We start from the raw sequence: 72,089 nt of genomic DNA, 5'->3' as shown, positions 1-72,089 counted from the left end.
CTTATTCAGGCTAATTCTGATCTCTGATTTAAGTTGCTTTGACGGATTTTATTTTTATTGCTCTTGAATTATCATTATTTTGTGATTGATTTGGTAGGAAATAATTGAAACGTGACAAAATTAAAGTTTAACGAGTTATTTTAATATTTGTTATTTGGTTTCATTACAACAAAAAATGAAAAAAATTATACATTCTTTGTTTCATTATTAATTGAAAATAATTATTAGGATATTATAGATTTCACTTACACACAGTATTACTTCGAGAATATTAATATTTCAATAACTTTAGTGTCTCGTTAACATAATAGTTTCCGCAGTAAAACTGCCTTAGTACTTACCCAGTGAGGTGTTTGCAACCTAACGGTCAGTTTATTCATAATACGACGATGAATTACGTCATAAAACTGTTAATTTCGCACGAATAAATATTTTCAGCATTTCAATATTAAATTTTACTTTTGAATTTTATTTATTATTAGTATTATAAAAAAAAAAATAAAAAAAAAAAACGTTAGCCAACTGTATTAAAAAAAAAAATCTGCAAACTTTTTCTCAATATCTATGATGTAATTGCAACTATACTCAAGAGAATTAAATAGACCTATTCACCCCATCCTCCCCTGATTGTTATCCAAAATCCACTTTAAAATAATCGTATGTGACTTACCGTTTCTCATAAATCCCCCTCGTGTATGTATATTCTGCTACTCTACATCACATCGAGTTATTGATTAGTACCAAAATGTTCGTTACTCCCCTCATACTAGCATGTACTTAATCCTATACTAGAGTACGTACTCTCAACGCAGTTCCGAATTCGATCTTTGATCTGTGAACTTTAGCACACTGCCGCGAATCCAAACCGAAGCTGAAGCGAACAAATTTGATTTGGATTGTGTTTGGATTGTTCTACAGTTGCAAACCAGTTGTTAGGTTGTAGCACGAAACTGAGTGCGTTTTGGAGGCCTAATTTTATTCCTCTTTCGATTAGGTGAGAAGTGGATTTGACAGAGGAGGGGACGTATAGGAAGGGGAAATATTCTCTTTCTATGCGTATCGTCCTCCGTCGACTTAAAGTAGGCAAAGCATTTACATTGCGTCTATCATCCCTATCATGTCTGGGCAGCGTTTGCTTGGCTATTTCGGCGAATTCAGGTGGCCGCTTGTTCATCTGCCACCTTATAATAAAATAAAAAATCCAACATTGTAAAAGTATTGAGTTTAATTCCCCTTTAGTTCCGCTTTGCTTTTGCGATGTGTTTTAGCAGTAAGCAGATGTCCCTATACGAAATCTTATTAAATTTAACAAAGTCTAAGTTTTGTGTGAACCGAAACAAGTCTTACTGTACCGTACATTAAAACTCGTGTCGGTTCCATTTCGCTTTCGCTGGTGCGTGCTACAAGCCCGGCTATTTTGAGTTATCAATATGAAATGAAAACCTCTAAGCATTCCTAACGTGATACATGCGGAATTCGGAACACGAGTATGTTCATAGATTATGTATGAATGTTTCGTAGATTTTTAATTGATTTTGTATATACCTATTTATTCTCAGCATAAAACTATGCAATTTCGAATATAGTTTGTTCCAACATCATTTTAATAATGTCGTTGAATTCAGTAACTTTATATTTAAAACTCATTTTCCTGCTTAGCGAACTTTAAATGTAAACACTGTTGCTAGTTGTATTATCAAACAAGTGTACAAAAGAACTCAAAGAAAAGTCCTTTTCCCTTAGAATTTTGACAGTTTTAAACGTGATGTCAATGCGCTTTGATGTTAGTTTAAATTGAATTTTTACATACAAACGAGTCTATGGCACAAGATTTATAAATAAAAATTGAGAGCTTCAAGTAAAAAATTATATTTAAAAACTGTCAAAATTTTATCCCTTACGAAGTTACAAGTGGAAAATAATGAAATAAATTTAAAAGGATATTATTAAAAAAATTGAAATAATTTTAATTTAAAAATAACGCTGAAAATCTTTAAATTAAATCTCACATTATGTTCTCGCTTAATTGAAAAATAGCGAGATTCGTATCAGCACGAGATGGCGTGAACGTCAAGTGCTGGCACATAGAAATGAGGGGAGGGAACTAGGGACCAGACGACTCAGATCGTCGACCATAAATCTAACTTTCAGCAAACTTTGCAACTATTGATTGCCGCTGGCTGCGACTCAAGTCTTCCTCTAAATGACAATTGATTTTTAATATAAAGTCCTTCCAAGATATCTTTACGAAATGCTTAGTACAATCTTACTAATATTATAAATGCGAAAGTTTGTACGGATGGATAGATGTTTGAAGGTATCTCCAGGCTCAACAAATCTCGATGAAATTTGACGTAGATGTAGACCATAATCTGAAAGAATAGATGAGCTACTTATCATGTTTTTTTTTAAATCCGCGCGGACGGAGGCACGGAAGTAAGGACAGTAGACAGTACTTCTCATAGTAAAAAAGCAACCCAATAAGCTTCGCTAGGGTATGTAGACAAACAGTTGAAAAAAAAAATAATTCACAGTAACTTTCCATTGCACAGATACACATTTGTAACCCTGTTTTAACGTAAATAATGAAAGGGATAGCAATTTGTTGTATTTCACTTGAATCAGCAGTGGAATCTTACGGTCTGATTCACCGTAAGATTCCTCTGCTACTTACTTTACTTAGTACTTAATACGTGAACATCTTTTCAACAGTTCTAAATCTTTCGATTATAATGTATTCTGTTCAAATAAGTTACGGAACAAGATGTACGTACAAGTACGTGAAAATGTGTTCACTTTTTTTTTTCAAAATATGTGTGACCACATTTTATATTTACACGTATCCGTAAACACTAAAAGGTACACAATGGATTGCGCGTAGAAAATGAATTGGCATATATCTCTTCCATTGGCATATACCTTTTAAGCGAAGAGCCGCGCAGTGACTCGACAATGACAAATTTTACTGATAGAAGCTTAGAATCGTCGAATTCGAAATGGATACGAAAAGAAATATTGCTAACTGGGGAAATGTATTGGGACATGAAAAGGAAGCATTTCGATAACAAGCTTTGCTCGGAGCTATCGTATCATTACTATCCTGACAATGCAGTATTTCTCTCAGATCTAAATGTTTAACATTAATTATTTTGTTTCTTTTATAAACATTATACGACTTTTTATGTGAACAGTTTTTTTATATCAAAAGGTGGCCAGCGAGCAAGCAGCCACTTGAATTCACCAAAATAACAAAGCGACAGTTGCCCAGACATCTGAATTTGCAGATGCGTTACCTATCTTTAATTGATAGAGGAAGGGTAGCACAGAAAAGAATATTTCCCCATGCTATGCCTAATTCACCCCCTCCCCCTTTCCTATATCTTTCTTATAAGAAATATGTAAGGACTATCGCCTAACGCATGCGGGCGCTAACGACTAATCTCTCATGAGAGTTATGGCGCCATGAACAAGAAATCTCTCGCAATATGAACGTGTAACATGTTATCGACCAATGAAACTGCGCCCTAATAAATAAAATCTATCTATATCTATATATATAAAAGAAAGTTGTGTTAGTTACACCATTTATAACTCAAGAACGGCTGAATCGATTTGACTGAAAATTGGTGGGCAGGTAGCTTACAACCAGGAATAGGACATAGGATAATTTTTAGCCCGTTTTCTTTTTTTTTTTTTTATTCCGCGCGGACGGAGTCGCGGGTAAAAGCTAGTTAAAAATAAACAAAACATTCTCTATTTCATATTGTACAGTAATTTAGCGCCTGTTATAAATTTAACGCAATACTTCAACAATGGCAACATGGATATGGATATAAATTCCTGTGAACATGCTTTTACATGCAATTTTATTAATTTCAATGATCCATTATTTTAACAAATAATGATATATTAAACCGATGTATTATTTTAATGTTAACATACACATTTTATTGCATCATATATTTAAATATTTAAATTGTTTGGTTATGTTTAAATAAACATATTTGCATATATAATTGAGGCAGAAAACGACATTCATCAGAAAAATCTGAATTTGCTATATTTCAGAGCATAAGATTCGGGTACAATTAAGGATAAAACTAATGTAAAATATGTTAATAATTAGCTAATTTTATTACTATTGGAAAAAAAAACTGAAACTGAATGATTTAATGTTTATAGTTTTTAATGTTTATTTTATATATGTGTAGTGCCTGCTTATATCAAACTCGCGGGAGCGGTCACGGTCGGGGTAGCGAACACCGTCGCGAAATTCCAAACATGTGATATTCTATGAGAGTGTTCACATCTCATAAGCGGTGGAACTCGCGATTTACTTGCGATGTCAAATGAAAACCGGTTTGAACCGGTCGATCATTTCCGGCCCTTCGCCCGAACTCGCTAATTTAATATGAACAAGCACTTAGGGTTTCTTACTTATCGAAAGAAACACTCATGCTTTTCTGTGAGCGTAATTATTTTCCTTTAGCATTTTCATATTGTTGTTAAATATGTTACAATATTATATGTTGTGGGAGTGTTATCAACAATACGTGAACGACCTCAAGACACGCTAAGTAAGCCTTGTAATAATTCCTGAAGCGATAACGCCTTTGCTGTTGGATGATTTCCAATATTTTTCAAATTGTGACCACTATAAAAAGTTACGACGCTAACAGTCAAGGAGTTTCTATCTATTTTTACGATAAATAAACCCGTAGTTCTAAAATATTTTACAGGATATAGAGTGGGGATTTAATAAATGTATGCACATTTACTTAATTTACCGGACGTGAACAAATGCATCGCATGTACCTAAATTGTAATTAAATTGTATTTATTTTTTAAAATGTTCCCATAATTACTGGCTTGTTTGATATGTTTCCTTTACGGTTTTAAAACTGATGATGCTCTGGGGTATCAAACTTAAATATTCCATTAAAAGTTTAGGGACTGTATACACCCTTATGCATTGGATTTACCTTCTATTAGCATTGTTCCGGAAGTGTGGACTAACGTTCAAGGCATGCGGGTGCTAACGTCTCATGAAAACGGTTCTCGTATGCGAGCGCTATGGCATGCGAGAACAAGAAATCTCACGCATGCGGGCACTAACGACTAGTGAAACAGCACCCTAATGTAGATTTTACGTTTATATTTATAACAAAAGTCCATTTTACGTAATTTTCCAATATAAAACTGTATAATTTATGTATCTCCGTAATTGTATACGTTTTTATTATGATACTAATAAATCTGTGAACTAACCTTTTTCACGAAATCTCACAAAACCCAACAAACGACGTCGATTTACAACTGACGCTTTATCACCTCACTCCTACCAGTTTTACGGTCGTTACATCTGACCTCTGCCAACTTCGGGATTGCCTACAATATACACATTGAATAGACTTGTTATATACAATACAAAACTAAGAACATCTGTATATATAGGTATTTATGACATAAGTACATACATTGTATTAGTTCCTTGACATTAACTTAAATATTAAATAAAATGTAGAGGCGTATATCAGCTTACAGCTAACAGTCGAAATAATGATTGATCGATTAGGACGACTAAAACATGATGTCTGTGCCCCCAATTTAAAAAAAAAAACATAAGGTGGCAAACGAGCAAGCAACCAACTCATTTGTCGAAATAGCGACCGCTATTCATAGATATTCTTAATTGCATATGTGTTGTCTACCTTTAATCGACGGAGGAGGGAACGAATAGAATTATAATATTTCTCCTTCCCCTAGTCCGTCAAATCCACTTCCCCTTCCCATCCTTTAGTTAAAACTCATTTTCTTACTCTTTATCTACATTGTTCTTTTTCTCTTGTGAATTTACCTCTCTATTTAATATTGAAAGTTGTAAAAAATTACGAAAGGATTTTTATATTTCTCTTTAGTGGAGGTATATTGCAGGATATAATCTCGTTCGGATACGAGCAGGTGTTTATTAAGTCGGACGCTAACTCCCACGCCGTCTTCATTATTTTCCTCATTAGCACAAAGCCGGGCCCGACGATTAAAGATTATGGAACGTCTTCCACGAATAACTATCTTATCTAACAGAATATAAACATAAGTATAGCTGTAGCAAATGTAGGATGTTTTTGCGTTGTTATTTGTCGGTTTTTGGCAAAAATTTGAACATTACTTTTTTTAAGATAATGAAACTTTTATTAATGTATTTTAATAAAAGCTAAATCAGAAAAAAGCACGAAATAAATACGAAATATGAAGCAGTAAAATAATGTGTCGTGATATAAACTTTCATGGTTTTTATTAATGTACTGTTCGTAATAAACGGGATACTTACCACTATTCGCGAACTGTAGTAGTGGTCGCCGAATCAGAAAAAAGGTAGACCGATACGTCTATCTTTAACTTTTTTTCACATTACTGCACAACACTAGTCAACCCGTAATAATGGCGCATGCAACTGTGACGAAATATCGGGAACTCAAACAGGTTAATCGTGGTAAGAATTCTGTTGCTTACGAACATTATAATGTTTGATAATGGATTTTCACACCAAAAGTTGTCGAAAATAGTATTGACAAAGGCTGAGTATTTTAAAACATTATTAAGTAAATGGAAATATAGTCGTTTTAATGATTATCTTATGTTTTAAACCCTTTGCAGAAATGACTAAAATATAGGTAAAAATGTAAATAAGTTCTGCAGTACACAAGAATCATTGTAACAACGGTTTATTTTAATTAATTCACACGACCCTCTTCGGAGATACTCCCGCTGAATGTAAAGAGTGTGCTGAAAATAGTGCCTTTGGCACGGAGCCTTTGTACCAACGTCGTTCACGTAATACTTGTTAATTTTTTATGGAAATTCGAGTAAAAATATACGGCTATTGTTGTATGCAAAGCTGAAAGCTAACTGAAGTGGACTTTTCTCTTGTTACTGTGTTTTTTTGTCTAAACTAATTTTGTTTTTAATTAAAAATGATAAGTTAAGGCAATTGGTGGGGTAAAATTTTCAATGCTTATTTATACATTGTGATGAAAAATCTGATGCACTCATGTAATTTTAATCAGGAATCCTATAAATACGTGATGTGAAAACTTTATACCCTTTTTTATACTTTATAATTTTGTACATTATACTTTTTGATGAACGTGAAATTTGATATAAGCAAAAATAAATCGGAAAATAATTGCTTTAAGCATTACTAAATTTATTTTAAAAATAAAAACTGAGTTTGAATTATGATTGAATTTTGAACAATGGGTGATCATTAGTTTGAATTTTTATTCAATGTTTCATTACCGTCCAAAACATTTGAAATATTAAGTTTGTGGTTTATTTCCAATAAGTGTCTATATTTTTTTGTAACTTATTAAAATACAATACATTTTTTTCAACTTTATTAGTGTTATGTATTTTATTTATTCACTGGATCGTAAAAAATTACAAAGTCTTAAGATGAATAGCAAAGAACTAATGAACTTTGTTTAAAAAGTTTCCTTTGAATATAGCACAATAGAATTCTTAACAAATTGTCTGGGAGGAAAGATATTCACGGGAGTTAATATTGTAACTGTCATATTTATAAAAAAATCTTTTAATGTTTTTCTATTATAAACTAGCTTTTACCCGCGACTCCGTCCGCGCGGAATAAAAAATAGAAAACGGGGTAAAAATGATCCTATGTCCGTTTCCTGGTTCTAAGCTACCTGCCCACCAATTTTCAGTCAAATTCAGGCCACGACCGGGGCGGAGCGATGAGCGGAGCGGGGCGATGTAACCAAAAGTATAGCACAATACTGCCACGCGCACGGAACAAGCGGGAGCGGAGTAGTACTTTTGTTTAAATCGCCCCGCTCTTAGAGCAATATACATATGCACGTATTAAATTGTAGCTCGTGAGGTGTACGATATTGTAGCCTAAGTGGAAAGTGAATTTAATTCTTGGGCTTTAAATTTATCTTAAGAGTCGATATTTTAAAGAATAATAATTTAGTAAACATTGGTAATATTATAAATTAAAACTATACATGATGTGACTGTCTTGGTAGCATGATTAATTATTTGGCAAACACTACGTCACGCTCTAGCCAGAGCCACTTGTTCCGAGTGTCATGTGTCACACAGACAATTGCACTTTGGTGATACATGATTTTAATAGTATTTAATATTTTTGTAACATTTATGTTACATTTTATAACAATAGCATTATAAAAACTTGAGAGGTGTCAAGGGACACCCGGATGGAACGAAGTTCCTTTCGATTAATTAGTGAATGAACCAATGTTTATTCTATGAATAAAAATCATAGGTCTTCACAAGAAGTACATTTTATTTCTATGAATTTTCGTTATATATTGTCACGTCGTTGCCATGGTGAAGTAGCGCTCATTCGTCTATAGCAAAAAGTGTCGTGACAACTTTTCGTAAGATTTTTTTCCGCCTAGCCCCCTTTCACAACGCGCGATAAGGAACTTCGTTCCAATATGTAACATTAGATTATAATCTATCAACATTGTAACATCGACTTTTTTTAACTTGACATACTCATTGACTTGAAACCCAAACAACTTTTTCTCAATAAAACTTATATTTTCGTACTGTTCCTCCAATTCTTTAGATCTCAGAGAATCGTCAATTGTTCTGTAATGTAGTGCCACACATTTTTTGAAAGTGTTACGTTACTATTTCAATCATAAGATTGGTGAATTAAAATGTAATGGAAAAGTTTAATGTAATATTTTTTAATATCGTTGATATAATTTCTTGGATATTAAAAGTTTTGGTATCTAATTTCCATAGATGTTACATACTCAAGTAATGTCGATAGCAGCGTTCCAGTGCATAAAGACAGACGTTAAGCAACTACGAGCAAATTAACTTGTCTTCAGTTTCGCTAACAGTCTACTTATTAGGATACATAGAGAGTTTAATACACCTTTGGATTATACTAAAGTTAAACTAGATGTTGCAAACATAACATGATTTTAATGAAACTATTTTAATGTTAAGATGATCTAATGGCGTATACTTCAAATTTCGTCTAGTTATTTGAACCATATAACGTTACAATGAACCAAAATAAACAATCGGAATAACTACACTTCTACTAAGGAAAATAAAAATATTTTTCTGCAATATTTTTAGTTAATTTAAAGTAATAAAAAGTTAATTTACTTGCATTTTAAGTTTGAAGCGAATAATTTCATGTCAAAGGAATCTTTTAAATTATTTTTCACTTACAGATGCAACCTTCCAAGTGAAACTCATTAGAAGGTTTAATTATGAGTCACGGTTTCTTTTCACCTAATTGAAAAGTGCTGAAATTTCTGTACATCTTTCGTAAGTATACATGATTGTTAATATGGCTTCATTCGAAATTTGAATTTCTGGATTTTATCTTTGGTTTCTGAGGTCAAAATCTTTATGTAAAACAATATCTCTGTTTTGACAAAGATGATGAGAAGGAAGACGATATGTTTTATACAGAGATTTTAATCTTAGAAACACTGAAGTTAAAATTGAAATGTTTATGTCTGCGTACAAGGTGCATATTTTTTTTTTTTCATTTATAAAGTTGTTAAGCTTAACAATTAATTAATTACTAGTGGTGTTATGCACAACTTATATACATATAGTTAGATTAGCGCACGCCAGATGCCGCCCTGAACACTTTGTTGTGGGGAAGTGAAGCTTAAACCGCATTAAGGGGGGATTCTACTAGTCGTTTTAATTAATTCGTCAAGCTACGCCTTAAGCTTTGTCAGAGCCCAGTACTCATCTTTGGAAGATTATCACATGAGGTTCATTAGACCCTTATTTTGTGTGAAAACCGATTACATAGAAATATTTATTGCTATGTATCAGACATTATATCTTTTTCTTAAAATATTAGGCCATGAAATTTTTAATTGAAAAACTTTTAACTAAAATGTTTTTTTTTTTTTAATAAACCTTATTTTTTACAAGTTATATCGATAAAGTTAGTAGAATAGTTTACGTAATTCATTTAAGTACTAGCTTATTATTTGAGATGGTATTATTTGATATACGACCAATTCATAGCAACAGTGGAAAGTCAAATATCCATGCTATGGTGTTCAGGCTGAAGCTTATTGGTATGCGCATTTCCTTAAGAGTTACTTCCTTTCGTGTTTCTCAAAGTCGTTGCCCGTTTACCGAAGTCTTTTGAATCGGAACGTACAAAGGTCACAGCTTTGATGTTGCTGTAGTGATCTCTGTTACAGGTGTATAGTGCTACAAACTTATCTGGTCCGGTACGAGAGCCACTTCTGTTGCGATTATTTCTGTTAGAAAATATAGAATACCTTATTAATGAGGTATAGAAAATGATATATAAAACATGACAAAGATGCAGTCCAACAATAACTATGACAATTGTTTAATATCGACAGATTTGCGTTTTTGTAATTTTGTTTTAACTTCGCATCGGGTCAGATAAGTTTATCAGATAAAACCTTTCATGTGTTGTTGTGTGTCTTTTTTGTGCTCAAGTATGTTATAAGCATATTTCCGACAGATCTAACCGCAACAGCAGCGCCTCTCTCATCGGGCCACATAAATTTATCGGACTATATTTGCTTAGTACGGTTGAGATCTCTCAGAGATTAATGCCTCAGAATATTTCACATCGAAATGGAATATCTTTTTTTAAGAATATGTAGCGAAAGTTTTACTTTTATAGAGTTTCTTATTTCTCTTATTAAATATCGCTTCTTTATCGACCTAAATTTAATGTTTGCAGGTTGCTATTTATTTTTAATCAATCATCGTTTTCTAATAATTTAAAAGTATAATTAAATCTTGTGTTTATTATTTTATGGAGTCAAAGTTTTATTGCCTTCACTTCTTAGTCAAATATACTGTTTTTTTTTAAAAAACTCAAAAAGAGCAGATTAACTAATAAATAGCTAGCTAGGTTATATGAGCGGAGAGACTCATATGTATGTATTTAAGCTATACAACGAATATAGCTTCAATTTAACTTTAATTAATTCACAGTCACGGCCGGATTAATTGAATCGTATCGAATAAAACCTATAAAAACAACATTTGCATATTGGCATTTTACTCAGCGATGAAAACTTGCGTTGAGTAGTGATAATTAAAAAACGCACTCATCTCGCAATAATGAAAAATAATTGACAATCGATTGATTGCCAGCTGTATTGTTTTTTTTTTTTTATAACACAAGCCTTATACTCTTTACAGTTGACTTAATAGAAATATACAGAGATGCCATTTGTCCAGTGATTTTGTACACGTGAAATTAAAATAAAACTTAATGCTAATATTGATGCAGATGTTATTAATTATGACAACATAAACCAACCCTTTTTCACTCTATATTTTTTCCGGATCTGAGGTTCGAAACTACGTTTTACTGATTGGTTTAGTTGTTAAAGATTTAGGTACGTACACAAGCCAAGGTAAATCTTCGAAACCTGGTGATCTTAGTCGCTAACGAATACAGTGACATAGAGATTTGTACACAGGCAACTGTTTTATCAAGATCGTTAAGAGATATACCGATGCGGTTTTCAAGATGGCGGAGGAACTCTATATAGTCGACATGTAACCGTTAAGCCTGCACTAACCGAGACGACTCACGTCGAAGATACAACGACGTATGAGTATTCCTTTTTTTATATTATAAGGTGGCAAACGAGCAAACGGCCACCTGGATTCGCCGCAATAGCGAGGCGACCGTTGCCCATAGACATCCGCAAATGCAGATGCGTTGCCTACCTTTAATTAACGGAGAAGGGGACGCACAGAAAGAGGATATTTCTCCTTCCTATGCGTCCTTCCTCTTCCGCCAAATCCACTTCCCCTTCCCACCCTTTACTAAAAAGAAAAGGGTGGGAAGGGAAAGAGGACAAAAATTAGGCCTCCGAAACCACACTCATCAGACGAAATGCGGAATTGCTTCCACTTCACGCCTGTCTTCTGTGTGGTCGTGGTATTGCACCGGTCGACCCGGCCAATTCGTGCACCCAACAAATATTGTTGTTGAGGGATCTACCACTGTTAATAATATTTTATTACTGTCCTAAAAATCTTAACAATCATCTCAGTCTAGTGCACTTTATGTTCAACATAACACTTATGTTTTACAAAGCTGCTTGAACCCTTTTAAATCCGCCGACAGGTTATGTAATGACGGCAATCTATCATTTGCTATAACGTCAGAAATCCATTACGTTGAGCAAGGGCAGGAGAGTCGAGTCATTGCCCCGACACATCTGCCTTACTTACTACTTATTGCTTAAACATATCCATATTTAATATTTAAAATCAAAATAAATTTTAACAAAGATTGTTTTTAATTTTAAAGTTTGTAATAATTTCCGCTTACTGTAGTATAAATAAAATGTTATCTTTAATTTAACGTAAAACGGATTGTTAATAGCAATTGTTAAATTCTAGTATTCTTTTTCGTTTTATTTAGTTATTTACCGTACTTACCCATGACACAGTCCATGTGGAAAACTAATCTTACTATCTTACTTCTTACTTATATTATAAATGCGAATGGATGGATAACTAAATGGATGGATAGATGGATGTTTGCTTGAAGGCATAGAAATATTGCCATAGATGTAGAGCATAGTCTGGAAGAACACATAGGCTACAAATTAAGTTTTCTTTTTTAAATCCGCGCAGACGGAATCGCGGGTGACAGCTAGCCTATATTTCTATACTTTCTCATAAAGAAAGTCTGTGTCCTAAAATAATTTAGATTCGTTTATCTGATCTGAAGTGACGCGGTAACGCATTTATAATTTTCATAAGTAAGAATTTAAACCTCATTCTGAAATCAAACACGTTAAATGCCATTATTTTTCTATTACTTAAACGTCAAAATATTAAATCAATGTAACCTTTTCAGATAGTATGACTTATTTAATCGAACAATGCCAATTATTGGGGTAAACAAATTCAACACACCACTAATTAAGCGCTTACAATTGAATACTGAATACTGACGGTAATTAATTGTTTGTTAGGGTGATTAGCGATTTGACGGTTGTTGTTGAAATTAGCTTTAAATTTCGACTAAATAATTTTTGTAACATTTTGACAACGAAAAAAATCCTCATATGAAAAAAGTTATGTTGAATAATTATAATAAGTATAGATAGGTTTTAATAGTTGAGATATTGTAGAAATACGCTACATAATAAACGTTTCTGTTTTTTATATTATACGGTGGCAAACAAGCGTACGGCCAGCATTCACCGAAATAACGAAGCGAACGTTATTGATATCCGCGATTGCAGATGCATTGCCTACCTTTAATCGACGGAGGAGGGGACGTATAAAAATAGGATTTTTCCCTTTCCTATGCGTCCCCTTCTCCACCTCCACTTTTCTTTCCCATTATTTAATTTTTAAAAGGCCTTGGCTAAAGGTAGACTAAATGTAAGAAAAAAACTTGAGAGGTGTCAAAGGACACCCGGATGGAACGAAGTTCCTTTCTATTAATTAGTGAAGGAACCAATGTTTATTCTATGAAAAAAAAAACTTAAGTCTTCACAAGAAGTACATTTTATTTCTATGAATTTTCGTTATATATTGTCACGTCGTTGCCATGGTGAAATAGCGCTCATTCGTCGTTAACATACTTACAATAGCAAAAAGTGTCGTGACAACTTTTCGTAAGAATTTTTTCCGTCTAGCCCCCTTTCACAACGCGCGATAAGGAACTTCGTTCCAAAATTTTTGTATATATATATATATATATATATATATATATATATATATATATATATATATATATATATATATATATATATATATGTACGCTGCTAAACCTTTCCATTTTCATAAGATTCCCTCTACGTCCGTCTCTCTTATTTTAGATGTAGGTGTATTTAAATGATATGAAATTTAAATTTCTTCAAATGCTTGTAAAAAAGGTATAATGATGTTGATATTTACATAGAAAAGGGAAATTTCTGCAACCAAATTGCACGAATGAATCCGAAACGTTGCATTTCAAATGCATTTCTTTTAAAATTAAATAAAGGTTTTCCGAAAATACTTTTAACGCTTGATACAAAGAACTCATCAATAGTACGTAGGATCGTTTACCCAATTTTTAAGTTTATATAAAACTAGCTTTTACCCGCGACTTTGTCCGCGCGGAAAAAAAATGCACACAAGATAAAAAAGTTCCTATGTCCGTCTCCTAGTTCTAAGCTACCTCCCCATCAATTTTCAGCTAAATCAGTTCGACCGATCTTCAGTTATAAATAGTGTAACTAACACGACTTTCTTTTATATTTATAGATTAAGTAATTTTTTCTTTCCTTAATTTTTATTTGTATAAGAGTTATCTTGAGTTTTCGAGACCAAAATATCAGTCTAAAATATATTGTTATCTCTGTTTTGTCGAAATTATGGATATACTATTCGTAAGAAATGGAATTCTTACTACGATTAAGCTGATTGAGCTCCCGATATTCCGGCACAGTTGCATGTGCCATGATCACAGGATGACTGGTGAGACTGGACTGGAGCTCAAATAGTTTAATCGTGTCAAGAATCCATTTCTTACGAACAGTATATTAGTAAAAATCATGAGAGTTTGAAGATATGGATATGACGATATGTTTTATATAGAGATTTTAGTTTCAGAAACCAACGGTGAATCATAATCAAGGTAATAATGGTCGCAAATAATAATGTTGATTTTACTATTAAAGTTTTTTTTTTTAAGTTAAAACTTTCTATTATTGTTTTTCTACTTAAGTAATGAGTTTTATATATGTGTATAGCTTAAAACTTGTAAACACTATATCTATGCAAATTGGAAATGGAGTAAGAGAAAAGCTCATGCATTTTAATATACGGCTTGCAGAGTTTGTCTTTCTACTTTGTAGTTTGCTTTTGACTTTCGCCTAACTTGTGTCTACAGTTGGCCAATCTGTTGTAGAATAATTTTGAAATTTTGCACATACTTTTGTTAGTTTGTACGTCTTTGTGGCATGTTATTAGATGAAAGATAAAGCAAAACCAAACTTTAAAATTACCTGTGAAAAATCATAATACAAGTATATTGAAACTGTTTTAATTCCGCCATATGGATTATACTTAAAAAGTTAAAAATTACATCAATTATCAACTTTATTTTGAATAAATATTAAATTTATTCGAGTAATTATAGTTTTTTTATAATTTTATGAGCTATGTTAGACTAATATGTAATATGTTTGTTGAATGCAGAATTAAACATTTTGCAAAAGAGGTGGCATACTGGCCAAAGACCTTTGCCTTTTTGTTTTAGAAAAAGAAAGGTAAAATAATACTAAGAGAATAGCGCCGGAGTTACCAACATGATGTAGTAATTATTAGAGTTTTATGTAATTTTAGTGTAAATAGGTATATAAGTGTGCTGGTGTTTTAAATTTATTCAATGTTATGACTTGAACCTACAAAGTCACACCTTTTTGGGTCAAGTCACTCCGTCATTCCGTTCATCAATAGGGTATAGTGGTTGTTTAATTTCATATTGTTTATGCAATTTTATCTTGTGACTTGGACTTCCGAACCAGCTTAGCACAAATGAGAGTAGCTTACGACTAACATGATTTCATTTATTTTTAACCGAATTAAGATTTTTGTTACGTGTTGAAATAACAAGGTAAAATCTGGTTGTAACCTAAATAAAATCTTACTAATATTATAAATGCGAATGTTTAGATGGATGGATGTTTGTTTGAAGGTATTTAAAGAACGGCTCAAAGGATCTTGATGAAACTTGGTACAGGTGTAGAAAGTCTGGAAGGACACATAGGCTATTTATTATGTTTTTTTTTTATTCAGCGCCGACGGAGTCGCGGGCGATAGCTAGTAAGAATATAAAGAAAAGAAAACAGTAAACCCGAATACCGTTAGTAAATCTTGTAAAAAGGATTTGCTCTTTGTTAGCAAGGTCGATTTACTGTCAGGGCGATATCATCAATTCCTTAAGTCTTAACTTGAGATTGTGTGCGTGTGTTCGTTTGAAGACATACATTATTTGAAATAAGTTTATTGGAACTCGATTGTATTCTGTCTGTAGACCGTGAATTGCGACTTTTATACTTTTTTAATTGTAGTATTTTATTTATATATTTGTTTATTTTGTATCTGTTGCTTTTTATTGATTCACTTTTTAAATGTATTTTTAATTTGCAACAAAACTGAATGCATTAATTAAAAATGTAAATATACAATAGAAATTTGTATTTTAAGACATATGTATAACTAAGACAGTTAGAAAGAAATACACTTAATTGCGATCTCCAATAATTTCCATTTTCAACGCTCACGCAAACACACGCGTGTGTACGAAAACACATACACTGAAGTACGCAACACACACGCTTAAAAAAATGTTTTAAGTACGAGATAAAAAAAGTATATTTTGTTACGAAAGAATGGGACTTTCAAACACAAGTCATTATTATAAATAAATAATACTTTACTTAAAAGAATATTTTTAAGTAAAATAATTTCATTTTCTATCTGTCGCCCGCAAATCCGTACGCGCGGAACTAAAAAATAAAACTTAATCAGCAGCCTATGTGTTCTTCTAGACTATGTTTTACATATACGCCAAATTTCAGCAAGATCCGTTAAGCCGTTCTGGAGATACATTGTAACATCCATCTAAGCTATCGCATTTACGATATTAGTAAGATTATTTTTTTACTTCGTTCCAAATGTATACCATAGCTTGAAGTAATATTTTTAAATGGTCAAGACAATTTAAATTTATGTCTTTTAAAATCTTTTACAACATAAGTAACTTTATGTAAATCGAAGCTGTATTGTGACCGCAGAGTTTACAAAGTTGATACAAGATACAAAACGTGGCTGAGAAGTTTCATTTGGGTTACATCTAAATCAGAATTTCCAAAGCATTTGTTTGACACTTTTGGGACAAATAAATTTATGCGAGCTCTCGGATAGGCAGGTGATGTTTCTGATTTCATGAATTTTTAATATCTCCATTATTGCTATTGTACCTGCCTCTAGTCTCGTAATTATTAAACATTTTCGAAAGATGTTATTTTTGGGTCCAATGAAGTAATAACAAATTAAATATTTGTTTTTTTAAATGTGACTTTTTCGCTCAAACCTTTTTTGTGTCAGGGGGAGAGTTTACAACACATTCTGCCTTCCGAGGGAAATTTTATGTAATGACATATTTAAAAAGAAAGCTTGTCCATATTAGGATCTGGTATTGACGAAAAATTATGCTTTTTAGTTATGAAAGAAATAAGCGAGCAACCATATATTTTTATTACGTTAAACCATAATCTCTAATTATTTTCCTGTTTTAAAGGCGTTCAATCTTTTTTATTTGTTACAATTATCATATCATCTAACAAAAAGTAGCTGTTGTTATAATCTATATATATAAAAGAAAGTCGTGTTAGTTACACTATTTATAACTCAAGATCGGTTGAACTGATTTAGACGAAAATTGATGGGGAGGTAGCTTAGAACTAGGAGACGGACATAGGAACTTTTTTAATCTTGTGTGCATTTTTTTATTCCGCGCGAAAGAAGTCGCGGGTAAAAGCTAGTCAGAAATAGAACTTTATAACAAAAATCCAGTATAAATAAGCATCAAGAACTGGCATCATCTTTAATCGCAACAGACGGGTTGGTACTAATGAGAAAAATAATGAAGACCCGGAGGAAGGCCGTGTCGGCTTTAATCAACAAGCCAGATCGAAACGAGGTCACCTTCTACCTAAAAACTTCTCTCTGTACTATAACTACGAGGTAACTGCTTGTACGACACTAACAGCCAACACAGATATAAAACGCCAAAACTTAACTCGCATAATAAACCGATATTAGAAGTGTTCATGGTTAGAGAAAATTCCTCAAATTGGGAGAAAATTGGGAGTTACATTTTTATGATGGCGAATGTCTTGTTACAAGCCCACTAGGATTATTGCTTAAACTATTCAATAATCTACTATTATGCACTTAAAAATATATTGTTACTTACTGTCGAAACTATGTCAGAGGAGTGCTTCAAGATTATTCAGCAGATTTCTTTGAAGAAATGTCATTGAATAAGGCTATTTGTCGTACTTGATTTCAACTATTTCTGTCATCGCTTAATAACACTAACGTTGTACTCGCAGGCATTTCTGGGGGTCAGGGAAAGCGTTTCAAATCTATTTTAAACCAGTCTTAATGAAGTCGTAAGCTGAAAGGTCAACATGTAACTTCATAAACGTCTTAACTATCATGTAACTCGGTCCCCGAGACCAAGATCATTATTACGTTCCGCTACGAATCTATTCGCTTCGAATTCGTCCGAAATGACAGTACATTTGTCACTCGGCTCGTCACGTGGAGCTCGTTAAGGCTAACAACCCTGTGAAAAGTCGCGCCTGTCACAAAATCGAGTCATTTATTTTTTTACGCGAATTTCGTGATTTTTGCACAACGATGCCCGAATTTTTGTTCAGCGTGTTTATATTTCACACTGTGTTGTATTTCCACATTAATAATGGACAACTGAGCGCATCTCTATAACAATTAATTACAAGTTTCGATTCACTGACTACAACGGGGAAACAAACAAGTTGCAACATGTACGAATTCAACGAAAATTTTAAACTTATTTGTCTATTGCTGCACTCAGAATTGTTAATTGATCCCTCGGTCACAAAGAAGATAGCGGTCTAGAGCTCTAGAGGAAGACATTCCGCGTTCCGTGTGATGAAGGTGTGCAAATGCGGATCGCGTACCTGCTAAAACAAAAGTCTAAGAGCAGCGCTTCACTATTTTGGCGAATTAAGGTGCCTGCTCTTTTTGTAAAAAAAGTTTTCTACGTACATAAAACTTTAATAAAGTATGTTAAAATAAATAAATAATAGAGTTTAATTTAATTTAAAGAGAGAGTAAGTTTTTTCCGTTTTACGTGAATTATTTTGTCCGTTTACTTCGTTAGTTATAGTAACTGTAGGAAAAACGAGCTTCTACTTTACGTAATTGTGGACAAAATGCGGTTAATTCATTCTCCTTGGAAAATCGCACGGATTTCCCTGAGCCCATTTATTTACATTAGTTTGCTTCATTAATTAATGTATAAAAAAGCAGCTCTATTTTATTATTACGGGACGGGTCGAAATTAAAATCTTAAGGAGTTCGAATTTTTTCGTAAAGCTATTTTGACGATGTACGGAACAATAATGTTTATGAGAGGACAAGTTACGTGCGTACGTGATGCGGGAGCGAGAAATAAAATAAACAAAAGAAAGAGATACTTGTCGCACGGTATTTGAGAAGCCTGAGTTATATTTACTATAACCATTAAAATAAGTCGGAAGGTTTTTGTTCAGTCTAGCCAAAATAAAGTATTAAAGGATTTAATTGAAATTGAAACTGATGTGATAAACCAAAATTATTAAGTATTATTCAAACAGTAAAAGCCCGTTTTAACTAGCCGCAATTACCATTTGTTTGAGAGTCGCGGTCGTGCAAATGATGATGACGTCACGAACGACGTCACCAATGACGTTTCAACTTATACATCGAATGTTACGATCGGAAATGGCTGACTAATCAAAACTTAGTTGAAATGGTCAGACACAACAGTAGAAATAGTACCTAATACAATGCATATAGAAATATTGCGCACATCTAGCCGTGCTAGTGGAAAATAGGTTTAATATAGGTAATTCTGTAGTCCTCCCTGCGAGCCCAACACGCCGGTTACATATGTTATGATATAATGGACTTACGTGACGTCCAACTTAAAGTGGAAAATATGCTCACTTCAAAAGAACAACCAAACGAAATGTTTTCTTTGAATTTCTTTTAAACAAATAACAAAGTTTTTTTAAACAAATGTTTTCTAGTAATATTTCTTATATAAATTATTAATTGTCGTATTGAATATATCAATTTTTGGATTTTTAAGTATAAAAATAAATAGAATCAAAACTAAATTGCATATGTGATTACCAATTTGTAACTGAATCATAAGTAGAATATTTTAAATTCATCTACCAAAAGGTTAAGTAGAGAAATAAATCATTTATCAAAAACTAGTATTGGAATCAGAATTTTTCATTGTAAATAACATATTTATTGCGTCATTCTGTCGTATTTTTGACACTTAATAAATATTTTAATATCCCAATAGAGCTTTTAAAATAAAATTCTACGATATGTTATATTCTAGAGTAAGTTTGATCGTTTAATAGACACGAAATAGATCGCAAGAGAATTGATCAGCATCGCATAACATTTTAGTGTTATCACTACCTTGGGATGCCCTCGTCTATACCGTTTAAATATTACTCTATATATATTAACGTATTACATGTATCATACTAAGAGTTATTAATTGCTCACAAAGAGAATTTTAGCGTACTAAACGAGTAATGTAGAGTTAACGATTGTTTTAGTAACCATTAACCATAAATCGTCATCATTATTTTCTGTCAACTGCTGTATGCAGTACTTCACTTTTTGAATTCAACGAATTCCCACCGTCTGTACTAAAGTAGTCGGTCCCCCTGGAGTGAGGGCTCGCAACGATCCTTGCCTCCTTCCATTAATCGTTCGGCAGTAATTGCCATACCTAATGTCATGTAATATGACAAGAATTAGTGTTACACTTCTACTGTAATAGTTATTAAGAGCGCCTAAGTAAAGATTCAAATCATGAATAATCTTGTCAACTATCTTAAACAAAACAAGACAAATGCTATACTTCGACATATTGGTCGTTAAGCCATCTCATGACCCTTTCATAGCGTAAGAAGTCGTAAAATATGTTAGAGCCGATATTCGATTCTGACGGCATCCGAGATATATTGAAAATGAAGGTTCCCGAATGACAAGAGGGCTTTATGATAGGTTATTGTTTCGCTTGTTACCCGTTTCTTCTTACAACGATACTGTTTAAGATAATATTACAATTTCAACCCTTAAAATTAGAAAGAAAGAAAGAAAGAATGAAAGAAAGAAAAAAAGGAAAAAAGAAAGAAAGAAAGAAGGAAGGAACGAAAGAAAGAAAGAAAGAAAGAAAAAAAAAAAGAAAGAAAGAAAGAAGGAAGGAACGAAAGAAAGAAAGAAAGAAAGAAAGAAAGAAAGAAAGAAAGAAAGAAAGAAAGAAAGAAAGAAAGAAAGAAAGAAAGAAAGAAAGAAAGAAAGAAAGAAAGAAAGAAAGAAAGAAAGAAAGAAAGAAAGAAAGAAAGAAAGAAAGAGAAAGAAAGAAAGAAAGAAAGAAAGAAAGAAAGAAAGAAAGAAAGAAGGAAAGAAAGAAAGAAAGAAGAAGAAGGAAAGAAGGAAGGAAGGAAGGAAGGAAGGAAGGAAGGAAGGAAGGAAGGAAGTAAGGAAGTAAGGAAGAAAGGAAGGAAGGAAGGAAGGAAAGAAAGAAAGAAAGATATAAAGAAATGTTATTATGTTATAAAGACAATTACATGTATTTATATTGTCATTTTATACATATTCTCTTATTTAAAGATTAGGTAAACGTAGAATCGAACATTTTATAGTTTAAAATCCATACATAATTTAAAAATCAATCTACTAACTAATATTTAATTTATCTTATTTTCTAATAAGTACTTATCTAAGTCGTATGTACAATTGAAAGATCAAGTATATAATGGTAAGTATTGATTGCCTTCAACAAGCGTTAGCTACAGACAAATACTTTTAGTTAGTTTAGTTTTTTTAATATTTTAAGTTAAAAAGTAGTCATCTTGTGATTATGTTTTAATTGTTCCTTAGTTGTTTTAAAATTTAACTGCCGCATTTAGAGTTTGTTAACTTCGACCCAGAAACAAAAAAATCATCAGTAATTTTAAAAGACAGGCCGATGTCGCCGTGAAAATAAGCCAGATGTTACAAAAGTAGAAGGCTATTGATTTATACATATCTAATTGTCTAAATATATGTAATAAAATATGTGCATATAACAAGCTTTTGAATACATTATTACATTTACACGTATATGCTGTTTTTTTAATCGTTAAGGGTTTTTTATTAGGAGTTTATATTTCAGCTTTTGCCTCAGGGAGTTATTTACACGAGAAGTCCATTATTCCAAAGCTAAGATCCTTTCGTTTAAGCCCTATTTTCCTTCTGACATTGTTTTTAACGTTTAACGTTAACAAAATTAAAAACGTTGTTTCAAAATGCAAACTATAGATGGCGCAATTTCATCTTCTTCTTCAGTCTTTTTTAAAATAAAGGTTAGGTTATTCTAATAGTGTTCCTTTTTCAAATAAATACATTCTAAATGGTTGGAATTTAAAGATGTTGACAATATGACAAATGCTTTTTTTTATTTTTACGTAGCTTAACAAATCCATACCTAATACATGAAAGCTTAACACAAACGTTGACATAAGCGGATTTTCTCAATGAATAACATCAAAAGGTACATAAATAAAACAATGGTTTACCAAATAAGGTTCTTACTTCTTATGTATGTCAAATATTAACGATTTAAGAGTGTTCGTATATTTGTTCTTAGCTTGAAACACTTAACAAATGATTATCCCTCTCCTTATTTTATAAAAACTGAGTCAATATGTTTTTGTACATGTATTTTGACAGTGAAAACTCACAGTAACATGTTTTTCAAACATGTTACAACAAACAGATAGTATTTAGAATAATTATAAAAATAACATCCTTCCCTAAAAATATGATTAGTACATTAAATTCTACCATCGGACGTTCAGACATACGGCTGGAATCCATCCTTATGTAGTAGACGTACCACGCGTTCGAACGAAAAGGTTTGAATCATCGTTCCTTGTGCTTACTGCAAAGGATTGGAATAAGTTGCCGGCGTCAGTTTTTCCGTCCAAGTACGACGTGGGGGCCTTCAAGAGTAGAGTGAATAGGCATTTACAAAGCTAGCGCGTACCATCTTTAGACCACATCATCACTTTATCGGGCGGGATTGTGGTTAAGCGCTAGATTTTTCAATATAAAAAAAAAATGTTTTGATACAACCATTTGCATAGCAACAGATTTATTTAAATAACTAACTGTCACACGCGATTCTGTTTGCGCGGCATTAAAAAAAAAAACTTGATAAGTAGCCTATGTGTTCTACCAGACCATGTTCTTCTACATCTGTGCCAAATTTCATCAAGATCCGTTTAGCCGTTCCGGAAATTCCTTCAAACAAACATCCATCCATCCATCCATCTATTCATCTAAAGATTCGCATTTATAACATTAGTATGATTTGTGTACTTAAATAGTTTTTCATATTTATAAACGTTGTTGATTGTGCTAGAAAAATATTGTAAGGAAAAGTCGCGCAAATAGAATTGTTTGTGATTGTTTATTTACTATCCATATGTTTGTTACAAACTAAAGCCCGTATTTATACTGCGTGGGTAAAGTCGACTTGCTTGTCCTAAACAAATAAAGAATTCTCCTAGTACAAGTTGATAAATCTACCCATTTAATAGTAATAAAATAATACATAATTTACAGGGTGTAACTTGAAAAGTGGATCAAAAAATAAACAAGTTACATCCTGTAGCTAATAAAATAAATAAAATTACATAAATGATTTTTGACTTCAAAATATTTGTGCAGATCAGAGATTACAAAAACTTCCGCGGATCTCAAGGAGTCTAACTGTATCTCTTTGGGAATCAATACGTTTCAAACTATCCGTGCAAAGTAGGGTAAGTTGCCACTATTATATATTTAAGTGTATGGTGATTCACCCTTTGCCCTTTAAAATTATTGAATAAATATCGAAAACGAAAGTTTTGTGCGAATTAACTATCCACTGTTCTTAAAACAGCAAACGCTTGGTAAATTGCTTTCGCCACCTGAAAATTAGTGTATTAAATTAGTATCACACAATATACTAAAAATAACACACTTGTCAATCCTAAGTGCCAGTCTTCTCGACTCTACAAATCAAATCTATCTATCTATTCAGCCTCGTAACACCCACTGCTGGGTATAGGCCTTCCCCAAAGATCGCCACGATGATCGGTCGTGTGCAATCCGCATCCAGGATACTCCCGCAATCTTAACCAAATCATCAGTCCATCTTGCGAGAGGCCTGCCCACGCTGCGTCTACCTGTACGTGGCCGTTATTCCAGTACTTTGCGGTCCCATCGGCTGTCCGTTCTGCGTTCAATATGGCCGGCTCATCGCCACTTAAGGTTTACAATTCTTTGTGCAATGTCGGTTACTTTCGTACAAATCAAATACCTAGCACTATGTTTCATTTGAAATTACTAACAAAAGAAAATCCAATAGTGTGGAATTATCTAAATACTTTTTAATAGGTATGAAATTGTATAAATGTTATACGTACAGTAGTCATAGTTATCAAAGACAACTCATTGCCAACTGCTGTTTTAATACCAAACTCATTTTGGGTACGAATTAATATAATGTAATAACATTTTTTATCTTTAATATTTAAACCCGTCCAATCAAACATAAGTATTGCATCGTTTATTTCCGTCATCTGAAAATAATAATGAAAATACATGGTTATAACTTTAGATTCAACCAAAAGCGGTTTATAGTTATTTTAGAGTAAAATCTCGTTAATATTCGAAATTCGAATGTTTTATCGATGTGTGGAGTTTAGTTACCACCACATAGGTTGACTGAAGCGATCTGGATAAAATTTGGAACTGAAAATCTATTACTAATTTTTCCATTATCTAGAATAATCAGTTCTTTTTATTAACTCCTCGCGGACGAAATCGTGGACTACAGACAGTGATACTATAATGCACTTGTAGTAAAATGATAGAAGAATTAATAATTAATTTATCTCACCTTTGTTTTTAACTGTTCTCCAAACCAGTTGTATGTAAATATTTCAGCAATCATTGGCACCATGTGAGGGGCAAATCTCCAATTGATTTCCTAAAAATATTGACGTAAATTGTACATAGAACTTAAAGATTACATAAATTATTATAATAATAACTATCGAACTTTAATTTTCTCTCGTTTAATGATCACTGAGTGAGATGCTTAGTGTACGTCTAGTAAGAAAATTCAACGTTAATGCACTGCTTCTGTGATAATCAAACGAATCTGCGTGAGGAAGTAAACATATATTACGTATATTACAAACCTTGCTCATAATCAGTAAGCTTAGACAAGTGCACATAATAGCGTTGCTTAGAGGCACTAATGCAAGCCATTTGTACATTTTTCTTAGACCTATTAAGTACCTGAAATTAGCACAAAAATTTCTTTCTGTAGAAATTAATTCCGAAGACATTATTTTACAATTATTTATTTTCAAAAATATGAATGTATTTAAAATTAATTCACATAAAATATTTTTTTTTTTAGTAATAAATTAAATATACCCATTATGTTTAACATGAATTTCGTGAAATCGACGCAACGCATCCGATAAACGTGTGGAATATGCAATTGAACTTTCATTTTCTTTCTTCATTACCTTCAGTACTTTTGTTACGCTTTCATTCGCTTTACATAAGAAAAAGGTCAATAAAACAAACCACATATCCAATATTAATGTCGTCGAAACTTCTAATAGAAAGATAGAGTGTAAAAACCAAGCTATTTCATAATACGGAGTCGACATAGACATAAGCGGTGCAGTCGACCTTGATAACATAGTTCTCTGTCCTTTAATATAATTCCAAAGCGTTGTAAACTGATATATCAACACAGGAATCAACATTATTACAAACAGAAACATCTTAACGGCTCTTGATCCGATTTTAAGAACATTTTTGAATTTCTTTTCTGAATCCATTTTTATAGTATCCATAATTGTTGTTTTCGCTGTAACGTGTAATGAACGAAATGTATTTCTATTATTTATATAAAGGATGATTTTTAAAGCGAAATGCGTCATTATAATTAAAGTATACGAAGCTTCTGCGACTAATTCAATATCAGTAGTTGTTTGTATAATTTGTATTGTACCAAAGAAAACGTATACAAATATACATAAATGTATTATTTGATGGATATAATAATTTTTCCACGTCCATTGCTTGTCTAGTATTTGTTGACCCAAAATTCTCTGTATAAATAAAGCTACTTTCACTATTTCATCTATTTCTGACCATTTTCCAACAGTTTTTGTATACTTTCTTATTAGTTTTGTCAAATTAAATTTCATAGTTATTAAGTTCGGCCAAGTTGTTAGAAATCAAGTTGTCTACTGAAAAAATGTAGAGGTGACGACTTATTAAATAAAATAAAGTACAATCGTTAAGAAAATAAGTTAATTAATTAGTTAAAAAAACTTAATAAACTCTACTGCACCGTACTTAATACTCCAGGTATTAAATGCATGACATCCTTATTTTCAGTTGGTTAATAAAAACCCAAATATATGTTATTGATTGTAAGAAGATTCAACAAAGATTCTAGCTTTCTATGATTTTGTTTTCCTATTTTCTAGATTCAAATAATTTTTTGTCAAAAAAGAATATCTTAGTTAAAAATAAAACTAGACATATGTACATATTAATATGTTATTAATTAATCTTCTATTAAATAGGAAACATATCTCCTTCATTGTACTTTCAGAATGTATTACAGATTTTCCATTTCTTCTAACATCAAGAAGGCGTTATCCGAGTCATTACTTTTAACGCCCTCTTCATATAACTAAATTATATGGATCCATTATTCATAGATGATCGAAATAATTTCTTAATAACCTGGAAAAGGTATTTATTTATTAAAGTAATTTCAAATTCAAAGTACAAAAAAAAAACAAAAAAAAATCACAAAGATTTCTTTTTTGGCTTTCGCAGTTGCATTGTCACATTTTAACTACAAAATCTTTGTAATCAAATTGAAATGCTATCTGACTCTGTAATATAATAATAATCTTAAAAAATAGTCTAATAATTTAAAAATAGTCTTATAATTTTCTGAAGCTATGTATGTTACTACATTGATATCACGTTTAACCTAAAAGCCTTTAGTCATTCATGTTTGTCTGTAAAGTGTCATTTGATCATACTGCTTTTATTATTCACTAGCTTTTACTCGCGACTCCGTCCGCGCGGAATAAAAAAATGCACACAAAATAAAAAAAGTTCCTATGTCCGTTTCCTAGTTCCAAACTATCTCCCCATCAATTCGCTCAGCTAAATCAGTTCGACCGAACTTGAGTTATAAATAGTGTGACTAACATGACTTTTATATATATATACATAGATATCATAAGGTGGCAAACACGCGTCCACCTGAATTCACCGAAATGGCGAAGCGACCGCTGGCCAAAAACATCCGCAATTGCAGATGCGTTGCAAAGAGATGCAAAGAGTATATTTCTCTTTCTATGCAATCTCTTCTTCGTCAATTTTACTTTCCCTGAAAATTAGTCCTCCAGCAAGCTGGTCTTTTATTACTATTAACCTAGCTTTTTTTATAAGATAAGGGGTCAAACAATTAGCGGGAACACCGAGGTGTTCATCAATGCCCATGGAAATCTATAATACCAGGATCCGCTGATTCGTTGCTGGCTTTGACAAAATGGTACGCTCGCTTATTGAAGAACCCTTAATCGCTTGTTACATTTCTAACGTTCTTTATTATGAACCTCAATAAATTACTATTGTTTTAGTGTAGAGATGTTTTAAAAGACCTTTTATAAAGAAACACGGTAATTGAAGTAAAGCAATGTTGTACTCTAGCTGCCTTTATAGTAGAACACTTTAATAGCCTTTGTTCCGGAAATTCGCTCCTAGATTGCTCTGGTCGTTAAATCGAGCCGGAAAACCAAATATGTGACGTAGAAACTGTAAAGGCCAATTCCACGAACAGATTTTACATATTCTAAAAGCGGACTAAAAGTAAACCTTGAATTTGAATATTTGAATATGTAATTTGACTAACTCTGTAGTTGTATCATTTTTATCTATTTCTTGTTACACAAATATCTGTCTAAATTAAAAAAAAAAATCTTCTACCCTTATCTTTAGTCGGGAAAGAATCAAACGATATCTACATATATATAAAAGAAAGTCGTGTTAGTTACACTATTTATAACTCAAGATCGGTCGAACTGATTTAGCTGAAAATTGATGGGGAGGTAGCTTAGAACCAGGAAACGGACATAGGATAATTTTTACCCCGTTTTCTATTTATTATTCCGCGCGGACGGAGTCGCGGGTAAAAGCTAGTGTCTAATATAAGTAACGCTGTTTTTACCAATGGTCAAAGATCAACATTGAATGAATATAGAAACAGGCAGCGTAACCATTATCCGTTTTTCGAGCAAAAAATTCCTCGTATAAGTAAAATAGGCATACAAAAAGTTATCAAAAAGAAAGCGCGTTATCTTATTCGTAATAAACATTGTATGATGATAAACGCATCAATCCAGCGTTATACCTCTCTTGTTATAGCCTCGTTACGATCTAACCCGGACCTGCTTATATATTACCATGCCGGAACATAAAAAGAAAATTGCCTAAGAAGTCCATTTAAATTTTTTTTCAGGCAGTCATATAATTTTTATCAATTTAATCGTTCTCCCTCCACCCCTCCCCCTGTCGAAATATTAATTCATTTCGTTCGAGATTTATAAAAGTTCCAAAGCGCTCAGTTAGTATAGACTACATATAGTATGTACGTAATTAACAAGCATCGTATTTTAAACAATGGTGACGTCGTAACATATTGTTACGTTTCACGACATATTTCATTGTACTCGCTTCTATGTGTGTATACTATGTGTGTGAGTGTGTGTGTCTATTCAAACATTTGAACAACCACATAACGGCTTTTATGTTCCGATACGAAGTACAACTTGTATGTATGGCCACGAAATAACAGTTTCGTTTAGACTCTACATGAGTCTTTAAGCCTACGGAAATTTCAAACTACAATATTAAAGTTAGTATGAATAGGAATTTGTTAGAGATTTTCCAAGTCATTTACCGTTGACTTACATTGCGTCTATACAAAACGTCATAACTCTGTTTTTTGTGAAAAAATGAGAGGCCTAATAAGTTTTTAGAACAGTGTAAGTACGTGACAATGGAAACCGTGCATGTTATTACTTTATTCTTATTAATAAAAATATTTTAAGGTACACGTTTATGGTAACTTTAGTATGGAACATTATGATGTGTTAAAGTTAATATCTTATTTAATAGTGTATTAAATTTCCGCGACAAGCCAGCCATAACGTAAAGCGCGGTACGGAATGGTCGGCTATTAATTGTATGGCTGGAAATTTAGTGGCCAGTAAATAAGTCTTTTATCTACATCGTTTCCATTCCCGTTTCAAAACAAACTAGATTTTTTTTAAAACTATTACATAATTTTTCGTAAACAGTATTTTCGACTTGAAGCTACGTTAACAAGTAAGTTATTTAAACAAAATAACTTTAAGAACATCTGCATTTGGTCTAAAAGTCTCGTGTCACGTGTATTGCAAGCAAAAGATTTATTTTTGCAATAACGATTTAAAACTTAACTAAAAGGTAAACTTCTTACACATTTTCGAGGTATAAAAAGCGTAGGATAATGAATATTTTATACTTCAAAATACTGAGGACCTTGTGATAACGATAAGTAAAGCAACAATAGAAAATGCAATAATTCTTTTCTTAGAAGAGAATATTGTGACCGAGTTTGTTTCTAAAAATGATAGTAGTTTCCTAGTGACCGCGGCCGTTGGAAATCGTAAAATGTAACCGCAATTTAATACATAGAGCTCGGCCACGCTTGCTACTATAAAAATTCCGCAACAGAATAGTGAGATACAAAATGGACTTTGATATTATTTAGTTCAATGGAATGTTGCTTTGAATAATTTTTTTTTTAGAAAAAAATGGTATTTTATGTGATTATTCTTTCCGCTATGTTTCCACAAATTCGGCATCTTATAAACTGTTAAGAAATTGACAAGTTGATCAATTTGAAATGCACTGTAAATTTTTACGTTAGTATAAAACATCTTACTAATATTATAAATGCGAATGTTTAGATGGATGTTTGTTTGAAGGTCTCTCCGGAACGGTTCAACGAATCTTGATGATTCTTAGCACAGATGTAGAACATAGTCCGGAAGAACAGATAGGTTATTTATATTTTTTTTTTAATTCCGCGAGGACGGAGTCGCGGGAAACAACTAGTTAGATAATAAACTGATAATGATAATATATACACTCATATCAAGATTCACAGAGCGGTTAATTGTATGTAAAATAAGAGGAAATTCTTTATCACTGTCTATCCCTATGATGTTATCGTTGTTGTGTAGCTTTTAACTTAAATTGAATATACATTAAAAAAGGACATGATTGTAACAATTCAATTGTTTCATTAAATTGCACATTCATAAAATGTATTGAATTTTTACCAAATATTAAAACAGTGTAACCATTTAATCAGTGGAACGGTACTTTAAATATTTGCATTGTCTAACGAATCTGTTGCAAGAAGATTCCATTTTCGTTGGTATTCAGCTAACTGACTAGAGTAGTGCAATGCATTATTAAATAACTTAATAAATGGATAGTTATTATTATTTAATTATTAAGCGAGATTGATTTTAAATGACATCCCAAAATATTAATATTAATTCTATTTCTATACACAAAACAAGAACAAAAACAATTGTGTTTTATATAAAATAAAATAATTAATTAATAATTAACTTAAATGAAATAATTAACTTAAAAATACAAATATTAAATCAACTATTTTAAGAAAATAATATTCTGCTTTGATATCGGTTACCAAAGGCATCTTTATTATATTAAAACGGATCGAATAAGTTAAAAGGGTTAACGAGAAATATATAATGATAGAAGGGATCAAAGCCTTACATTGTCTCTGTTAATATTCTCAGTATAAATATGTAGATTAATTTCACTAACAGTACAATAATATACTTTACATTTCAATAAACAATATTTTTTATATTGTAAGGTGGTAAACAAGCAAGCGACTAACTGAATTCAGCAAAATAACGAAGCCTAAAGTCACCCGCAATTGAAGATACTTTGCCTGTTTTTAAACGACGGAGGTGGTTCAGAAAGTATTATAAGTCATATTTTCTCTTCCTATGCGTTCCTTCATCAAATCTACTTCCCCTTCACATCCTTTCCTTACAAGAAAAGTGGGGGAAGGGAAAGAGGACTAAATTAGGCCTCCAGCACGCACACTCATTAGACGAAACGCGGAATTGCTTCCACTGCAAGTCTGTTTTCAGGGTGACATTTTACTGGTCGAGCCAGCTCCTTCGTGCATCAGATGTTGCTTTTGCGGGTTCTACCACTAATATAGCCTACTATAGTCATCTTTGCCATTAATTTTCCTGTACATAATTTAATTTTATGTGCATATAAAGATTTACACAAAAAACAATAATTCAAGACAAATTTATACATCGGCCTGTTTCTATAGGTTACAGTCGTGCGATTATATTTCTTTTTATTTTAGTATATTACATAAATCCGAATGTAAGAGTCATTGATTCACAATTTTATTTACGTATAAAATATCCAACATTTCTCTAGTAAGAACTAACGAGAAGGCCAGTGATGAAGATTAACAAAGGGACAAGTTTTAATTATTACTTCGTTTCTACGGATCCTGTTTTTCTTGGAAATTTTATAAATCTACTTTCGCTCAATATTATTTGTTATATTGAAAACTTACATCAATTTATATTTAATTAACTTGCTAGTAAAATAATTAAAGCCTTTCTACAAAAAAGATCACTGCTCACACTTTTGTTTGATTTATGTTGCAAATACCAAGATTTTGATGCGCCAATAGCCTAATGGTTATGGAGTAAGGACAGCTAATATGTTTGTGGGTTCGAATCTCACCATGCTACTATTGTCATGAACCATATATCGCAACACAAGCTTAAAACTTAGTTTACACAAATATTATAAGTTATTAATTTCTAATTATGTATTAATGTCTTTATTAAAAAATCGAATCGAAACGAACAATTTTATCTGAACATTTTCTGAGTAGTAAATATTTCTGAAAATAATTATGAACTATAGTGGAAATCGTTTACCGAGAAAAAAGCGTTATAATTGAATGGGAATTACTCTCTTCAGTTACCGAAGCAACATCCCAGCGGGGATATTTATAGCTCGAGTGCTGCGAAATTGAAATAAACTGAAAATATGTCTTTAAATTGAAAAATATCCTTTCAAAGTATTTTCTTATTTCAAAGAATTATTATTTTGTTTAGTTATTTGAAACTTCTTCTAAATGTTTTGACACTTAATAAAAATATCTGTATAAATTTCCAGATTGTAGGCACATGTGTCCACTTTTGAAATACTTGTACCAAGCATAATGGTAATCTCTATTATTTACAAGAGATTTAGACAGTGTCAATTTGTTGCGTATTTTTAAGCAGTGAAAACCTACCGCTACAATCTTAATTACCTCAAGCGATGTTGAACGAAGCGTCCACCAGAAAATTAATATTTTTAAATACTTTTTTTTATTAAAACTGTTTGATTTTTAAAGTTTTTAAAGAAAAAGAAAAAAGCTTAATCAACAAAATGTTCTTTAGTCGGTATAATTTTATAAAAAATTACACGCCTTTAATAACCTTTTAGACAGTTACGTAATTTTACAGTAAATTAGGTGCAACACCCTCCGCTCTGTGGTTTCCGGTATAATTAAATTGCCTACCTAATCATCTAAGAAAAGCTCGTTTACTTCGCATTTTATGTACTGTCGGTGTTTAGGAAATCACTACTCAGAGAATATGAAATATTATATCCTGGAATATACAGCGAACCGTTTTTATCTCTCAAACAGATACTGTCGAAAGTGAATGAATGATTGTTTATTTTAATGATTGTTCATTCATTCATTCGTTCAAGATCTAGTAAATGTGGTTAAATATTTTTTAAAGTATTTGTCATGTTGCTTTAGCATGGCCGTAGTAATCAGTTTAACTTCATAATTTTTATATCATCCTCTTTTAACTATCTTAAAGAAAGTATGCCCTTTTTTATTTGATAAAATTACATCTACAAACGCTTGGTCCGTACTCTTTTTTGCACAGGTTTTAGTTATCTTTTTTGGTTTATTAATATTATCCCTATTCTACATAGTTTGTTCCTGCTTAAAACATATATTACATATCTTAACTTATTTTTTTACCCCTTTATAAAAAATATGCCTTATGCCCTCTCTGTAACCAATAGCTACAACATATATATTATCTCTGTGTTTAAACCAAAAGCGAATTTTAAATTACATATTGTATAGGTTGTGTATTGACAGATCGAGGTTAAAGTTTTACATTTTTTTCCATCAGATTTTCGAGAATTGTTAATTATTAAAAACATGATATTGGCTTTATTTGAAATGAAGTGGATAATACATTTTACATTTCCCTATTCTATGAGATAATATACGTTTTACTTTGATCTCTTTTGAGATTCTAATTTTGGAAAGCCCTTTGAAGTAATATCGCTGAAATTTTGATTTATTTTAACAGATTTTTCCTTAACAAATCCCTTTTCTAAATGCAACAAATAAAAACTGTAGTATCAAATTCAACTATTCTTACGTAAACAAATTAGTATGAATTTTATCTTAGTCCCATAGTATTTTTTAATATATAAAATTTCCGTGTCACAATGTTAGTTACCGTACTCCTCCGAAACGGCTTTACCCATTATTACCAAATTTTATATGTGTATTCAGTAGGTCTAAGAATCGGCTACTATCTATTTTTCATACCCCTAAGTTTTTTTTTAACTGCGCGCAGACGGATACGCGGGCGACAGCTAGTAATATATAAAAATAAACGTGTACAATGAAACTGAAACTTTATATATAAATAACTAGCTGTCGCTGACTCCGTCCGCACAGCATTAAAAAAAAAAACTTAATAGTCTATGTGTTCTTCCAGACTATTTTCTACATCTGTGCTAAATTTCATTAAGATCCGTTAAGCAGTTCCGGAGATACCTTCAAACAAACATCCATCCATCCATTCATCTAAACATTCGCATTTATAATATCAGTAAGATGATTCGAAATTTGTCGGATTCAGGATTGTGAATTGAGAGAAAAGGATTTGTTTGATCTTAAAAGTGTTTAGAAAATGATAAATTAATTTTAACGTATGACTGCTGACGACAATATCTTGGTCCATTATCTTCGAGCACCGTTGTATCTATACTAATATAATAAAGTATAAACACACATTACTCTATAACGCAGGATCTTAGCAATCACGGCATGTTTTTGAATAATTCTATTTGTAGTTGTAGGGACAAAATTGCAAGCCAATAGCAGCTTCAATGGTTGCCATCGCAACGGTAATTTTCAGCCAATGGGGAAGACCTTCGTTGTCATTTGAGCATTTGAATTTTGACATTTAAAATGGAAAGTTTTATGTAATGTAAATAATAAAACAAAGTTTTTCTATGTAACAAAAATGAAGGTGATTTCATGGCATTAATTAGGTCATCGGTCAGATTATCTTGTGGATGTAAAAGACAGGTTTTACTTTTAGAATATGATGAAAATAAACATAAGTAATATAAGAGTGAAGCCATTACGTCGCTAACAATGCAGAGAATGTTAATTGATGTCGTTTGTCGCAAGACATTGATAAATGTTGACGCTTGTACGCTCCACTGGCTTTGATAAAGCTATGTACTATAATTTATTACTCTATAGTATAGTGGTTAGGTGATTTGAGGCTAAATGTTGCGGGATTCAAATCTAAAGCAAGAACATCATGTTGAAAATCCCTCTAGTAGACGTTTGGAAAATATAGTACTACAGTAGACTACAAGTGTATTGAGGATCTTACAAGAAAACCACTCATTGTCAAATAGCTTTTCCGAATAATATAACAATTCATCATTCCTTGTGCGTACTGCAAAGGATTGGAATAAGTTGTCGGCGTCACTTTTTCCGTCCAAGTACGACGTGGGGGCCTTCAAGAGTAGAGTGAATAGGCATTTACAAAGCTATCGCGTACCATCTTTAGACCACATCATCACTTCATCGGATGGGATCGTGGTGAAGCGCTAGATTTTTCAATATAAAAAAAAATCGATATCGAAAACAAAATCTGTCCGCTATTCATCGGATATAAGCACGAACACATATTTAATCTTACATCAACAAACATCTAAATGCTTTATAAAATACTGCCAAGGGGTTAAGCGGCCCCGAAACTTCTCGGTTTACGGAAACCTCGTACAAGGAAATTCCATTACTTTGACGTTACCCAGCCGTCTGGCTGATTCTAGTTTTTATGACCTTTGGGAATAGCAGCGTTAATAAATCACTATTTTGTTATTTTACCCTCTTGCGGCAGTGACAAACTTGGCCAATATATTAATATATATATTTGAAACTTTATATTGTTAAACTTATTGAAAGTTGCCGTCATAGATATTTATAAGCCGATATGAATTATGAATCCTCGTAAAAGGGCTTTTATAACGGGATAAAAGAGAAGAAGGGTTAAATATATATTTTATTTCCTTAGATTATTTCTAAATATATTTGAGTCGTTAGTTGTTGACATAAATGAACTACTTTTTATCATTCTTAACTCCTTAAGCTTTTAATGCAAAAAAATAATTACGACAGTGTTACATATTGTTAGTCTGTTTTATTCATTGTGTGGTTAATTTTTTAATCGAAACCATATTGGCGGCATATTTGATATTAACGAGAATTGCAATCGCTAATAGCGAATATTTTCGACTATAACTCTTAATAATAGCCTAAATTATTGTGAACTGGAGAAAAATTGGAACATATCCGAATAAATGAGAGAAATCTTACAAACTTTTCTGGAATTAAGTGCCTCATAAAAGTATCGTTACAAAGATCATTAGATACGTTATTTATTTTGGCCGGATAAGTAAACATTGACTTGTGGATATTTCTCTAGAGAAATGTTTCTTTTATAGTCATTAAGGTGAGGATTTTAATGTAAAAAGTATTTCTACAATTTGACAGTAAATGTAAGCAAAACTTAAAAGTAATATAACGAACGATTAAACTTTTTACTTATTTTCCTTCTCTTAATTTTATGAATAGCAACATTTGTTCTAAATTATTTTTGCAAACTTCGAATTCCATAAACTTGGTGGTCACTCATTTACCTTACTAATGTTATAAATGCGAATCTTTGGATGGATATTTGTTGCTGTTTCAGAACATTCTCATGGATCTGGATGAAATTTGGTTTAGATGTAGAACATCGTGTAGAAGAACACATAGGCTAATAAGAAAGTTTTTTTTTAAATTCTGCTCACAATGTCCGAAGTTATGAACAAAAGCTAGTTTTAATGTATTTCATGTAAGCTGGCCACCATTTGCCACGTTCTTAATCTTTTTGTGGTAAATATTAGTTCATAACTGTCTTCTGTATGGCAATAAAGTTTATTTTGTTCTGTTCTGTTCTGATCTGATGTGTTCTGTTCTGGTATGTTCTGTTCTGTTCTGTTCTGTTCTGTTCTGTTCTGTTCTGTTCTGTTCTGTTCTGTTCTGTTCTGTTCTGTTCTGTTCTGTTCTGTTCTGTTCTGTTCTATTCTATTCTATTCTATTCTATTCTATTCTATTCTATTCTATTCTATTCTATTCTATTCATCATAATGCAATTTTATGCTAATTGTGGGAATGAGAGTGAAATTGTATAATGTGAAAATAGGTTTTTCCGGATATGTTTTTGTAATCACGAATTTTTACGCAAGCAAAACGTACGAATTCATTAATTATAATATTTAAGGTATATTTTCGATCAAGGTACAAATTACGCATCATAATCTCTATTACCAATAAATCTGTATTTCTGTACATACGATTTGTTGTTAATTTGTAATTACCCCGGTTCAAATATATTTCTAACAAATTCCCGTCGAGTTGTGGTTCGGTTGACCGCGTCATTTACAAACAGCGCCGCCACTCGGCCACTTGCGGTACTATTCATGTCGGCTGACACAGATTACACTGAAGTAAGACCTCGAACACCTTTGCGGTTACAGACGCTTACACTAATTTGTTTGCTTTCACATGAGTTACCTACGAATTATTGTTTTGTCTGAAATTGGAATTATAAAGATCTTGGTAAGTTAATTCAAATTAAAATAAATTTAAGGAAAGTATAATTAAATGAGTAATGAGAAAAGAAATATTATGGTAATGAATGTAATAAATAAATAAATTTATATATACTGTGATCAACATTCAACATCAGAATTCTTTTAAATTTAATACACATTTCGTCGACACATGTCTCAAAGAAAGCGTTATAACTGAGAAAAGAGCGAAAACTCATTCAGAGATATTCAACACAAGCATCAAAGTATCGAATGCGCTCAGTGAGATTAGTATCGAACCAGTCAACAGGATCAAAGCTCATCGCAATGTGTACTTTATACTTACTGCAATCTTTAAAAAGATCTGTCTCAAATCCACGTAGTTATAGTTATGGTATTGCTTAGTTAAAAAAAGACTAGTTAACCCGACTTTTATGAATTTGCACCAAAATCAAAACGAATGTGGATGTGCAAAAATTTTACATTTTTTGGGCAAACTGTCTCGAATTTTACCCAGTGGTTAAGAAAAAAACATAAACAAGTATACAAATATCGATTTTTAATCAAAACTAGAGGTCGCCCGTCGTCTTCGTCAGCGCAGAAAAAAAATGTTGCATGTAATATATCCGCGTACATCAGCTACCTTCCTTTTAAATCCCGTAAAAATCAGTAACAGTTACGGAGATTACCGAGAACAAACGTGGCCTTGCGGATAAACCTACAGACATACAGACAGGCAGACATAGATTTTAAAAATTAGTTTTTCGTTTTCGGCCTCGCAAATACATCCTGTGTACGAAATTTGTTTTATTTTGACATAACATAAGGACACTACTATTTTAATTAATATTGAGAAGAATGGATTGCATAAATGATCTCATGATTAAGTATAGAGTGACAGATGAACGGACGGTAGAAATATCGATCTATGTAGGGAACGACATCATGGCGTGCCGACCACAAATGCATGGGATAAAAACAATATCATGGTAGAAAATGATAACAATTAAGTTATTACAGTTTATAAGGAATAATTTTATTTTATTACAGCATTGAATATCTAGATAAGATTTGATATCTATTCTTTTATTACCTTATTATCTAAATAATACATTTTATAAAAAAATAAAAAATAAAAAATAGTATACCACCGGTTGCGGAATCCCATGACTCAAGCAACCAGTGGTGAGGGCTACAGAGACAGGAACCTCCTCACTATGCGTGCGGTTTCTAAAATAACTGCCTTTTGTATCAGGTCCTTAATCCAACTGTTTAGCAATAGCTTCTTAAGACGTTGGTCGAAGCTCTTTGCTATCAGTCCATTTACCGATACGTGAAAGTTACTACAATTTATAAGGAATAAGTTTAATTTATTACAGCATTAAATATCTAGATAGCAGCAGTACCGGATTAGCTGAAATATTAATTATTAGAATCCGGCATTCGTCCAAATGAATTCAGAATCAAGGCAGTTGCATGCAAACGATGCGGTTGATGCGCCGCTTAAATGAATTTATCGCTAATAATTCTGAATTATTTGTAACATTAATTATTCTCACAGCAAACCTGCGAGCAAAGTAATTAAAACAATAGCAGTTGATGAATAGACATAGTCTACTTGAATAAAAAGTTGTATGACTTTACAAGAATGTGTATAAAATTGAGTATATTTTAATAATCTTACTATTTATAAATGCGAATGTTTAGATGGATGGATGGATGTTTGTTTGACCTTAATGAAATTTGTCACAAATGTAGAACATAGTCTGGAAAAACACATAGGCTATTATTTACGTTCTTTTTTAAATCCCGTGCGTACGGAGTTTCGGGCGACTGCTAGTGAATTATAAATGTGAATGTTTGGATGGATGGATGGATGTTTGTTTGAAGGTATCGTCAAAACGGCTCAACGGATCTTGACGAAGTTTAGCACACACGTAGAAGATAATCTGAAAAAACACATAGGCTACTTATTCCTTTTTTTAGTTCTGCGCGGATGGAGTCGCGGGCGGTAGCGAGTATATGTATATTCATGAGAAGAATGTACTTATCATAAAAAATACATGTACCTTATATGTTTTATAATCTTAGCTTGGATTTATAAATACACGAAGAAGACAATAAAGCTTCTATATTACCAACCTCGTGGTATGTACAGGATAGAGATCTTTTGAGATCTTATATATAAAATTCTCATGTCACGGGGTTCGAACTTGAACTCCTCCGAAACAGCTTTACCGATTCTCATGAAATTTTGTGAGAATATTCAGTAGGTCTGAGAATCGGCCAACATCTATTTTTCATACCCCCCCCCATTTATTTATTTTTAACTGCGCGCGGACGGAGTCGCGGGCGACAGCTAGTATATTTATATAAATCTACTTTAAGATGATTGCTTCAGATAATATACTGATCAGAAACGGATCCTAATCAGAGATCTATTCCTTTGGAATTTTTTAATTCTATTAAAATTATAGCATTCTATTTCATTAGCAAGTGCATTACTCAATGTATATACTCATATTTGTTAAAGTAACAAGCGCTCTAAATGAAGCCATACTATGTTCTGAATTAATAATTCCCAGAGCTTTAGTAATTCTGCCGCGAGCAGTCGAGTGGAGTAATAAAAATCATGCATAGGCAATTAAACGCGACGTCACCACACAAGCGTTGACACTGCGACGAATATTTTACACGTGTTTTAAAAATGTATGATACCTTAAAAATGTAAATTTAGTTGTTTTATTTAATTTAACCTAACATTTTTGAACTAATCAATCACACTACGGGTAAAATGAAACTTAAACGTAACAAGATGTACATTTTTGAAAAAAAACACACCCTTTATACGGAAAGGATTCGTAAGAGGAGTAGATATGATGGAGGAAGGGATATATAGTTAAGGGGCATTTCTCATTCCATTTCTGTAAGTCCCATTTGCATTAAATATAACCAACATGTGCGAAACATTTAAAAATTTTGCTGTCTATAAACAACGGGTTATTTCTACGAAATCAGGTGACGTGTGCTTGTTTATCATCTTCTTCTGTAAAACCCTAAAATTATAAATATTTACGTAAGTTTTAGTTGAAGTACTTTCAACGTTAAATATTTCATGTTGTCAAGTTTACTCAAGTAACAAGCTAAATTTAGACATCTAGACCCCTATCAACGACAGAGGCGACCTCTATTTTATAATGAGGTAAGTTTTAATTATGTTCCCGTATTCTGCTGTGTTATGTCACTGTTTGTTACCTTACTATTACTAATTGTTAACTTAATTATACACTATACTAAACTAGCTTTTACCCGCGACTCCGTCCGCGCGGAAAATAAAAAAAGAAAACGGGGTAAAAATTATCCTATGTCCGTTTCCTGGTTCTAAGCTAACTGCCCACCAATTTTCAGTCAAATCGATTCAGCCGTTCTTGAGTTATAAATGGTGTAACTAACACGACTTTCTTTTATATATATATATATAGATGTTAACTTCATTATGAAGTTAACAGCAAAATACTAAAACTAATAATGTTATTTTACTCTATTCTAATTTAATGGCAAAAATAATAACCAACTAACCCTTTAAATTTTTTATCTTAAAATAAAAACTAAGTTAAAATCGGATAATCGAACTAGGAATATAGTATTATTGTGTTCTTCTTAGACCCTTAATCTAACTAATATTATAAATGCGAATGATGGATGAATGGATGGATGTTTCTAAGTAAGTATCTCCGGAACAGCTCTAGGGATCTTAATGAAATTTGGTACAGGTATAGAAAATAGTCTGGAAGTAAAACATACTTATTAAGCTTTTTTTATAATTCCGCGCGGACGGAGTTGCGGGCAACTGCTAGTATTACTATAATTACTCTCTTTCCTTCATTGTTAAAGCTTTCAAATAATCTCTTCCTCCCGCGTGCTTCGTAAAATTACGTTTTCACAGACAGTACCTAACTAGAATAGTGGTAAAATTCGTTCTCTTATAATAATAAAGCCGAAAACTCCTATTACTAGTTTGAAAAAAGTATTGGGTAATAAAGTGGTCGGGGCTTATTTAAGTTTTGTGGACGGCTATCTCAACACTGTCTGCTCTGAATTAATGAATGAATAAAATGAAAAAGGGACTAGCAAGTTGAGTGTGAAGATAGCATGACTAACGGTTTGCTGGTTTCCAACTTGATTTTTAAAAAATAGAAAGGACATTTAGAATCCTATTTTCGGAGTATACACAAAAATCAACAGAATTTTTTACAAGAGATGTGACTAAATGGGACGATGTTATTTGCTACATTACTTAATAAGACAATAATAATAAGACATTTAATCCGTTCAAAGACATTACAACACTTATAATACAATCAAAACATTAAAAGAAAATAAAACCTAAAGATCACTTATATAGTTAACACGAAAAGTAATGTACATAAAAAAATAATAATAAACAAATTATAACTAAGCGTTGCAATGCAGAACAGATAGGGCCTTTGCTCAGCAGTATGTTTCTTTGCCATGGGGGCAGAAACACTGATATTCTGCACTTACTTATTATCAATACTTCATAGTTCCTATATCATAATGTTATAAATGCGAAAATATTCAAAATTGCTTTTTCGTTATCAACAACGTAAATATATCACGGGTCGAAAGATGATTTTTTTTTATTGCTCTCCATTCTCCAATTTTATTAATAAAATATGTATAGATAAATAGAGTACATACTAAAGAAAGCTATAAAGTTAATAAGAACGAAAACTTACAAGAGAGTTCTTGCATGAGAGAAATTTGTCTGCATGGCTTGAGCTCTTTCAGTGAGATTAAAGAGCTGAAATCTAAGAGGCGGATGGGAAATTTTAAGCAAATAAGTACTGTGCAATAAAATTTCTGTTAACGAGTCACTCTGCCGGAATTAAACAAGGTTTTATTTAAATTGGATTACTCAAATCTCTCTGATCTAAAAATACTTGGAATTATTTAGTTGCGCGAATGTTGCGTCGATTGATCGATTCTCTTCTGATGTTGGTTCCTGTTTAATCAGCAAACGAAGCGCAGTACTAGATTTGCTTTATAACTTTTAGATCTCATTAAACTTAAGTAATATCAAAAGACAGTCTCACAGAAGTATTTATCTTTGATATTTTATATTTTAAAGTGGCATACGAGCGCCCACCTAAATTTGCCGAATAGCGAAGCGACCACTGGCTATGGACATCTGCCTTTATTCAACGGAGGATGGGACACAGACAGAGTATATATCTCCTTCAAAATCCACTTCACCTTTTCACAATTTCCTTATAGGGTGAGAAGGGAACGTGGACTAAATTTAGGCGACCGGTACGAATACTCATCAGACGAAACGTGGAATTGCTTCCACTTCACATCTGTCTTCTTTGTGGTTGTGTTATTTTACTTGTCAAACCGGCCTTTTCGTGTACCCAACAAATAATGTTGTTGAGGAATCTATCACTGTTAAAAATTCATAATTATTTGTTCAGAACATTTCAGGATCCGTACGTTTTCGTATTAAATAAACTTAAAACAATGTAAACTAACAGATACTCCGAGATCGCAAATACATACCTCCACAACTTTGCCCGTGTTAATTACACGGCCCATTCCTCGCTCAAACTTTAAGTGCTCGTGAAAACAACTCTCCTATACCCTGCTTGTGTTTACTCTGGCCGACGGAGTATGCTACCGAAATAAAACTCAATATCTTTATGCATCAACGGACGTTCAAGCAAAAGTTACTTACTCTTTATATTTGCGTACATGTTTTATAGCGAAGTCCAACTTTACCGTAGTATTTAGCTTTTTTATTTCACATATGTAAAGTAGAAAACTCCGTTAAGGTAAAATTCGTAGAACGTTCTGATACCAGTTACGTAACAAATAATTTCCATCTGTTTCGCCTATCTTTATTTTGATTTATAGGTTTTACAAAAAATAGGACGCATTTTTACTTCTCGTTTTTGTACTGAATTTACATTATACGTCTGTGTAAAATATTATAGTCAGATAACAGTTATTTCACCAACATATCTTTCTTATGTTATAAATGTGAAAGTTTAGATGTACGGATGAATAGATGTTTGTTTGAAGGTATCTCCGAAACGGCTTTACTTCATCTTGATGAATATTAGCACAGATGAAGAACACATAGGCTATTCATTCAGTTTTTTTTTTAATTTCGCGTGGACAGTTGCGAGCGACAGCTAGTTTTATATATCACGTAAATCATTTTAAATTAATATCACAAGAATCAATTATTCAAATAATGTCATTATTATTTTCCAATCGTAATATTAAAGTTAAAATATTCATAAAATACATAAGCATATTTGGTGCATAATAATTTAAAAGGGCAGGTAACAAATTCGCATGTAAGCGGACTTCGGTTGACCGCGTCATTTGCAAACAAGCGTCCAAAGCAGCCGTTTCTGCGGTCTGCAATTCACATCGCCCCAACACTGATTACGGAAAACTAAACTTGTTTATCGTTAAATAGTTACATTTTATATTACATACCTTACATAAAATTGAAGTTTATACATATTTTTATGTACATAGGGCATGGCGAAGACCTAATTTTAGTCCTGGATTTGGCAGCAGTTGTATAGAAAGGGGAAATGTTATCTTTGAGTGAATCCCCTCCTCCGTCTATTAAATAAACAATTGCGGATGTCTATAGGTAGTGGTCACTTCGCTATTTTGGCAAATTCAGGTGGCCTTATTGCCAAATTATGAAATACAAAAACTTAGGGGAAATTATTTGAAAATGTTGATGTTTTTTTTTTCTGCCAAAATGTGGTAATAATAATTACTAGGAAAAAATTGTTACGCTCTAACTTGGAGGAAGGGAGGGTTATTGAATTTTCGGTTTCTTATATTCTGATTCTGTTTTATCTTATGTTTTTTTTTTTTTTTTTTTGTTTATAAACATTACTTTTAGTTGTATCTTATTTTAGCATTTCAGTTTTTTTTTGTTAAATAATTTTTACACAAGATATCTAAAATATAAAATATCCTCATACAAAATTTGAAAAGAGCTTTATTCATGGCCCCTTTAGTATTGTGTGGTGAATGAACATTTTTGTGACCGTCACATTTCGAATAAAAAAAAATTATACCATTTATAAAGTGACCCAAGGGATGTAACTAATCGTATATCATCTTTCCCACTTAACTTTCTCTGTGCTTTTGTCGGTCCCGTATTCATTAATTCACATTTCTGACACAATAAAAAGGTCCCTTTCACAATTTTTTTGGCACCAATGATGTTTTGTCGGCATAAATCACAAAGAAATCCATCAGAGTGGTGACTAGTCTGTGTATAGGACTTTATAAGTTATAGTTCATACTCGCATTGACGTCACCAGAGGAGATGAGGAAGGACAGCTGCCTGTTTTAGAGAATAGAAAAATGTTAAATCTATTTAAAAACTACTTTGAATAAGAACATATTAAAGGTGGTTAACCCCCCATTCCTAACAAAATTATACTATAAACTAGCTTTCTCCCTCGACTCCGTCTGCGCGGAATTAAAAAAAATATTGTTTTTCATTTAAATTATTAAAAATTATAATAGAAATGCGAAATGATTCTCATTGACGGCTTTCTTTATAGCGCATTAACGTAGTATTATTGTAATCGTTGATTTTATTGGCCACAGACTACAAAAATCCACAGTTCAGAACTTGACTACTGCTTTATTTTAATAACTCTTTGTTTTCACAAATTTAGTCTGTGGCATATTAATGCAGATCAAAAGTCGCAGTTCATTACGTTTTTACGATTGTTCGTAGGCTATAGAATATTATTACTTATGACGTCGACCTGGTTATTAGATTATCTTATTTAAACTAACGACCAGACCCGCCTTTGCGTGATTCCTGCTTAAGTTGTTTAAATTGTTTTTTATAATTTTAATTACACAAATGAAATATGAAGCAAATATTTTGATTAACAAACCATGAACTTTACTGATGAAATAATACAAAATGATTTCATCAAGAGGCAGCAATTCGTTTCAAATGTAGTAAATGGTCGCTTTCTATTTGTGACCTAGCTATCTAGTTACGCCGCTGGGTAAGTATTTTCCAGTACGGGAACGATTGGAGCATTAACACGGCACATTCGTTTACTGTGACCGTTCTATTTACGAGTACATTGTTAGATCTACGTGGCTTTCTGTTGAATTACTAGCACTACGCATGTTGTATGTTTTTTCTTCAATGTATTTTTTATTCTCACTTTAATAGTCAATTGACACATGATGATAGTGTTCTTAACCCCAGAGGAACTGCAATTAAGTAATCTAAGATTATTAATTAAGATTAACTAATTAGTCAAACAAAAAGCTGAACATCGAGCTACGGATGCGGTTAGTACGGTGCTACATTTTCTCTATTCTCCTGTACGGCGTTGAAGCGTGGACCCTCACGGAATCAATGTGCAAGAAAGTAGAAGCATTTGAAATGTGGGTATACAGGTGAATGTTAAGGGTATCCTGGAGAGATAAAGTTAAACATGTGACCGTGCTAGGGCGCATGATAAAAAAGGCGGAAGTGGTATTTACAATAAAGAAAAGAAAGCTGGAGTACCTAGGCCACATAACTAGGAACACAAAATACGGACTTCTGCAGTTTATTGTGCAAGGAAAGATCACAGGAAAGCGAAGTGTAGGCCGAAGACGAACATCCTGGCTTAAAAACCTGCGCCAGTGGTTCGGAAAGAGTACCCGTTCGCTTTTCAGAGCCGCGGTGTCAAGGGTACAAGTTGCCGTAATGATCGCCGACCTTCGAAAGAAGATGGCACTGTAAGAAGAAGAAGAATTAGTTAAAGATTAATTATTATCTAAGTATAATTATTAAAATATTCTGAGACCAAGTTTATTTTAATTTTTTATCCTTATGATAAAAAGTTTCAAATTATAGTAGTTGCTAAGTGATACTAAAACGCCAGTGAAAACAGGACCCTCATGTTAGTGGAAAAGATGATTTTATTATTGACTACTCTCATCATTGACTAGCTATTCTGGATATCTCTGTTTATGAATGATGTTGGTTGTCGTAGAGCATCGGTGGCTCAGGCGTTAAGAAATTGACTTGCATGCAGGTCCTAGGATCGAATCTTGTCAGGTACCAATGTGTTTTTCGATTTTTGATTTACATATGTACATTAATCCGACGTTCTTACGGTGAAGGAAAAATTCGCGATGCAACTTGCATATATCTGAGAAGAAATTCAATGATATATGTGAAGTCAAGCCGCACTTGACCAGCGTGGTTGACTATGGCCTAGTCACCCTTAACTTGAGGTAGGTTCCGAGCCCCTCAGTGTGGACGAATAGTGAGCTGATGATAATGATGTAGGTTATAAAACGTCATCGCATGATCTCATTCCACCACGCAGAGCTCTCTTTTTTATTACTTTATATTATTAAAATGAACACTAAAGTATCTCCATTACCATAAACGTGTAGAAAAGATTTCAACGTGTGATGTTATTGTGATGAATGTTTATTTACAATAGCCTTTTGCGGTATTGTATCATTTTATCACAGGAGCAAGTAAAGTTTGGTCCAAGTTTAAAACTTTTTTGTAAAATAATATTGTATTAAATAAAATCGCATAACTTAAAAAAGGTATTATATTTTCATAAATATAAACAATTTTCATGTAAGGAAGGGATGGGAAGGGGAGATGAATTTGGCTGAGGAGGGGCGCATAAAAATGTCGTCGGATGTCGTCTTTCTGCCTCCTCTCCTCTGTTGATTAAAGGTAAGCAGCACATCCGCAAATACAGATACCTAACGATCACTTCGCTATTTCGTCGAATTTAGGTAGATGCTTGCTCGTTTACCACCATTCCGTTATAAAAAAAGACTCTTTCGTAGTAAAAAAGGGACTCCTAAAATAAATAGTATTACACGATATGGCGAAGGCAAAGTTATATAATTTATTTAGTTATTTTTTAACTTGGACCATACAAAAGTAGGGGCACTAACATGATATTGCTTTTCCCTTATAACACTATTCCTTTTTCATGTAAAATACCACTCAGCTCTACATTACGGAGTCTGTGGGCAGATGTAAATGAGGGTCTTTTCTTACAAATAAAACTGTTTACTCCACTTCACTGTTTTTAAAAATCATTAAACTATGTCCCTATGATTATATCAAATTTTATAATCAACAACGTAATTTTTTGTTTATTATCATATATTAATGCTAGATGTTGCAAGCGACTTCCTTCCCGCGGAATTACACCTCTAAATATGAGTAGAATATAGTCTGGTCCATATTCTAATATATCTTTTTTCCAAATTTAATTTGGATCCCTTTAGTTATTTTGTATCTACGTGGTAACAAACAACTATTAAATTAATCCATCGATCCATTAAAATAATAAAATATAAATAATAATAAATTAAAAACATTGTTTTTGTGGTATCACTTTGATTAATCGACCAGTATTTGGTTATTAATTATTGGATATTTTCCTATACAAACGGGATTCCCTTGTGCATACATCACTAACAATAATAAACACAGGGTGTTAATCTTAATTCGATTGTGACCACTTTATTAGACACTGCGACGATATTGTATAGAGAAATATAAGACTGTAGGGAAAAGTTTTACCAATGCTCTATCAATAAAGGAAGAGCTATTTCTAATAAAATTGTACAGTAATTTTGGTAATTAATATTTATATTTTTAGTTTATCTATTCACTTGAAGCAGTGAAGAAAATAAGTAAGTTTGCATCGAAATTGTACGCACTAAGGAACTAACTAGGGTGACGCAGTGACCCGAAGTGGGCCTTGGCCTACTACCACAAAAGTCTCCAATTTCTCCGATCCGGCGCCGTCTCGACCCAGTCTCGGACCTGCAGGTCCCGAAGATCTCTATCCACCTCATCCATCCAGCGATACCTGAGACGGCTAACAGGACGCCGACCACTCGGTCGCCCCATATATGCGCGTTTGACACCACGAACATCATCCATTTTTTCTAAGTAAGGTTCTGTACGCACTAAGGATTTAAAAATATTTTTTTTTAATCAAAATAAGAGTCTTGTCGTTACTCTATTATTTTAGAGTATTAATATCTTTACCTTGTCCGCATATAACACGCTGGCGAGCAATAAAGGACGGTAGGTCAGTGATGCATTACCCTACTGCCCGCTTTGTAGGGCACTGTTTACGTTATAGACTATAGTTACATGGTATAAAGGAAATCATTCTTGTGAAAACTGAGGCAAAGACACAAAATTGAAGATGGGTTTCAAAATTAAGCCGATGTTTTGTTGATAATCTCAGAATGCTGAATAACCTGCTTGTAATAAAAATATGTCTAAAAATATAAAAAAGAAGTAGAAAATTCAATCGGAGATAGTGAAATGCAATAAATTAATTTGAAATTCTAGTTTAGGTAGATCTTCGGTCTTCGCTTAAACTTACAACAGCAAAATTTATGGGAGGCACTTTAGTTCGCTCGTGCATAGGTGGGGCGGTCGGAACGCTATCCAACTTCACCGTGCCTTGTTTGAATACCAACTGTGCATTTGTAGTCAAAAGTGCTCAACTTCTTGACTTTCAAGTTAATTTGTAATAGTCTACCCCGGCGCATTATTATGCAATTTGTCGATCTACTTATCCGTAAATCGTTTAGCATACATTAGACGTTTTCTAATTTTGTGTTTCTTTTGTTTTTGAAGTAGTCACTAGTTTGAATAAACGAAAACACATATTTTAAGCAAACCTTAGACTATATTTCAATGAAATCTTCATGTTTTTGGAACGAAGTTCCTTATCGCGAGTTGTGAAAGGGGGCTAGACGGAAAAATTTCTTACGAAAAGTTGTCACGACACTTTTTAGCTATATCACCATGGCAACGACTTGACAATATATAACGAAAATTCATAGAAATATAATGTACTTCTGGTGAAGACTTAAGTTTTTTATTTATAGAATAAACATTGATTCCTTCACTAATTAATCGAAACGAACTTCGTTCCATCCGGGTGTCCCTTGACACCTCTCAAGTTTTTTTTTTATATCATAAGGTAGCAAACGAGCAACCGGTCACCTGAGTCCGTCTAAATAACGAAGCGACCACCGCCCATAGACATCCGCAATTGCAGATGCGTTGTCTGTCTTTAATCGACAGAGAAGAACATATCCTGATCCTATGCGTCTCCTCCGTTAAATCCACTTTCCCTTTCTATCCTTTCCTTATGAGAAAAGGGTGGAAAGGAACGTGAAAATCATGTTTGTAAAATTACTTGCTAGTATGTAGCATTTTAGGACTTTCCTCTCTCTATTTGAGAGCTTGATCGACTTTGATAATTATTATATGCTGGTTGAACAAATAAGCAAACTTACATCCGGTTTACAATACAAATTATTGATACAAAATAGAAAAAATTGTACCTTAGCATACTATTTTGTCTCAACACTTTCAAAGTTATCACATAATGTGATAGTACTCGTACTAATTTGGTTCTAATTTAAGAAAAATGTTTTTAAGACTAAAGATAAATTAAAAATGTCAAGCCAATTTTTGTCGTAAATATTTTCACCGTATAATTAGTGTAATTCACTTGGTAAAAGAAAGTTCTTTGTATTTCAAAATTTAATAATCCTCCAGCGTCTTGATTAGATTAGGTGTTTCCGGTGAATTGGCTGTGGTGAATTTTCCTGCACTCCAGAGATTAAATTCCCGAGGTGAACTTGGAAATATTTTCGCACTTTAACTTCAGAATGACGGGTTTTACTTAAATGTCGTTGAAATCTTTTATATTTAAAGAAATAAAACTAAGTTAAGAAATGTCATTTGAAGTAAAATGTTCGGATTTCGCAGAACGTTTAGTTTTGTAAGGTAATACACATAAACGTCTTAGGGTATATATAGGCTATGGTGATTTAAAATTGCAATTGTACACTCAAGTTTAGGACTTAATTATTGCTCTTCTGTTTCTTATTTTTTTATATGTATAATGTATATATTGATTTTTCAATTAATCCCATAAACCTTAACACATACATAAACATTTTCAATTGTATGTCAAAAAATGTAAAAATGTAAATACAAGATTAAAAATATTTTCAACAAAATAAATGTATTTATAAATACATTTTAATTTTCAAGAAATGATCGAATCAATGATTCGATTTATTTAATTTTCATGACTTTTTAAAAAACGCGGCATTATAGAAAGCAAGTGCGTGCCTGTGTAAACCCGTCGGCAGGCAAGCGTCAACATTTATCAGTGTCTCGGGACAAACGACAGCAATTAACATTCCCGCGCATTGTCAGCGACGAGACGGCGGCGTCGCTTTGATGTTGCACCCATTGTTGTTTTGTTGTTGCAAGATATGATGTATTGTCTTAACCTGAGTAAATCCTCCTCTTTATTATAACAAAACTTGAATACTCTCGAAGCATTGTTTTGCTCAAAATTATTTCATTTTGATTGCATTTAATTAAAGTAGTAACTTTAATTATGAAGATTTAAGTGAGAAATTTTATTATTCGCATAAAGTCAAGATAGTACCGTGTAATCTTTGCCTTTTCACATAAGTTGGATTTCAGCCATAATTGTATGAAAGAGTTATCGAGGCTTCTATGCTCTAATTTTCCTTATATTAGAATTATATAGCATACATAATGTATGTAGCTTTGCATATAATCTTTGCTAAACAAATATACATTATAGTGTTTTTATCTTACTAATATTATAAATGCGAAAGTTTAGATAGATGGACGAATGCATGGATGGATGTTTGTTAGATGTAGAACACAGTCTGGAAGAACTCATAGGCTACTTATTAATTTTTTTACATCCGCGCGGACGGAGTCTCGGTCAATGGCTAAACATAAAATATAACAATGTCTCAGTTGATTTCAAATTGTTTTAGACTACAATCTGTCGTGTCTGTTATATAAATTTGTCAATAACACTTGAAACGCCGAATGCTAAATGGAGTTCTCGTGTTGCGGTTACCGTAGCTAAGAGTTTGGTAAGAGTTATCTTTTGCGAGCGTAGCCTAAAATATGTCAAATACAAATCCATGAATCGTAAAACAATAGACCTATGATATTGACAGTGTATTCGTACTACATTTATACTGTTTACTGTCACAATACCGTCGTTTAATAGTCACGAACGTTCGGCATATTTATTTTTCAAAAACCATAAAAAAAAACATTTATGTTGCGAATTCTACACCAAACCAACTTCCAAATAACTTTAAGTGTGCCATTTATATTTTTATTAGGATTGGTTTCCACTGTCAATCCATCCCTTACATTGCCTTTGAAAAAATAGAGACAACTATATGTGTTCATTTAAGCACAGTTTTCGAATTTCACGTTTTTTTTTAAAATCTTTCTTAAAAAAGTCCTGCTATTTTCTCATTTTTATTGAATCTTAAGTAAAGCCAGCGGCCATAACTAGTGTCTAATAAATATAACTTAAGAATCATTGAGGTGTGCAATTTTAGATTTTCCATTACTTTCACGAACATTGATAGAAAAGTTCTTTGAGAATTTTCATAAATATCTAAAGACCGTCTTACTAATGCAAATGCAGCTCTTAGAATTTTCTTCGCGAAAATCTTCAACTATCCAAGTTCCTATATTTAGTTTCTTTTAAATTTTATTTTTCCAATTACACGTTTTGTTTAATAATTTTTAAAAACGTTATTGTAGTACATTAAATGAAACTGCAAAATATTTGTTAATTAAAAAAAATAGCCTGATTTAAAACCAATGACACTCGTGGTAATAATACAAATTTAATGACATCTTACTCTTCTTAATAAGTATAGTCGTTTAGGTTACAAGTCATAGGAAAGTATCCTGGATGCGGGTTGCACAGGACCGATCATCGTGGCGATCTTTGGGGGAGGCCTATGCCCAGCAGTAGGCGTAACAAGGTTGAATGGATTGTTGATATTCATAACAGTGAATTTCGACTTCAACTAAACTTATTTCGACACGTATCGTCATCCGTCACATTCTTTTTGCAAAATATAGAGACAACATGTTTCAAAACAAGCGTCGCGTCAGTCGAAACCTTCAGTAATTCTGACTAGAAACATATAAAATATCTTTGAACAGCGTTCTATTTAATACGATTCCATTGAAATGTTTACGACTTTAATTAAATTTGCAGTTATCTAATTAACATTTCGCTCGTTGAAAGATTTCAAATTGCGAGATATTTTAATTGCGAATAAATACGAGTTTTAATTACTTTTGGAAAAATAATTATAAATTTAACCTTTAAGCTAACAAATCTATATATAAACTAATATTATAAAAGTTATTTAAAATAAATATATGTAACTGTCGCACTCAGAAGAATGCGATCTACCTTAATGAATATTTGGTATGAGAATGACAGAGACTTCCTTCGTAATCATTTGACGATTTGGCGGTATACTTGACAAGAATTCAGTATTAAGTTATTTATAATTTTAGTAGACCGTATTTGAAAAGTAGTGTGATTATTTTCATTTTAAATTTATGTAGTGACTTACTAATTTTATTACTAGTATTTATAAATTGAAAAATTGATGAAATTGATAAAATTAAAAATACAACTATAACAAAAATAACAGGATTAACAAATATAACCACGATTATAAAACAATTTAAATGGAGGTGGGCCGGACACATTATGCGCGGCCCAGACAAATGGAGTAAATCAATTAACTTCTGGTACCCTAAAAGTGGCAAAAGGAAGCGCGGGAGACCAGTTAAAAGATGGGTAGACGAAATAAGGGCAGTAGCGGGACATACTTGGACCAGAACGGCAATACAAAGAGAAGAATGGAGGAAGTTGGAAGAGGCCTATGTCCGAAACGGGCACACAGATAGTACAAGAGATAAAGAAATGTAACTATTAAACAATATGTAACTATGTATGTATCTATCTGAATAAAGGCTATTATTATTATTTATAAATTACTTACTTTTAATCTTTTTATTCCTTTATTTACCACTGGTGCTTGTCTCGGAATTCCTTTTTTAATACTTATTTTGTACATTATCTGTTCTTGTTGCCATACGCATCCCCCCTAACGTATTTCTTATGCACTATCTGTTTTACATCCCTTTCATTCTACTCGAAATCAGCTAAGATAGTATTCTGTTTTTGTATGAGTCTTTCGTTAGTGGAAACAGACTTATAATTATAGAGAAAAAACATTGCATCGCAGCACGACAATAAACAAATATGATTTGGCTTCAACCCAAAAGTTGTTACGCGATGAAAAACAGTCATCGTTCAAACAACACGGAATGTTAAAAACAATACCATTTTGTGTTTTTAATATTAAAATACTAGCTATTGTAACTACACAAAAAGTTAGCTCCCGACGTACAATGGGCTTTGTTTAAACCGAGTTCTGCTTAAATTGATCATTCTCGTAATGAAATGTGTATCTCACGGTGGGTTTCGACTACCGTGAAACTTGTATTGGTATATATTGTACTTTTTTTTGTAAAAAGCAAATAAAGCAAATCTTACTTATATCATACTAATGTTATAAATGCAAATGTTTAGATGGATGGATGTTTGTTTGAAAGTATCTCCGGAACGGTTCAACAAATCTTGATGAAATTTGTTGAACATAGTCTGGAAGAACACATAGGCTACTTATTACGTTTTTTATTCAATTCCGCGCGGACAGAGTCGCGGGCGACAGCTAGTTATATTTATATTATTGTTTATATATATAAAATAATGTCAATTATTACTTAGTTAAAAAAATTGTTTAGTTTGATATCATTTTTTTAATAGCAAAAATAAACTGTGCCGACTGACAAATTATTTAAGCCAATGCTATAAGCGTAGATTTGTAATTAGCTATATGTTAACTATCTTGTTTATGATATTGTTGCGTTCTAGCTGTAAATCTGCCATGTAAGTAAATAAATAAATAAATCTGCTTGATGCTGCTGCAAGTGAGCAAAGTGAATTTTTTTTTTAAATGTTTCGATGTTACTTTTGCCAACAAATATTTATTATATTTTTTTTTGAAAAAAAAAAATCTGAAATCTTCAAGTATTATGAAGATTGAGGACAATAAAAGGACGTATCTTTAACTTATAACACTCAAGTGACTTGTTAAATTGGTCAGTAAAAGAGAATTGCCTCAGTTTATTAGTGTTCTAACTTGACTTTATGTCGGTCAACTAACTGTTCTAACTACTGAAATAACTTGCCCCTAGGGTTTACCAAAATGTAACATCAAATGTTACCTTTTTATTTAATTTATGATTTTAGCAAGTATAACATGATATCTGTCGCCCGCGACTCAGACCGCTCGGAATTAAAAAAAAACTTAATTAGTAGCCTATGTGTTCTTGTAGTCTATGTTCTACATCTATGCCAAATTTCATCTAGATCCGTTGAGCCGTTTTGGAAATACCTTCTAATAAACATCCATCATCCCATCCATCCATCCATTTATCCATCTTAACATTCGTATTTATAATATTAGTAAGATTTTGGATCGTAGTAAGAACTTTCATCAACCAGCCCTTTTCCTTAAGGAGGGTCGGCACAGTTAGCACATTACTACCCATCCATACATATGAATTCACTCCCTTCTTACGTATATCCTCTTTCATACAATCTATCTAAATTGTAGTAGTAAGGACTGTTTGTAGTATTATTTATTGATATAAAGCAATAAGAAACATACCTCGTTAGATACCAGTATGTACTTAGGACCCTTTTAGACAGATTTACAAGTTAAACTTTGGTAGTTAGTCGAGTTAAGGAACTTATTACAAATTCCATATTTGGGACGTCGTTTGAGACTAACTCTCAACAATGAATATATGGCAACTGATCAAGAAGTTTATCAGTTTATAATTTTTTTAGGCATATAGTTTATAACTTGCCTAATGAATGCCTATTAAAAATTGTAAAAAATTAACCAAACTACTTATTTGACGATGTGAATAGACACTAAGAAAGTTAGAATAGTAAATTGGACAGCTGTTGCCACGCCTCGTTCGTCATGGAAATTTCTGGACTAAGCCAGGGTTTACAAAACCTTTAGGGCTTTAGAGCTAAGAGAAGAAATCTATTTATCTGTCTGTCCTTTATATATTAAGCAAATAATTTATTTCAATTGCTTTTGAAAAAAATTAAAACCACTCTAGAAACACCTTATATTAACAACAATAAAGTCACTTTATGTTACTAACACAATATATCTCGAAAACTTTTAAATGGCAAATATACTCTCGTGTCATCTTGTTTGTTCTTTTGTATTAGTTATACTCCATTGTAATATATTACACCGCCAACAAACTATTAAACTTACATCATTAATTAGTAGGAACTCAGGCAGTATCGTGTGTTCGCCGGGGCTTAGAAATATAAGTTATTTGTTGAGTAACGGTGCTACTGTGTTATTGACAGTCTAATTTATTGTATATCGGGAAACCTGATTATACAACTGAAGTACTTTCTCCTTTAATTTCATAGAAATATCAATGATTTTTAATGTTTAAATTTGATATTAGATATATTTAATTATTACTATCTATATATTCTTCTATTTTTCAGATTTTAATCACAAAATTTATTCATATTAAGAATCAAAATTAATGAGAGCACAGACGCTGTCTACACTTAACTTGCGTCTAGTCTAGAGAATCCGTCGCCTTCTAAATTACGTAGCGCCGAGCCCTTAAGCCAGTGTTAAAGTACATTTCCACAGTCCGTAATTCTGAAAATCAACGATATATCGTGAAAAAAATATCGTATGTATTAGCGCATATGAGTGGTTTTCTGTCACTACTCAGCTAGTTAAATAGATATGCCATTGTAACTGTTCGTATTCGTCTGCTGTAAGCGTACGTCAGCAAATTAAAGCCCTTCTTACACAAGAAAACTTAAGTCTTCGAAACTAATATATCGCGTCGGGAGTATCGCGTAAGCGTGCACCGTACATTTAACTATAAATCGTCGACGCAAGTCGTCTTTTCTGTCAGTATAGCTGACATGAATTTACAAAATATCAACTGGTTTTTTGGCACTAAAGGCAAAGGAACAAAATGTCAGTTACGCATGCCTGTGTACTAATCTCTATGACGTTCTATTACGTAAATAACTAAGCTACTAAAATGGCCGGGTTTTGTAGATTTACGTAGCCTTGTGTTTAAGAGCCTAAGGCACAGTGGAAACAGTCTTATTCTTTTTACTCTACAATATGATCATTACAGCAAAGTAGTTTATGTGTGCGTAGGCTAGTCCTAGAGTCTTTTCTCTTTAGTTACTTGCCTTTTGTTATAAAATATACTGAAGATCCTGTTACGCATTTTTTATATCATGAATTATAGTCGACATAAATCATTACCGTATATGATCTATATATATTTTTTTGTTTATGTACGTTTAGTAATTCTAAAAGGGTTTTTGTACTGCCATTAAAATCCACGGCTATTGTATTTCAATTAACGATTTTCGGATCGTTACGGTATTTTGACCGTGGCCTGGTGGCCTTGGTTTGAACAAACTTTAGTTACAACATAATTATCCATATAAAATTGTTGACCTATTGAAGGTTAGGAGTAAAATTATAATTATTAAAAATATGATCAATCAGTTTTTACTACCGAAAAATCTTTTTAAAACATGTTTTTTTTTATGTAGGCGTTATTTTGTTTCGTGTAGGCGTTTCGACAGTGTTGGCTTACGCTTTGTTTGTGACGGCAAATAAACAACGCTTTTCAATTTCATTTGTAAAACCATTTACCTTAAAAGCTATATATTTAACTAGCAAAGTCATTGGAATAATTTAGTCTCGTACATTTGTAATGAAGTTATCTACAGAAATGGAAATCTGCAAAACAAGATAACAACAACGAGTCTATGAGTAATCAGTTAGATTTTTTGGATCTCTAGACAAAAGCACGTAGGTACCTTTTAAACAGAATACGCTACAAGCATACTAAACAGGTCAGTAAAAACGGATTGCCTTTGCTTTATACGTGATAATTTGATTTTATGTCCAGTAACAATAGGCGCCGCTCACGTGACTCGAAACGTAATGTTTAGCTGAAATTTTGGTAAAATTACAAAACATAAAGGAACATTTTTCTTCTAGAAAATACTAATATATTTATAATACTTAAGTCTAATAATCTAATAGTTAAGTTATATGGAGGGTCGGCACAGTATGTACTATTCCTCCATATATCTTATCCGCCGTCATATCTAAATTCAAACTCTTCTTACGCAGTAAATAAAATACCTTTTGCATAAAAATACCCACTCACTATATCGTTTTTTAAATTTTTGTCAATTTTTGACACAGTGAATTTTTAAATTATATTTCAAGTAAATATTTTGATAATTTCGCGAGCTACTTTGTACTTCATTGTATTCTAAAATGAATACCAAAATATAAAAAAGTTAATAAAACTGTAAGTGTTTAGTAGAAGAAGTTTATAAAATACATTTCAAAGGAAACTCAAATATAAATAGCTCTCTTTTCTCCACAATACTCAATTGGCGTATTAAATTGGCCAGTAAAAGAGGATTGTCTGTAGTTTATTAGTGCGCTAAGTTGATTTTATGTTCGGCCACCGCGGTAACTGCTCTCACGACTCAAACAAATAAACTTCACTCCTTTAGGATTTCACTGGAATGTAACGACAACTATTTTGTTACTAACGTTAAATTGCATTTCATTTAATGACGTCATGTGCTTCACTGTTAAGCACTTTGTTATATACTAAATGTAGTTATAGCTTAACCAAGAATATAAAAAAGCTTACTTCTGGACGCTTTGATCTCCTTTTTGTCTTTTCTTGTGTTCAATTATATCGGTAATTTTTTTTAAATGAAATAATATTATTCAATTCATTTTTAGATTCCAGAATCCAGAAGCAAAACATGACAAGGGCAATGCTTTCGAAGGTATTATTATAAAATCGTAAAATTAAAACAGTAATACTTATCATACTAATATTATAAATGTGAAAATTTGGATGGACTTTCGTTTGAAGGTATTTCCGGAACGGCTCAACGGATCTTGATGAAATCTGGCACAGATGTAGAACATAGTTTGAAAGAACACATAGGCTACTTATAATGTTTTTTTTTTGTTTTTTACTTCCGCGCGAACGGAGTCGTGGACGACAGCTACTATATTATTATGGGCAAACGAGCAAGCAACCACCTGAATTCACCGAAATAGCAAAGCGAACCCATAGGCATTCACAATCCGAAAGATAATATTTTCCTTCTGCCGTGTGGATTGAGATAGTATTTTTTTCTCGGAGATAGTCAATTGCTTCTTACAGTAATTACATTCATTAAATATGATAAAAATCATTCAGTTTTGTAATTTAGATTCTGTAGAAAGTACAAGTTATTCGAAACAAAAAAAAATAGTAAAAAAGTCGTAAACAAAAACAAGGCACGTAAGCCTATGTAGACGACATTATGCGTGAAGTGCTAAGGCAACTAGACGTCATGAAGAGTTTAGCGTCATCTACATTCAGACATGGTATACTTGTATGTAAGTAGAGATGGGTAATTCTACGAGTAAACTGTATAAAATATATCTTTAAGTCAGTAATAATAAAATGCATAAAAATATAAATATTTTTACGATATATTTAGTTAGTCAGCTCTTTCTAATTTTCTGTCCTAATACAAGATAAAAAAAAATTATAAGTGAATTGATTAAATGGAATTAACTAAAAACCATTGTTCAATAAATAACTTACTTGGAAATTACAACAATTTTACGATCTACGACTACCTATTGTCATTTTCTATAATATATACAATACATCCACACCTCTATGTTTGTATGTGCGTATCAATGTTACTGTTTGTTTTAAAAGTAGTATTCATAAAAAGTGGTATAAAAATTCTGAAACTAATTTATTCAAGCGCTCACGTGTATTTTTCAATGATGCTAACAATACGGGGAAGCCACATTTCTACACAATCCGCACAATGCGTGCCGCTCTATGAATACTACGACTAATTGCATGCCTTTTTTATCATAACAATTGTCGATAGTCTTTTATTGTTTCCATGGTAACGTATAGTCCACTCAAAAATATTTTTAATACAATTGAAAAATATTTTCGAAATAAACATTCTTTTTAAGTGCCAATACAATCTAAAAATATTATTTAAAATAAATTAAGTTATACATAGAACTTATCTTTGACTTTTGAAATATTCGAACATATGTTCACCCCTTTTATATTTATTGAAAAGAGATAACGATGCTTTTGTAAGGGTACTCATGATCAACAGCACACATAACCGTAGAGTATGTCTCAATAAATGTTTGAATATACAAGCAAGAGAGAGTTGTGGTAGGATCAAAAAACGTTATTAATCTATTAAAAAAAAACAAGGTAGAATTTCAAATGCGTTGCCGGTTTTTTAGACAGAGATATGCTTGCTTCTATAGCTTCAACAACAACATAACTCGCACCCGTAACCCAGTGGACAGGTAGACACCACGGGCCTCCATTTGGTGCATCCTAACATTTTTATAGCTTTATACAATAAAGAATAGGTAAATATTGTTCACATCGTTCCATTGTCACAAAATATAACCACCCCATTTATCAACTAACATATTTATTATAATTAATGGCGAGCACATGAAATTGTCGCCGTGGCTGAAATTAAACAGGAAATAGTCATTAATCACTGTAATATTTCAATGTATATTATGTACATAAACTATATTTAAAAGTAAATTAAAGCATTTTATATAAGAACTAATTTTTGGTTCTATTATTATTTTAGATTACTAGTTCACTAGTATCTATACTTTTTTATGCCAAATATTATAACAATGTGAAACATTCAAACATCTAATATATAAAATTCTCGTGTCAGAGTTTTCGTTCCCGTACTCCTCCGAAACGGCTTGACCGATTCTCATGAAATTTTGTGAGCATATTGAGTAGGTCTGAGAATCGACCAACATCTATTTTTCATACCGCTATTAAGTTTTTTTTAACTGCGCGCGGACGGAGTCGCGGGCGACAGCTAGTGTTTTATATAAATATCCAAATGTGCCAAATACTTATTTTCGCTTATAATATTATTTTTTTTTATAAAAGAGAGTCCAGACTACCGCAATTGAACTCACAATTATGACTAAATTGTAAGAAACAAAAGAAAAATCAAACTGTAAATATGTTTTTTTTCGAAAAATCTTTTCTCTTTAATAGTCGCTGAAAAAATGTTCAGAGAATTCATGGATTAAGTGAAAGAAATTCTCAAACAATACAATTTATACGACTATTGTTTGAAAGCATTGTGAGTGCGGGATGTGTCTGAAAAAACATTTTTGTATTTATTCAGTGGTTGATTTAGGCACCAACATAGCTTATATTTTGCCCTCGCTCATTCCTAACATTAACAGATTAATTTAATAATGAAAAAAATATCTAATAAAGTTAAAAATAATCCAGGAGTACTTTCTACTTTGAACCATTCTTCGCCTTTTCTTAGTAACATTACAAACTTATCAGATTCTCAGTGATATCACAGTGAAAATCTTTTCCGGAATAGTCAGCATCGATGTCTATGAACTACAAAGATTACTTTAGATGAAATTACCATTTGTTTTAATAAATGAAGATTACAAAAATACATATTAATCTTTAATACCACTACTCTGAATTTTCACTGATAATATTGTTATCTCTACTTTTTTAAAGGAAAAGAGAGTGATAAAAACGTGTTTTAATTAAGCCATTTCGCTTGTAGAAACAGTAAATTTTCTAAATCTAAGAAGCAAAATACAACTATTCTAATAAAGCCACAGTTACAGGCCGGTCTACTCTTAAAAATAAATTTATTTAAATAGGAAAACGCTGACAAGGAGAGCTGAACACCTAATCAAATAAAGTTGGCCACAGCCAAATGCATAATAAAATCAGCTTATACGGCCACCCGGGCACGTATTTAAACCCGAGACACGTATTGTAACACCGAGTACTCAACTTTTTCTATTCCTTAGTGACAAATCGAATTTAACTAACACAGAAATTACTTAAAAAAATTAATTAAGCCCACTGACTTTATTCATAATACTTCGGAGAAAAGTACGAATACACCTTGGGCTTCTTAATTGGTTAAGTACTACAAGCACAACTAGTGGTGCCAGCAACAATTTCTGTTGCACAAATTGGCCGGCTCTACTAGTGAACTACCACGAAGAGAGGCGCGAAGTGAAAGCAATTCCGCCTTTCGTTTGATTAGTGTGCGTGCAAAAGGCTCAATTTAGGTCATTTTTCCCTTCCCACCCATTTCTTTTAAGGAAGGGTATAAAAAGGTAGGTGAATTAGACAGAGGAAGGGACGTATGCGAAGGGGCAAAATTATCTTCTTGTGTGTACCCAGCGTTAACTCGTTGTTATGGTGAAATTAGAAATTTGAATTAGCTTCATTTGCCATATTATATTTACTATAAAAATATTGATACAGACGTGTAAATTTATAATTACGGTTTAACCATTAGATTAATATAGAGCTTGAAAGAATCGGCATCAAGAAAAACATTAAACAATATCATATTTTGTATACTAGAATTCATCGACTAAATTGATTTGATTGCAGAATGCTTCTATGTTCGAAAGCTTTAAACTTAAGTTCAAAAGTACTACAATTTCATACTAGAAAAATACCGAGGTTGCCCGGAACGAAATTCGTACGATTTTTATACAAAACCACTTGAAAGCTTCGCATACAGTTTTCATTTTTCTAATAGATTCTTGTTTGTTTTTGTATGTTTGCAGTTATCATTGCATTTTTATTGAAACTTCGTTACCTTAGCAAGTAACACTTCTATCTTTCCATTAATTCTTGTTTTACATTTTACGAAAAGAAGAATTATTGTAATTATAGCAGCACAAATATTGTAATATATGCTCCTATAGTTACAGAGAAGCAATTGCTTCTCTCAGTTGTTTCTATATGCCAAAATATATACTCCTGCATCAATCAATAATCTTCAAGAACCATTAATCAAACCATTTTGTAGGACCATCTCGTAGCACTTACCTACAAACTCCTACGACCAAATTTGTTGCTTAAAAAATATTCCCTTCTGAAATGATCTTTAGGGCGCAGTTACATTATTTGTCTCGCATGCGTAGTTTGAGAGGTATCCTGTTCAGGCATATGGCATAGCGCTCGCATGAGAGGATCTTTTTCATTAGTCGTTAGAACGCCCATGCGGTGGGCGATAGTCCTTACTTTTCCTTACCACGTCTCGTCAACTGAGTCCCCGCACGACGCTTGCTTTACATCGACTGATAATTTTAATTAGTCGTTAGCCTTTATGTGGTAAAATGAAATAATTATCCACTTATTTAATTGCACCCTTAATCTTTTTTTTATGTTAAAAATATGATTTTTTTTTAACAGATTATGTTACTTTCTTTTTGATACGAAGATGTCTCGTATGTTTCAACTTTATATTCTTTATATCCCAAGTCGACAAAAGGCATTAAAGCTACTAGATGAAAAGTGGTAACCGATGCCTATAAACATCCGGAGCGTAATGGAAGTTGCGAGTTTGTTGTTGACCCTACAGAGAGCGGGGATTGAGGCAAGGGGTGGAGAGACGGCAAACTGCCAGAATACGGCGAACAAACGAGGTTGTTTGACGAAAACTTTTTTTTTATTTGTATCCGGTAAATAACGTAAGGTGTTAAGTTTTACACTAAACTGTGATTTTCATAAAATTTACTACAGCGATTTTACATGTTTATGAATTAAAATAATAATAAATGTTAATTGACAAAGTTTTAATACAAAACTATTGGAGATTGAAATGTTTCAATGAATACAAATTAACCATCAAACAAAATTAGAAAGTACAGAAGTCAACAAAAGCTTTTTAAATAATTATATACGTAATTAAAAAAAAAATCTTAAAATATTATGTTACTTAGAAATCAATTGTATAACTTAAGTTAACTTTGTTAAAGTTAACTTCGATCAAAGCAATATTCGTAAGTATACGAGAATACGTAATTATAAGTTCGTAAGTATGAATAAGTTCAACCATAGAATTCCATAGCTGCATCCCGAAAATACTAGCTCCTACATAGTGTAAACAGTGGCCTAACGTGTGTTATTTTAACTCGTAACTTTCCACAGGCTTGTTTGTGTTTAACTATTCTATTTTCAAAGTAACCCTTTTCTGTTTACTCGTCGAGACATAACAATGGGACATAAAGTGTTTGCACTTAAGTTCATTTAAAAAGGTCCTAAAAGGGGTCCCCAGGATTTGGTAGTACGCAAGTACATATATCTATAGAATAAGAAGTTAATGCGGTCCACTTCAACGCATACTTTTAAGAACCACATTTGTAATAAAAACATTGTAAAAATAACGTTAAACATGTTTACATTTGAGAGAAACATCAACCTTGAAATATTGCAAGTTGCAAGTTACGTTTGAGAAACTTCATATAACTAAAGTTTTTTTCCAGCCTAGAATCATCAATCAATTTTAGTCGAATATTGATGAAAATAACAAATACATCAATGCTTACGTTGTTTGCCAGTGAATATGTATGTGTTGACTTGTACTTGATCGTTGTACCACAAACCCTAAGTGTATTGTCAGAGCGGAGCGAAACAATGAGATTTGTCGGCATTGTTCCAACGCTGCCATTGTATGTCAGTCGAGGGAGTAAGCATGTTTTACGTATGATGGATTTCAGAAACGAATTTCACGTGATTAAAATGAAACGATAATGCAAAATTATTAGGTTTTGGAACGGTACAATGGAATAGAAAAGTGAACTGCTATTGAACAATGCGTCATCCAGTGCACTATAATGAGTTTTTGGTATACTTCTGATTTTTACCCTGTAGTATTATCTAACCAGTCTAAGGATGCATATAGCTTTTTAAATTTAGTGTATTATTCGGAATCAGAGGTGTTAATGTGGTGTACCACATTTCACTTTAGTCTTGTAATATTGTGCAAAAAATAATTAGTACAAATAACAATATTTAATTTTTTTGTGAATCTGTAAGAGCGTATATAGATTTACAATATGTTATATATTATGGTAAAGGAATCAAGGAATCAAGGAAAGCTTTAACACAATTTTCTAAGCTCTCACCTCGACCCTTCAAAGTTGCGCAATTTGCGGCGGCCGCAATCTAAACGGTCACAACTTTATTTACTTTTCCAGTCACGAGGCCGAAGTGTACAGTGGTCGCACATAAAATTAAATTAGCGCACGTATAAACCAAAGGCAATCCGCTTTTAAGGCCCGATTTAATATGCCAGCTGAGTACTATGTTCGGAGGCGTTATTTATTTTACGATTTTCAGTACATCATGTATATAAAAAGTTTTATTTCCGTATTAAACATTTATATTTACGGAAGGAAACATCCTATGGTGTAAAACATCATCGCATTGAAGAAATTGACTTTTGCATGTGTTATTTTGTTTACTAGAATTTTAAAAAAAAGTTGTTTATTTGCAGTTAGCAAAAGAGATATAACAATAAGGCTACTTTAGTGCAACTTTGACTGGACTAGATAAATTTTTCGCACTATAATTAGTTGCTCAATTGTGTGTAAACAGTACATGCAAAAATTTTATAACAAAACTAGCTTTTACCCGCGACTCCGTCCGCGCGGAATAAAAAATAGAAAACGGGGTAAAAATTATCCTATGTCCGTTTCCTGGTTCTAAGCTACCTGACCACCAATTTTCAGTCAAATCGATTCAGCCGTTCTTGAGTTATAAATAGTGTAACTAACACGACTTTCTTTTATATATATATAGATATAGATAATGTAGCTTTTTGGTAACAGTCTGTTTATCTTATCTTTCTCTACTCCACACTCTTAGATGAATCAATTCCAAATTATTTTATTTCACTGTTTAACTTAAATTCAAAACATACTTATCGCATATAGTATTTGTAAGCTTCTCGAAGTTATTAGAAATCTACGATTATGTCGGACCCCTATAGGAATATTTTTTCTACGACTTTTAAAATATCCTGAAGTTTAGAACACGGTTAACTCTTTATCAAAATGATTTATTACTGTCTAAACGAAATGTCAAGAGTGTTCGAAATGGGTTCATCTCATTTTACATCTGTAATGGCTTTTTTAATTAGTTTTTCTTCTGAATAATTCGAAAGGCATTTAAAACAATCTTTGAAGAATAATTATAGACATTTCGCTTTCCACTCTCAATTCTTTCGTAAATTTTAATAGTTTGCCTAATTTTAATAATATCGAACATTTTTAACACAAAACAAGTGAAAAGTGGAAGTATTTCAGCGTATGGTCTGATGGGTAAGCGCGTCTGAGGCCTAATTATAGTCCTATTCCCTTTTCTACCCTTTTTGTACAAAGAAAATATGGGTTGGGGAAATGGATTTGGCCGGGATGGGGTCGCATAAGTAGAGGAAACGTCCTCTTTCTGTGCGTCCACTCATCGTGTACAGTGTAAACACCGCACATTATATGTATTCCCACCTTTAGCCAAATACCACATTTTAAAACACGCGTCACCGTCACACAAACCGCATGTGCTCACTAGCATTAAAAACAATTTAGCCATAGTTTTAGGGAGTATACCATATTATTTTCTTAAATTTGGTGATATTATTTGCATGTACGGATTACACCATAAACATCTGATAATTAAAGGCCGCTTGATTGTTTCTCGTCTTATAAAACAAAAGAATATGCATTCGATATGGTCAAAATCTTTAAATTTCGTAACTTATCTTTTTATTGTGTTTATAAATGATAGTAATCTTTAAACTCAGTGAGACGTACCTAATCATAATGTAAAATGACTTAATTTTTGTACATAGAAAAGTTGTAGAACTGCTCGTAGCTAATCGTAGTAATCCTCGTAGCTAGACGTAGTAATCCTCGTAGCTAGAAGTAGTAATCCTCGTAGCTAGACGTAGCAATCAACATGAATTCGTAGCAATCATCATAGCCACTCCAGAATCTATCTATATATATAAAAGAAAGTGGTGTTTGTTACACTATTTATAACTCAAGAACGGCTGAATCGATTTGACTGAAAATTGGTGGGCAGGTAGCTTAGAACCAGGAAACGGACATCGGATAATTTTTACCCCGTTTTCTATTTTTTATTCCGCGCGGACGGAGTTGCGGGTAAAAGCTAGTTTATAATATATAAGAAATATCGGGTAAATAACAAAACAAATAATTAAACATTACGATTTATTTTATATTCCACTATTTACATCTTAAATGTTTTATATCACATAGAAATAAATAATTCCAATTACAAACCATTAATGATTTACATATAATTTCTACCTTGTTTTAAATAAATAATACTACGAAACAAAGCAGCTCAGGTAAACATTTACACAGAGTTTTATTAAGGTTAAAATCTCACTGTACACTTAATAAAAAATACTAAATACAATATTAAATTAGATTACTAAAATTAGGTTATTATGAGCATCACATATTTCATGAAGTGTAACGGAATATCATAAAGAATTAAATAATTTTTCAAATAGAATTATTGGTCCTAGACTTGTTAACGCGATTGTTTTTAAAAGAAACTTCCATATCATACCCATAATAAACAGTAATTCTACACAGCTGAAAAAAGCAAATAAAAAAATTATCTATTCGATTTCGATTCGACGTGGTAAATGTTTTTAACATTTCTTGAATTAGAAAATTTAAACACAATTTACCTAAGATGAAATGATTATAAGAATAGCGTATAATATAACCGCAGCGGAAGTGTGTGGCGCTCGCGACGCCAGCGCGGAAGCGGGGTTACGCACGCATGCCCGGAAGTCGTGGTAGTCGGCGCGTGTGATAGCGCAGTAGTGGACGTGTACGCAGGCACCGTCGCATTCCGATATATCAGGCGTATGGCGCACACGAAGGGCTGAAAGGTACCTGTATAAAAAAATTAATAAAAAATCAACGACAAAATATGTAAAGATAATCATAATCGCTATCACAATTTTACATCTTTTCAGATTAAAAACTTGATCTGACAACTTACACTTTTTCTTTATAATTTTGCATTTACTCGTAGTTATTCAAAATCTTAGTTAAAAAAATATAGTTGATACGTGAAAAATAATAATCTCGTTAATCATAACAAATTTATACGAGTCTGTCTATTGTTTGTAAAAAAAAGTTTATTAAAATTATATCAACATCTTACTTCGTAAAAAGTGTCCGGTCGTTGTGATTTCGAATTCTTTCTGCGAGCGTTTCTAATGAAGTTGCACTAATCTCTCTCAGACCGTAATACTGCGTCAAATTGTACTCTATAGCCCAGTGCAGCTCTCCTCTTGTGTTCGATATATCTAAATAATACTGAGTGTAGTCTAATACCTGAAATTTTACATGATACTAGTAGACATAGACTTATAAATTTAAAGACAGGGCGAAGGCCACATGTATTTATAGCTTTCTTACAAGATATTTAGTGAAATTTGTTTTTATCGCTCCTGTAAAAAAATAATCCTTTGAGTGCGCTAGAGATTACTATTTCTGTAATATGTATTTTGTGTTCATTTACATAGTTATTTCTGGATAATCATTTCAATATTGAACATCGAACTGTCTGAAGCCGCTATTGACTTTCTTGTTAATACCGTAGTTTAGTTGATTTAGCAAACATTTAGATAAATAAGAGGTACACTGCTGTTCAAATACAGCTTTAGCAACTTAGTCCATCCACCGTTCATTGCTGAACTTCCGTCGATACACTTCGCAAGTAATGTCCTAAGTATGTTCTATGATTATATATACTAATTCGTGTTAATCTCAACTTGTAGTTCAAAGACTAGCGTTTCCAATAGTTTTTGATTATTTTACAGTCATAAATTGACAAGTAATGATTTCGTAATTACCTTTCCTGTGTTAGAATCAAATTTGTAAAGCCTTAACCCTGGATTTGATATACTTCCTGAACCACGCGGCGTCAATGATGGAGCAAGAAGTGCCCATGACACTGGTCGTCCTAAAAAATAATTACTTTTTTAATACCATTAATTATTGTAAAACTGAAATTTTGACATCGCGTTCTAAACAAACTGTAACGCCATCTAGTTTAGTCGCTCGAAACTAAATTATAAAAAAATAATTACAATATACCTTCACTATAAATAAGTCGGAACGTATCAGCATGGCGGTGGCCATAGAATTGTCCAGCTATGACATCACTGAATGCTCTAATGACATGCAGTAATCGTGCATTAGCAGTGGGAGTGAGTTCACCACCGCCCGCAGCAGAGGCGCTGCCCGCGTTGTGACGCTCTTCTACACCTGGCCCTGCATGTGCTACTAAATATACCTATTGATGGAAAATTTAATTAGTGTACTGCAAGAAGTTAGAAGTGCCTCAGGTATTATCATTACTCTATGTACATTATGTTGTAAACCTTCTCTCTCTCTAAAATTATAAAACCAGTCAGAATTTTTTTTGCAAGATTCAAAATACATTCTCAAATTAACAACAGTAACAAGATCTCTTCTAGCACATAATAATCTTTTTGTTTACCATTTCACTTTTCCGCCTGGCTTTGCTTAGGACATGTTCGAGCCATTCCCATTGCGCGCGGCCGCGGTGCGGGCCATCCGTGCGTGCCGCGCCGCCCGCCCACAGCACACTGTTCAGGACTATGATGCGCAGCTTGCTGTGAGACTGCTCTATTGTATAGTAACCACCTAAGAGAAAGTTAATAACATATACACTTGGTTATGTGTTATGTGCGTGAAGAAGATAGAGATGTGCGCCTGGTTTGTGCTAAATGACAACATGGATTATTTTTTGGAGCTTCGGGTGTGATATTGTGGTTTTTTAAACGGTTCGATTTAATAATAAGGTCGTTTTTATATATTTTAAAGTATTAAAGTGACATTATTAGATTATAGTCTCGTTACCGTATATAGCATAGATTTTCTAACTGGTTCATTAAACTAGTTTCCGCTACAACGCTTCAAATGGCTGTGATCTAATAATCTAAATAGCTCTGAACTAGCAACGATGTATTCATTCTCTAAGATAGACACGTCGTAATCATAGAAACAGACAAGCTTTTCCGATTCTTTGCAGCGTATTATAGACGACGAAGCGAATCGCTTTGTTTGTACGCTTGAGAGAAAACTACAAAACGGATGTCTGACGTGCGTATAGAACGCCATCTAGTTGTGTAACATATGTAACTTGTATGTTTTTTCGACAAGCAACTATGATAAGTTTTTTTGGAACGAAGTTCCTTATCGCGCGTTGTGAAAGGGGGCTACACGGAAAAAATTATTACGAAAAGTTGTCACGACACTTTTTGCTATCGACGAATGAGCGCTACTTCACCATGGCAACGACGTGGCAATATATAACGAAAATTCATAGAAATAAAATGTACTTCTTGTGAAGACTTAAGTTTTTTATTCATAGAATAAACATTGGTTCCTTCACTAATTAATTGAAAGGAACTTCGTTCCATCCGGGTGTCCCTTGACTCCTCTCAAGTTTTCTTTTACCCGAGTGCAAAGATGCAAGATATTATGGTATTTTGTTCCTATAACTTTTTAAAAACTCTCTCTTACCAGTTTCAAAGGTCTGTAATGCTTCCGTGGGTAACCATTGCATCCACATATCTACCAACTTCCTCGACGGGGGTGGATCATTATGTCCCAACGCTGGGAACACGAATTGACTGCTAAATGTTCTGCTCAGAATATCGGTCACATTTCTAACTGCTTCCAGTTTGATTTCCTCACTTAAGTGTTCCATTGAAGATGAAAGGATGTCCCTAAGACAAATAAACTTATTAAGTAAGGTGTGATTAAAGTTAATTCTATAAAAGATGGCGACTGATGTTTTGTTAAAAAAGTAGTGCTAATTTTGGATAATTAAATAAACGATTTTATACCATTACCTACTGTATTACTCGCATACTATAAAAGCTACAAGACCAATTTGATAGTACTAACCCTGTCCAAAGTACGAACTCCAATGTATCGGGATGTCTCTCCGCCATTAGAGCAGCGGCGCTCTGTATCAACGGCCATGAGCTGTCACACGTGTGGTCGCGGTGTCGACCATTGCGATGGTTATGCTCCACATTCGCACGGTTATGACGGCATCCTATTGGTTAAATGAATTTAAGAAAAAGTTATGTACGATTTTGTATCATTACTTACTCATTTAAATCACACGTGAGGTGCTTTTTTACGAATTCTAGGTTTTCTTTTATTGAAAAATAAAATAAAATGTATATCATTTTTCAGAATACTAATGTATCGGAGTACCTTTTCGTTGTAATTGGGATAGTACCTGTTTTGCATCATTTTAACATTGTTTGTATTTGTAAGGATTTTTACTAAGTGTCCATTTAGGACACACATTCATTATGTTTGTAGTAAATCATTATAATTAAGTGAAAATTAAACATATAAATCTATATATATAAAAGAAAGTCGTGTTAGTTACACTATTTATAACTCAAGAACGGCTGAATCGATTTGACTGAAAATTTGTGGGCAAGTAGCTTAGAACCAGGAAACGGACATAGGATAATTTTTACCCCGTTTTCTATTTTTTTTATTCCGCGCGGACGGAGTCGCGGGTAAAAGCTAGTTAAACATATAAATATTAAATAAAATGCAAAAGTTTTTGTTTAAATAGCATACCTTTATGAAACTCCGGAGAGTTGTGAAATGGGTCATAATGAAGATCTGTGATGTGCCAAAAGTATCCTGCAAAACAAATTCAAATTAAGCGTTAAAGTTTTAATTCCGTTCTTATTCCCATTTTATGGAATATAAGGATAATAAATAATTTCATTTGAAAAACTACTAATGAGGACATCATAAAGTTTTTAATGAATAATTCCACTAGGACTGCAAAAGTTCTTTAGATTTATACTAGCTTTTTTTCCGTGAAACTAAGTTTTACTTGAAAAGAAATCTTTTAATTTCATTATATCGATAGAAAAAGGAATCTGCACAATTTTAATACTTTATGTTTTAATTAAAACGAAACGAACACATTTCTAAAGTTTAAGTAAAGAGACTTGCATAGCTCCTCAAGATTTCATCTAAATTTACTTCCAAATTTGATTTTAATTTCTTTGTTATATTATAACACGACCGACAGCTAGGTCTTTAGGGCATATAGTTACGTACATATACGTTCTATTTCGGACTGTATATAACATCGCTTGGATTTTGAAAAGTGGGGATTGGATTCGTGAAGTGCACCTTCATAAAAGTAGTCTTTTTTTTTTTAAATGACTTAAGGATAAACTTACCAATTTTAGCATCTATCAAGTTAAGCCATAGCAGGCTAGTTATATACAAGGCTAGACTATTAGGATGCATGTTAAGTTGTTACATGACGGATACCGTCTGCAGTTGTACGCTCTTCTTGTGACGTCACCATTGTACAGTGTTCAAAAAATCTGTAATAAAAGAACTAAAATTTCATAGCATTCTATTTAAAAAAAAAAAAAAAACAATATTAAAATATGTTATTTTTCGATACTCAAATTCCAGAGTTTTAAAATTCTATTGTAATTTCTAATTTAGTTTTCGAAATATCAATATTATTTATCGCACTATTTTCTATTGAATGGAACTTATTTATACCGTAAAATTAATTTATTAATGAATATGTTTTATGAAGCCAAAAAATCTTATCGATATATAAGAAACCAAATATATTCAAGTCTGAAAATATTTTTCTGTCAACTTTACGTGCATTGCGGTATTTTCCAACCAACAAAAGTTTTCCTGTAAAAAACCTAAGTTCGAAGCTTTGTTCTACAGAAAATCATATAAAATTTATAAGTGTATCTGAAGTTCCACAGTTGTCCGTTATTTCTGCAGCAGCTGTTACGTAAATAGAAATCTGTGGCGGCTTGTTTGTTCTTTCTTTAGTAAATAGCTCAGTTTCAATTAAACTTAAATACTCC

The 72,089-nt window shown here is 32.5% G+C and overlaps 2 protein-coding genes across 2 annotated transcripts in view; both read right to left on the bottom strand.

The window, feature by feature from the left end:
* Positions 1-23,804: 23,804 nt before the first annotated feature.
* Positions 23,805-26,165, bottom strand: LOC106719831. Its single transcript, XM_045679023.1, has 5 exons — positions 25,378-26,165; positions 25,137-25,236; positions 24,833-24,922; positions 24,357-24,512; positions 23,805-23,858 (listed from the first exon to the last, which is right to left on the bottom strand). Exons 1-5 carry the CDS (start codon positions 26,163-26,165, stop codon positions 23,805-23,807), a joined length of 1,188 nt encoding a protein of 395 aa, XP_045534979.1.
* A 40,559-nt stretch (positions 26,166-66,724) lies between these two features.
* The window catches only part of LOC106719836 (acid sphingomyelinase-like phosphodiesterase 3a), an 18,726-nt gene continuing 13,361 nt past the window's right edge, over positions 66,725-72,089 (bottom strand). Inside the window, exons 2-10 of the mRNA XM_045678997.1 lie at positions 71,427-71,576; positions 70,807-70,872; positions 70,108-70,261; positions 69,721-69,926; positions 68,672-68,838; positions 68,266-68,464; positions 68,022-68,131; positions 67,328-67,500; positions 66,725-67,053 (exon numbers count right to left, since the gene is read on the bottom strand). Of these exons, the coding sequence (XP_045534953.1) occupies positions 66,843-67,053; positions 67,328-67,500; positions 68,022-68,131; positions 68,266-68,464; positions 68,672-68,838; positions 69,721-69,926; positions 70,108-70,261; positions 70,807-70,872; positions 71,427-71,496 (1,356 nt within the window). The 5' untranslated portion in view covers positions 71,497-71,576 and the 3' untranslated portion in view covers positions 66,725-66,842. The remainder of the gene's footprint in view (positions 67,054-67,327; positions 67,501-68,021; positions 68,132-68,265; positions 68,465-68,671; positions 68,839-69,720; positions 69,927-70,107; positions 70,262-70,806; positions 70,873-71,426; positions 71,577-72,089) is intronic.

Source organism: Papilio machaon, chromosome 8 (assembly GCF_912999745.1).
Source record: "Papilio machaon chromosome 8, ilPapMach1.1, whole genome shotgun sequence".
Classification (NCBI taxonomy): domain Eukaryota; kingdom Metazoa; phylum Arthropoda; class Insecta; order Lepidoptera; family Papilionidae; genus Papilio; species Papilio machaon.
This window is presented reverse-complemented; position numbering and strand designations above follow the sequence as displayed.

What these genes read in the sequence shown, in the direction of transcription:
- LOC106719831 (XM_045679023.1), bottom strand. Translation starts at nt 26,165, where the DNA reads ATGAAATTTAATTTGACAAAACTAATAAGAAAGTATACAAAAACTGTT. An exon ending in GAGAACAGTTAAAAACAAAG is followed by an intron (nt 24,513 to 24,832) that starts GTGAGATAAATT and finishes TATTATTTTCAG; the next exon opens with ATGACGGAAATAAACGATGC. An exon ending in CTTTGATAACTATGACTACT is followed by an intron (nt 23,859 to 24,356) that starts GTACGTATAACA and finishes ACTAATTTTCAG; the next exon opens with GTGGCGAAAGCAATTTACCA.